This window comes from Acartia tonsa, chromosome 7 (assembly GCF_053477335.1).
Source record: "Acartia tonsa isolate MP-2025a chromosome 7, ASM5347733v1, whole genome shotgun sequence".
Classification (NCBI taxonomy): Eukaryota; Metazoa; Arthropoda; class Copepoda; order Calanoida; family Acartiidae; genus Acartia; species Acartia tonsa.
In genome coordinates, this window is record NC_137266.1 from 16,314,239 (window position 1) to 16,386,327 (window position 72,089).

Genomic DNA, 72,089 nt, shown 5'->3' on the forward strand with positions numbered 1-72,089 from the left:
CAACATCCATAAAAGTGAAGCTCTAAAACAGTAGGACTAACGAACATTAACACTTGTAGAGTGTCAGAACTAAAAAATTTGAATATAAATGAACAAAAGTAGAAACAAAATTGTTAGCAAATTTGGTCGAAAATTGTTTAAATACAGGATAATTTTTAAGGACATACTAACACTTTTAGAATCATTATTCCAAAATTCAGAAAAATCAGATGATTTTATCACATAACAGTTTGTTGTTAAAAAAGTTAAAGATCAACATGTTCAAAATGGACGTACGGACATTCTGGTATCGATTATATAATTGCTCCGCTTTCCAAATCGAACCTAACTAGTACAGGAATCATCATGCAAAGTTTCAAATCGATAGGACAATTCTAACATGCCTAAATTAACGAAAAAAGCTATATGTTACGGACCGACGGACCGACCCCAATCATTAAAAGCTTCACTTTTAAAAAATATTCAATTTGTCAATGATACTTTTTTATGGCGTAAAGACATATAAATACATATTTTAGTGAGGGTTTCGTGATTTTTTTCTCAATATCCTTTAATTTTCCTATTATTTTATCCGTGATTTGTAGTGTACATTTATTTGCAAATATTTGCTTACTACTTTACAGGGATATAGAGGGACGATAAATTAATGTACATTCCCAATGATGATAAACAAAATTAAAACTTATGTAGATAAAATTATTCTTTTTAAAGTTTAGAAACTTTAAGGGTGGAACCAACAAATCAAAATTTAATAAAAGTACCCAAATTTTTTAACCTAACGAATAAAATTCCGTAGTAATTTACATTTCAATGTCCCTCTTCCACCTAGCTACTACTGTTCATCTACCTCTAACAAAGATTAATGTGTGTAGATTAAGAACAGTTAGCTTTTAAACCATTCCAGGCAAAATGTAAGTCTTAATTTTATAAGAGGATTTTTTTACCGATCATACAAGGTAATGTGATGAAAAAAAATAGCCTAAAGTGTATCCTTAAACAATTAATTTAAATGGTTTTTAGTGCTGCTATTTCAGGTGCACTATATAAAAAGTTAGGGTATGGTATCTGCAGGCGACCAAAACAAGCGCAACCATGCTCACTTAAGACTTCTAGACAAACGTCGTTCAACCAAAGAGTTCGTTTTCTGAAGGGTGTTTAACCAAATAATCATGCACATAATTAGATCTCTTAGTGTATCCAGCCCTCTATAGGCTATCCGGGCATAATATTAGTTATTTCTCGTATCGTATTATAAACAGCTTTCCGCGGATATAGAATGTACAATTATAAGATTAAATTAGTTTTTAGGCTAAAAAAACTGGTTTTAATCTTATGATTATACATTTTTATATTCGTAGAAAGCTGGATATAATACGATGCTAGACATGTTTTTTTCGTATGGATGAGAACCGGTTCCTATCCACCGGATTCGAATGAATACGAGAAAATATAATTCTGAATTGAAGTGAAAATATTTGAAAAATTGAAACCTGGACACTGGACAGGAGAATGTCAAATTCGTGCTTTTACCAACTTTACATGTATGTGAATTAGATTCATAGATAATTTAGACTCATAGATTTTTTATATTAGTGCATTATTGTATGATTTTTGAATATTTGAAACTTCTACACCCTAAAAGAAAATAAAAGCATGAATTCTATCTTCCCGAAACCTTCCTTTGCTTAAGATAAAATGTAATTGATGGGATGATGCATAGACGTTCAAGAGGGGGGGGGTAATGGGGTGATTACCCCCCCCCCCAGAATGAATTTTGGGTTTTCAATTTTTACCCCCCCCCCAAAAAAAAAAAAATTTATTTTCAAAATTTACCCCCCCCCCCAAATAAAAAAGCTTGGACGCCTCTGGGATGATGCTATAGTAAGTTAAACATTTGAATTTTAAGCTGATAATCTCTTTGGAACTACTTACATGTCTATATCTAACATGTCAATAGCTTGTGCCTTTAGGTGCACAAAGAATGTTTTCTTTTTAATCTATGCCAAGATCAGCTAATAAACAAAAATATCTAAACGGTCGCTAGTTATATTTTTTTGTCGATTTCTCTTGGAATGGTTTTGGTGTTAACAAATAACCAAAAAGCCCTAACAATTACTGTAATCTTATTCTGAAAATAATTTTTCACATTGGATTATTTATCCATGGAAAAATAATCCATATTTACAAAGAATAGAATAATAACTTGTCAAAAAAAGGGGAAAAAAGTGGACAAATTTTAAGCACTCCAAAAAGTTTTTGTAAAAGAAAAGTGGTAAAAAGTTGTAAAGTTATCAACTTTTAGATGAAATAAATTCGGTGCAAAAGTTTAAAGACTTTTTAAAGATTTTAAAATACCCAGGACAAATAAATCCAAAACACAAAAACAGACAGAAAAAGTGGAAAGTTGTATGTTTAATATGGTTACACAATAACTGTTTATCTGATTAATATCTCTTGGGATGGTTGATATTAACAACATCGCGTTACTGAAATAGCAGCAGTGATAACAACTTTTCTCGTATTCATTCGAATCCGGTGGATAGGAACGGTTCTTATCCATACGAAAAAACTATGTCTAGCATCGTATTATATCCAGCTTTCTACGAATATAAAAATGTACAAACATAAGATTAAAACCAGGTTTTAGCCCGTGTCTTCAGCATCTCGGGGCTAAAAAAATCTGTTTTTCTTTCTTTCTTTTAATTGTACATTTTATATCTGCGAAAAGCTGTATATAATACGATGCGAGAAATAACTATTAATGTTTTAGATAAGACGCGGTTTGGGTCAGTTTGAACTAACAATACACTATATAGAAATTTTATTTTTAAACTTTCCTTTTAAAATTTCCCTCCGATTCCCTTTATTAGTAGCGAAGCTACTCTATAATTCACAATGTCCGTCCGTCCGTCTGTCCGTCCGTCCGTCTGTCCGTCTGTCCATCCGTAATTAATGAATAGGGGGAAACGTGATTTTCTCGGCTCCTATAAAAGATAGAGAGCTGAAATTTTTTGACAACATTCCCATCATTAAGAACCACAATTAACTATAAAACATCAATGGCGGTCGGACTGCTTTTTAGCAGGTTTTAGGCTATTTTTCATATTTTCCAAATTTTCTCCATATCTTTGGTGTTTATGGTCCGATTTTCAAAATTTTTTCAGTTAAAGATATCAAAATTAAATTTCCCGTCATTTCAAGAAAACAACAATGACGGTCAGACTGCCTTTTTGCAGGTTTTTGGCTATTTTTATATTTTTCACATTTTCCCCCATATCTTTGGTGTTTATGGTCCGATTTTCGAATTTTTTTCAGTTAAAGATATCAAAATTAAATTTCCTGTCGTTTGAAGAAAACAACAATGACTGTCAGACTGCCTTTTTGCGGGTTTTTGGCTATTTTTGTATATATCACATTTTTACCCATATCTTTGGTGTTTATAGTCCAATTTTCAAAAAATTTTCAGTTAAAGATATTAACATTAAATTTTTGGTGTTTTAAGAAAAGAAACAATGGCGGCCAAACTGCCTTTTAGCAGGTTCTTGACTATTTTTATATGTTTGCCATATTTCCCCATATCTTTGTTATTTTGGTCCAATTCTAAAACTTTTTTGCATTAACAGTTTCAAATTTTTTTCCCCCATTGTTATGTGCATCTAGTATGTAATTTACTTTAACCGTCTTCATCATACAAAATAAAACAAGGTTTCGTGTTTATTTTCTCCAATAAATCTATTCTTGATTTTAATAAATACACTTTAAATATACTTCTACGTATTCCCATCCACAATTTTTTGTGCTTCGCTATTTATGGATGTTGTCATCCTTGTTTTTTAGAAATGAAAACTTGTGTTACTTGAGTATATTGGGTACAGGGAAGCCAGGCAGGGTTAATGCACAGCAATAATAAAGACAAATGACTTTTAGCCCACCACATGGATTAGGCATACTGAAAAAAAAAACTGTAGATGAGGCTTCTTTGCTCGCTAACCACTATGGGGCAATGCACCGGGTTATTTTTTAAAAACAAAATTAAACCAAGTGTTTTAAGAAATTATAAAATTACAAAAATCTTTTAAAAACTATTTGATGTAATCAAAGCATTTAATAATCTCACTAGAACCCTGCATTTTAATTTTGGATAAGATTAGTTTTTGTCGTCCATATTCAGATTCTTTTAGTGTTATATTCCTACAATGGTCTTCTATACCTTACTTAACCCAACCTAAATTAAAAGTATTAAATCTTGACTGTGCATATTCCAGTTTCGGCTAGAGAAAAATTAACTATTATTTTTGCAAATAAACCTTTTACAATTATTAGCTAAGACTAGTCAAATTTGTCGCAAATTTGAAATTATCGTTTCTATTATTTATAAAGATGAAATATATTTAGAAGAGTTACATATTTAATATTCATAAACCATTTATAATTTATCATATTTGAATGTATAGCATTAAAAATGAATAAAATAAAACATCAAATAAAAGCCAATTTTTTTTTATTTCAAAGTTAAAAGAAAACAAAATTTGATTTTATAAAAGATTTTTTAAATTCTGGGAAGTTTTCCATTTCAATGATTCTTCTAAGCCTGAAAAAAATTGAAATGAATTTAAAATTTTTTTGAAAACCTGAAAGATCACGTATGTTAGTAAAGCCGTCTTTTCAACTTTATGTCCGTACGTCCGACACCCCCGAAAATAAATCTTTAAAAGATTAGATTGTAGATTAAGTAATTATTAAAAATTCTTTTAAACTTCAGGGTAGCTTAGCTTTGGTCTAGGGAAGGTTATAAGCTACTACAGAGGAGGGGGGGGGGGGAATGTGTTAAGACAACATTTTCCTTTTTTAGAACCCGGTATTAGTGTCTTAGAAATTACCTTAGTGACGTAACTAAAAACGAGGGATTAGAGGGGAGGTGGGAAAGGTAACCCCTAAAAAAGAGATGGATAATAGAGGTGATTGATAATTGATAATTGATAAAGAAAATGTAGGAAATAATTTATACTCTCTGTACTTTCTACCATAGATTAATTAATTCGTATTTTCTAGACAAGGATGACAACATCCATAAAAACGAAGCACAAAAATCAGAAGGTAGAACAAACGCACAATAGCTAGAGTGTCAGAACTTAATAAGCAGAATATTAATTTTGAAGTCTAAATGAAATTGCACATAAATTTGTTGCAAAATTGCGTAAATATAGCATACAGTAAAAGGACATACTTCCGTGCAAAATTTGAAATCAATAGTATAATTCTAATATGTCTAATAAATGTTGTCAAAAAAAGGTTGAAAAAAGTCTGCATATTTGATTAAATTTTTCTTAAAATCCGCATATTATGTTGATATAAACTATAATATATTATCACTAGCAGTAACATCACTAGAAGCTTTTAGGGTGGTAAGGGGGAAAGTTCATTCTTCCAATTTTCAATTTAAGTTTTAAAACAAAGAAGTAAAATTGCGGAGATGGTACTTTTTTTCTAGGTGTTATTTTTTTTGGAGAGTGGAAAGCCCTCTTCCTAAATAGTTATAAACTTCTCTATACCTATAATAAGCTTCACTGTAAAGAAGAACCCTTTAGGTTCAGCGGTTAACAAGATCCTTGCTACAGTCAAAAAAAGCTTAGCTTACTAATTTATATAATAGGATATAATAAAGTAACAGGATGTCTGTTTGTCTTTTTCTTTTAAAATCTAGAAAAATAAATTGGTTTATTAAATTGGACTCTCTCCTCCTCAAGTGCCCCAAGAGGCCTCTAAGGCGTAGCCGCTAGTAATAGGATACAGTAACAAAATGCTAATCCTTATATCAAAGTAAAAGAATGTTTGTGTGTGTGTGTCTATTTATATGGAAGGATCTTCCTAACTAATATGCTTCTCCTTTGCAGGGACATAGGTCATAGGTCATGGGAAGGTTTATAACTATTTTAGGATAGGGTACCTGCACCCTCACGCGCTTAGAAAAAAAACCACCAACATTTTTTAATTTTTTTTCTTTTAAAACTAAATTGTCCTTTTAAGTATATCTGTCAGACAGACAGACAATAAATATATGGAGCAGATCTGTATAAATATAAGGTATCTTGACTAAAACTTACAGCTGGCTATCTAAAAAAGCAGTCGTGAAAATAACATTTCTCCAACAATAAGGTTTTTTAAGCATGACCGACAGTCAGACAGACAAAATAATGTATAGAGTAGATGCAGGGGGGGGGGGAAGGGGTGATTACTTGAGGGCACCCTCAAATTTTGGAAGTCGTTAAGTAGATGCACATATATCTTGGGTATAGTCCCTTTCATGACAATGCCTCTTAAGGGACGTTTCTTGGTATTTTCACAGTAGATTTTATCCTATTTCTAGCCACTGCGGGGGGGGGCTCTATCCATGCGGGGCCATTTTCCTAACCCTGCAGGGCAATCACCTAACCTAACCTAAAAGAATCCATCAAAAGCTACTGTAAAAAAAATACATTAAAACACCTCTTAAAAGACCTTTTCACTTAAAATTTCAGTTGTCTTTCTTCAAAAGCAGCCAAAAAACACACAAAGCATGTTTTAAATGGACGTACTGACTTTCTGTTAACAATGATAGAGTTGCTTTCTAAATTATACCTAACTGTCATAGGAATCATCATGAAGAGTTTGAAATTGATAGGATAATTCTAACATGTCTTGTTTAATAATCTAAAATCAATTAATAATTTTATCTAATTTCAATTTCAATTTATCTATGAAATAAATGTAAAGCTGTACAGGTTAAGGCTACTATCTGACTCAATACATTTCTTTTTCTCCTCTTTTTAGCAACCGAATGAAAGTAATTCTTTTCAATTCCAGATAATTATAAGAATTGGTAACATTTGCTTAGATATTTATTTTATAAAAACATAGCAAAAAAAATAATAACCGTATTATAATACAGGTATTAAATATTTATATACAAACAATAAAATTGAATATGAATAAAAATTAAGGATAGATCAATCAAATAATAATTATGTACAGTGTCAAAGGACTAAACAATCTTGTGAGAGGTAATATAACTTATGCATTTTAAAAAGATATTTGTTAAATAGACTGATTATTTAAAGACATATTTGTTAAATATGTTGCTCTACTGGATATCATTACCCTTGTTAGAATGTACCATTCATAAAGAAGGTTATTTTTTAATGGCAAAACTGTTTAAGCTAGCTTTTTTAACAATTACGTTCAAATTCCGTTAAATTTATTGATTTAAATAATCTAATAATTGATTGTTTTGTTTTTATTCGTAATTGTCTTTTTTATATATACATTATTATGCTTAATTAAAAATTTCTGATAAACATCTCATTATATTTAAAGAAAAATTAGCTGTCTCTAAATTTAATATAGAAATAAAATTATTATGGAAAATCAATTGATTTTTCAGGTATAAGTTATAAAATACAGACGAATTTATAGATGTAATCTTGAAAAGATAGCTTTAATTTAAAATGATAAATATGCGTTATTTTTACCAAAAACTAGACAAAACCCTTTTTTGTTGTTGTTGATAGCAATATCTTATTTCTTTACTCTCGTTTATATATAGTTTTAACCTAATATCTTTTGATTTAATTGTTATTGGTTTGAAATTTTGACTAAAAAGCTGGCTTAAAAAATAGCTCATATGTGATAAAATATATAGCATTTTGCGCTAACTTATGAGGGTTTATACAATAAGTATAATTATAAAAGCAAATATTTGAAAATTATTTAAAATCATTCAATGTTTAATGTAAGATTAAGCCTATTATTAATCACGAAATTACATAAAGGTTTTTTATTATTTTGCTAAATAATCTATAAAATATTTACACATTGTAAGTCAACTCTTGAGTTATGTAAGAAGTACAATTGATCAGCTGATAGATCTTATTTCAATTTTGAAAGATAATTTTATAAAAAAAATAAAAAAAAGTTGATTTTGTTTTTTAAAAGTGAGCAAAAATAATGTAGAATTTTTAGAAATATTTTAATATTTTTTAAAAGCACAAAAAATCTTGATTTCAGGCCTATATTAACAATTCTTAAAAATCCTAGTAGTATCGACACATCCTATTTTTTTTTACGTCACTAAGATAATTTCTAAGACACTAATACCGGGTTCCCTTTTTTACTGTTTAATTTTTAGGAGAAATTATATGAGAGAATGTTAGGAAAAGGAAGGGAGGGGGGGGGGGGAGATTACAAGCACTGATTTTGATCCTTTTAAACTTTAAGGTTTACATAATCTAATGAAGAATATAAGATTGAAGTAACAAAAAAGGACAAAGTGTCCAAGATTCTAACAAATGACCTAAAAGTTAAACAGTCAAAACTTTTTCTAAGTGTAACCCTAGTTACAGAGTTGGGGATAGACGTTCAGAGATATTTTATCATCTATGTTTATTGAGATGCTACACTTATAAAATTGTTCATAAATGTCATAGGAATCAGTAATTTGAATTACAAACAATAAAGCTGATAATATCTAAGAATTAAATAGCTGTAATTTCACATAACTGACATTTGATGAAAACCATAGAGATTATATTTCCTATACTTAATCGTTATAGGAATCTTCAAACAAATATATTTAATTCCAACATGACATCATGATCTATCCTTTAAGAAATGCTACAATAGACTGGCGGTTAAAGGCAGATGGACTCGCCCTAAATGTGGAAAAGTTTAAATCATCGAAAATCCATCCCTCTAAAGGCCTTAAAGAAAAAAGAAAAGAGTGCATAATGCCACCTTTTGAGTTAGCAAAGCCGCTCCATATTTGCAATGTATGTTATGCTGTTCTTATGACCAAATAAACCATATTTTTGTTAGTATGAAAGAATTGTGTTTTTAAAAGATTTTGACAATTTAACAAACAAATAGCTATTTAACTCCTACGTGCGACCCAAATCATTGAAAAGCATCTGTTTAAAAAAAAAGTAATTAAGAAAAGTATTTGTCTGCTCTTCCAATCCCATTTGTTAAATTCATTGTAGTTAAGAAAAATAAACTTATTCTTTCTTTGAACCTTTTTACTTACATGTATGTATTCTTGGGTATTGGTTTAAAAAGAACTTGTTTTAACAAAAATAAAAATAAAACCCCAACAAAATATGTCTATTTGTGTGTCTTTTTTCTGTCACGCTTTTTAGAGAAATATCCTCTAAAAATTCTCACCTTCCTTACAATAAAATCTTTTAGGTTAAAAATCATATTTTATAGAAGTACAGACTCTAATTACAAAACAGCTTTTTTAAAAGTTAAAACATGTTTAGTAAATATTAAACAAGGTAATTTTTTTTCATAAGTAACTCAAAAAGAACATAATAAAATATTTTAGATGGTAGATTAAACATTTTTGTAACAATGTATATATGTATATGTACTTGCGTTTTAAACTCCTTTATTTAGAAACCTTTGTTGTTGAGTCTTTATTTTACTTAAAAATTAAATGTTTTGTAATAGAATAAGAATTTTTGCAATGAATTTTATTTTACATACAAAATTGAAAGACATGAATATTTAACCGTAGCGGCGTTCCCAAACCAACAAAATTGTCTGATAACTATAGGACTAACGTACATAATAAACTACTTGATAAGTAGTTGCGCGTTTGTAAATAATCAGGGGGGAGCGGTGTATTAGGGGAAAGGTGCAGGAATAAATGGACAAAGTTTTGATGTCGCAAATTCCGATACTTTCAAAAATTTAAGCAATAAATTGTTTTTCATGGATTCAGGAATGAGAAAATTAAAGATAAATTAAGTTTTAGATCTTTGGGTTGTCTATAAATATGAGAAAACTATTAGGAAAAGGATTTTTATTCTCTGTGCAAATTTTGAATATTTTTGTAAGGAAAACTTTAGCAATAAACTCTTTTAGGAAGTAGCCAAATGGAAGTGGGTTGGGAGAACATTTAACTTATCATTATTTGCCAGAATCCTTGGGTATACCTCTCAAGGTACATATTGGTCTTTACATAAAATTGATAAAAAGTACAAATTTCAAAGAAAAAAAGATGATAATTTTTCTTATAGCCAATCAAATCTTTAATGAGCGACCTTTGTATAATAGTCCTAACTGTGCATGGTAATGAGTTGAACCTACTTTGGGCTGAGACCAATGACGTTCAAAATTTTATGGGTTTTTTTTAGGGGGTGGGGTAGGTAAAAGTCTTAGTTTACACCCTCCTCAAAAAATCAATTAATAAAATGTAATGTATTTTTGCCTGCAGCAAATTCGTTGGGGGAGTAATCACCACATAAACCCATCCCTTGATCATCCCAGACTTAAACAATATGTTATTTGACCGTAATAAACCATAAATTAAATCATAGCTTTTATATTATATCATGAAAAAACCTAAACAATTCTAAATACCCCATCTAAATACTGATAAAGTGAAAAAAATACCCTATTATATAGAGTAGCAAGCGTTTTTTTTATCTGTCCCGAAGGATCTCGATAACCGCTGAACCGATATTGTTCTCCTTTCTTATAGGTCCTGGGAAGGTTTTAAACTATTTTTGAAAAGGGTGTCTTCACCCCCCCCCCCTTAAAATAATGTTTTTAAAACTCTTTTGAAACTCAAATTAAAATGGGATGAGGTCGACTTTTCTCTCTCCTACCAGTGCCCCTTGAGGCTTCAAGGGGCGTAGCTGCTAGTATTATGAATTGTATTATAAAGTCTAGCGTGACCTTATTTAACCATATGCAATACTGAAAAGAAAAAGTTTAAATTAAAAAAAGGAAAAAGAAGTAAGTCATTCATTGTTTAGAAACTTTAATCTTAAAAAGTTTTGTAAATATTTTTTATAGAGGTTTCCAACAGTTTGAGGGGAGAAAGCCGTTCAAAAAATTCTGACGTCATAAAAATGAGGGATGAGGAGAGGAGGAGTGGAAAAGAAAACCCCTAAAAAAGAGTTTATCTTATTATTAAATTTACATCCCTTCTCCCCATATCTAGGGGGGGAGGGGGGTTAAGAGGAGCAACTTTGAGGAAAACCACCAGCTTTTTTCCCTCACTCTGTTTTCATGTCTGTCTGTATTTTGTACCTTGACATTAACGGTTCATAACCATGCATTTATTGCATTTAAAAAAATTGATTTTATGTCCTTTAAACGTAAGTACCTACTTAAACAGTTCCTGTATTTACATAATTCTGATACCATACAAGTTTTCATGTTCGTTTGTCTTACCCGTTTATTCTAGAGCTTTGTTGAGGCAGCTCATAGAGCCTACAATAAAAATGTCCAATGATAGGCCAGTATACATTTTAATTGACCAATGGTATCTAAACTGGCATAGCATAGGTCATTTGTATTGTTTGACGTCATTTTTTATAGGCACTATAAGCTGCTTCGCTTCGTTTTAATGGATAATGTCATCCTTGTTTTGATTACCTTGAGCATCTGGTCAAAGAGATGGAGAGCCATGTTTCTGCTGTTGTCTTTCTTCACCATTCTAATAAGTATACAAAATTATAGTTTTTCTTTATAGTGCCAAGTAAGCTAACCAGCGCCCCCCCCCCCCCCCCCCTCCTTTGTTTTAGATAAATTTTAATAAATTATGTTAAAACCCATGCTAGGCTACCTTCTTGTATTCAATACATTAACCTAAAATAGCATTTAGTAAAAAATACTCCTAGAACCTCCCACCTAGAACCTGGGAAGGTTTTAGTCTACTTTAAACAAAAATTTAAATCTTTAGATGGTTTTAAGCTATTTTATTATGTCTAATTCCTCTAGGGTCTGTAGCTATAGGGCTATCCTGTAACAAATATAACCTATCCTAACTTGACCTAAAATAATTCTTGAAAAACCTCCTCCCTCTCCCCATATTTTATAAATAAGGGGATGGAGGGTAGTGCTCGACTATGACCTTTTAGGGAAACCTCCAAATTATTTGTTACCTGCCCAAAGTGTTGAGCTTCTCGGAGGTTGATCTAATCTCTTCAGAGTAATCTTCGCTAAGTTCTTCAAGCATATGGGCAGTCTAGAAATATAACATACATATTTACACTATACAACTAACTGCCTTATTCTTCATTGACCCATAAGTTTGGTCTTAAGAAATGTTTACTTTCTAACTAAGGGTGATAACTATAAGCTTACAACTAAAAAGCTTAGAAAGCGCCAAAGCAAATGCTAAAACTGTACAGTTTACTTAATTACCAGAGAAGGCAAATACCACATAAATTTCATCTACAGCATGACCCTCGAAAAAGTATTTTTAAGCATCTGCAGCCTATATTTCTCAATAAAATATTAAAAGATTCATATGTACTTGTTCTCTATAATTTTCTACATCAAAGGATATCAAAATATTTTTTTTACATCAATTAACAGCCGAGATTTTTAAAGCCAAAGTTTGGAAAAAGTGCTTGAGAAACTGGATATTGCTAAATATTTCTTAGTTTTTTATTAGTATATTACTTTTTATCAACCAGTTAAAAAACAAATAAGAAAGAAGAGCAAGTTTACAATTGATACATTTTTTATTGCATTAAAAAACGTTACTTTTACATATAAAAAACTACTTTTCAAATTTTACTGGATACATTTTTCTTATAACCATTTTCCCTCAAATCTTATAATATCTCCCACTTATTAATATGACCTTAAATAAACCCCTCCCCAATTAATGCTTACGACCGGAAAGATTAGTGCTTAAATTCCCGCCCACTCATACAAATTACTAAAACACACATAAAAATCATTTAAATTGTTAAATGTTAAATAAAAGTTTGTAGCTGTAACTTTTTTGTTTTTTAACTTATTTTAATAAAATAAAAAGTGTTTGATTTCTGTTTATGTAAACTTTCAATTTGCTACTATTTTTTATAGGATTTCTTTCTGTAAGGGTGTTTTTGCAATTTACACTAATCTAAAAATGCCTTTTAGAGCAAGTGAAAAAAGTGCTTTCAGCATGAAATAAATTTCTTGGAAACATCTTTATATAAGTTTTATAAAAAGTATTGAAATTATGAGGAAAACACGTCATTTCACTTTAAAAAAAAATTTTCTTGAAAAGTTACTTTTTCCTCAGCCACTTTTTCAAAACTTTGGCTCTAAAAATCTCCGCTGTTAATTGATGTAAAAAAAATATTTTTATATCTACTTATGTGGAAATCTACAGAGAACAAGGACATATACATTTTTTGATAATTCATTAAGAAATATGGGCTGCAGATGCTTAAAAATACTTTTTCGAGGGTCATGCTGTACAGTATGACCCTCGAAAAAGTATTTTTAAGCATCTGCAGCCCTTATTTCTCAATGAATTATTAAAAAATGTATATGTCCTTGTTCTCTATAGATTTCTACATAAGTGGATATAAAAATATTTTTTTACCTCCATTAACACCGGAGATTTTTAGAGCTAAAGTTTTGAAAAAGTGACTGAGGAAAAAGTAACTTTTAACATGAAACGACTTTTTTAGCAAAATTAAGGTAGAAGTCCTTTTATTTTTGATACTAGCAGAAACTTTATACAAAAATGAAATAAAAAATTTAGGCTTTGAGTAAAAAGCATTTTTTTACACATATTTTTTGAGTTTTTTTAGTTTAATGATATTTTGAAAAACTTACTTATTAGGCAAATTTGTTTTAGTTTAAAAAACCAAATAAATCTTTATGAATATAGCAGGAAAATTGTTTTTGTTTCATAATCCTAACTTTAATAACAAAAAAGTTATAAAGAAAATAAAATTAGAACATAATGATTTTTTTGTCTAAAAAACTTAATTAACCCCCTATTAAATGATTGAGATGTCAGAAAAGGGGGCGGAGCAACTGTCATAGTTAATCCTTTTTATAAATAAGGGTAAATAAATAACCTAAAATTTGCAAATATTCAATTCATTCAGTAGTATTTTTTGCCATATAAAATTGATATTTTTTGGTAGAATAAAAATAAATTAATTAGTTAACTTGTTTTTCTTTGTGTATTATCATTCAGTTGCCAGAAAAACATAATATAACCATCCAAAAGTTATGAGAAACAAAAAAAAATTCTTTTTCTCAGTCACTTTTTCAAAACTTCAGCTCTAAAAATCTCCGGAGTTAATGGAGGTAAAATTAAAATTTTTATATCTACTTATGTGGAAATCTATAGAGAACAAGGACATATACATTTTTTAATAATTCATTGAAAAATAAGGGCTGCAGATGCTTAAAAATACTTTTTCGAGGGTCATACTGTATATAATTTCAAACATGTATGAACTCGGTCTATTTAAGTTTAAGCTGACAAATCTCAGAACCAAGAAGGTTGCATAACTATCTTGTCCTTTCTATTCTTTAATTTATCTACATATTCCATCAGTTTCAATAAGTAATAATTTTTACAAAACAATGAGATTTAGTTAGTTATTAACAAGGATGACAACATCCATAAGTAGCGAAGCACAAAAAATCGTAGATGGGAATACGTACAGGTAGATTTAAAAGGTTTTTACTAAAATCAAGAATAGATTTATTGGATAAGATAAATATGAAACCTTGTTTTATTTTGTATGATGACGATGGTCAAAGTAAATTAAATTAAAGATGCTCATAACAATGGGAAAAATTATTTTGATACTGATATCCCATAAAAGTTTGAAAATTGGATCAAAATAAACAAAGATCTTGGGAAATATGTAAAACATATAAAAATATGAGAAGGTGAGAAAATATAAAAATAGCCAAAAACCTGATAAAAGGCAGTCTGGCCGCCATGGTTGTTTTCTTGAAACGACAAAAAATTTAATTTTTAAATCCTTAAAAACTTTAAAAATTTGGAAAATCGGACCATATACACTGAAGATATGGAAAAAAGTGTTAAATATATTTATAAATAGCCTAAAACCTGCCAAAAAGGCAGTCTGGCCGTCATGGTTATTTCCTTTAAACACGGGAAATTTAATTTTGATATCTACAACTGAAAAAATTTTGAAAATCGGACTATAAACACTGAAGATATGGAGAAAAATGTTAAAAATATAAAAAAAACAGCCTAAAACCTGCTGAAAAGGCAGTCTGGCCGTCATGGTTGTCTTCTTTAAAAGACGGGAAATTTAATTTTGATATCTATAACTGAAAAAATTTTGAAAATCGGACCATATACTGAAGATATGGAGAAAAATGTGAAAAATATAAAAATAGCCTAAAACCTGCTAAAAAGGCAGTCTGGCCTTCATGATTGTTTCTTTAAACGACAGGAAATTTAATTTTGATATCTGTAACTGAAAAATTTTTGAAAATCGGACCATAAACACTGAAGATATAAAGAAAAATGTGAAAAATATAAAAATAGCCTAAAACCTGCTAAAAATCGGTCCGACCGCAAATGATGTTTTATAGTCAATTGTGCTCCTTAATAATGGGAATGTTGTCAAAAAATTTCAGCATTCTATCTTTTATAGGAGCTGAGTAAATCCCATTTCCCCCATAGCGTTACGGACTGACGGACTGACGGACTGACTGACTGACGGACTGACTGACTGACGGACGGACAAAGTGAATTATAGAGTAGCTTCGCTACTAAAAAGTATACTTTGTATAACAAGTGATTTACTACTTACAGTGGGATCAAAGCTGTCAACATGATCAGGGTCAGCCATGTTTCTCTTGCTAAAATAAAAATATTTTATAACATTATAACTTAAACACTGTTTTAATTTTTAATCTGCACATCATTTTATCAAAAGATTGTTGATAAATTAATAGCAAAAATTATATATTTAGCAGATTGTAATAATAATTTATAAGGGAGTTCTTTTCCTTGCATACAACTAATATTCGGCACATAATTAGAGAGCCTTTTTTTCTTAAAGATTTCAGAATTTTTGTTTACTTTATACCAGGTTAAGTCAGGTTGGATATGGGGAGGCCCCGCAAGGTTAAAACACCTTTTATTGGGATCTGGCATGTAAAAAAACTTGCAGGGGGTGGTTTGTTCTCATGTATAAGGTATAGCCAATAAGCGAAATAAATCTAAAATAATATTTGAGGGGGGGAGATGGAAAGGTCGTAAATTGTACTATGTGTGCTCCCCAACGACAGCTGATAATCACGTATAGATTTCGTGATTTTTTAAAAATTAATTTCGTTGTTGGTATAAGCTGGGTTGTTCTGAGCTCGCTAGGCAATTTGAAGGAAAGCACAAATATTTCTTGTAATTTGAGAAAATGAGACCTGTAAGAATGTCTGAGGGCCAGAACAGTATCCTCAGCTCTGTTCTTCAACAGGTCAACGGTGATAGCGAGGCTCTAAAAGTACAAATATACCATAATATATAAATTCATTATTGAATTACAGTTATTGTTTTATTAATTTTGATGATAACAAAAGGGACAATTGCAGAAAAGGACGTATTTTAAATCCACTTATTTATTTAGGAAACAAACAGTCGATCCCTTTTCGAGCCTTTAGCGTTCGGGGGAGCGTAAAATAAACTCGCCCCACAAAATCATTTCAGCTTCTACTAAAGCTAGAGATCGTAATAATTGTGTGTAGTTTTTCTGTTTGATAGCAAATTATGTCTATAGAATTGCCAAAAACATATTTTTCGCCCCTTATTTAGCTACCATCTTTTTATACCCTTTTACTATAAAACTAAAACAGCTGTTTCTGTTAATGGTTAACTATCTATTAGATAAGATACTATACCTTCATTTCATTGGAGTAGTCAAGGTCAGCAAGGCTGTTGTCAGAGTTCAGTGGAGGGATCTAAAATAAGATAAAATATTAAGACTGTTTTTATTTTTACACAGCTACTCAAAAAAATTTGGTTGATAGACAGATTTTACTAATTTAATGCAATTCTGAAATCTTCATTTTTAATCAATTCTGATAGTAGAGCTTCTCATAGGTCAAGGGGATGGTTTATAACTATTTTTGGGAAGGTATCTCCACCCACTCAAGAGAAATCACCCCTCCAAATTTCCTTTTTTATCAATGATAAATTTGAACTATTTTATACCTGGAATCCACTACCCATTTTGCCTCCTCTCTTCAGAACATACTCCATCATGCTCTTACCTCTAAAATATAGAATAATTTTCTGATTCTTTCAACATTTAAATGAAAAAAAATCAACCACTGGAAGACGACCTACTGTTTAGTTTATAATATTTCTAGAACAAAATTACTTCTTTTTGTATATAACCCCTCTCTACAACAAATATAAAACATGGTAATATATACATTGTGTGGCTTACCTAACCCTTTTAATTCATGAAATCTTGTTTCTGATTACTACCAACATAAAGCTCATTTTAAAATTGTATATTAATTGATATTGTATAATAGAAATACAGAGCGGTGCATTAACTCAAAGTGCATACCAAGCACATAAACTATCCCAACTATCCAGTTATTTTTAAAATAAAATAAAACTAAAAGATGTGGATAGCTTTTTTCCGTTTGCTGACTACCTGCAAGGGAGGGTATGTGATATACCTACTCTACCTAGGTGATCCTGTATCCAATATAACCTAGCCTAAAGAAAAATACAAAAGTACTAAAAACTACCCCCCGCCTTTCTTGATTTTTTTAAAAATAAGAATGGCGAAGGAGGATTAAAATGCTTAACTGGGTACTTTAAGGGAAACCTCTAACTGACCTGTTCCACATGCTGTCAGACTTGTCCATGAAGTACTTGTGGAATCCCATGTGGTTCTTCTTGTCAGTGTTGAAGCTGGAAGCCTGGTATGATATAATTGTTGTCATAAGCTGTGTTTAATGCAGGGATCTTAAGGGATAAGACAATATAATAATACACCCCCTATCATGATCAAATTTATTTTTATATAGATTTAAATTATTTGTTGAGAACTTTGGATACTCCTAGTTTGTACCCAGCTTCTACTAATAACGAAATTAAAAATCAATATCGTAAAATTGACTAACTCTCCATTTGCCCCCCAAATATTATTTTAGATTTATCTCGCTTGTTGGTTATACCTTATTCCTTGTTTGTACCCGTTTGTACAATCCAATCAATGCCATCGAAAAAGAGCAAAGGCGTCCAACCTTTTTCATTTGGGGGGGGGGGGGAGAAGAAATTCTAAATTCAATTTTTTTTTGGAGGGGGGTAATCTTTATATCATATAAGTAAGGACGTCCAAGCTTTTTTTGTGGGGGGGGGGGGTAATCACCATTTTACTCCCCCCCCCCCATTGGAAGTCCTTGAATGATAGCACTTGTTTATACAGTTTTCGGTTCTAGTGTAATCTACTTTCCAATGTCCCTTTCCTTCCTATGTTTGTAGTTTTAAGAAAAAGTAATACATTCAAGTATGTAACAATATATGAAAAATTTATTCTTCCTACTAAATCTATACATGATAGCCTTTGTTTGCTTGTTAAATTAGAGTAAAACACTAGAGGGAGAAAGGTTAAATAACTGTAGCTATCCATCGCAACCACCTTGTGCAATCTTTCTTTTGGGTCATTGAAAATCAACCAATTGTGTCGCTTATACTAACACTGCCAAGTAGCAGAAAATAATTTAGAAGAGGTGTCTTGAAAAAGGAAAGGTATGTAGTTGTCTGTATATTAATTGCAGTCAATATTCTCTAAAATGGCTATAACATTTGGAATGATAGTGCAGCTATTACCTTTTATGATACAAATAAGGATTTTAATTGCCAATTATCTGAAAAGTTTATATCCTTGATCTGAAATTTTTTAAAAAATTTTATAACTCTGCCAACCCTAAATCTTCATGTGGTTTTTAATATCTTTGTTATGATTCAATCCCGCATATAACGATTGCTTTAATCGTTTTCCAGGTCCCATAACTGTGCTGCTAACCCTTTTTTTTTTTAAATTGGTTCAGAAATAAGGATTTTAGAAGCTATAATATTAGAATATTAGTTGTCTGATGGAGGTCAGGAACAAAGCCTAAAACCAACCCTAAGACATTTATAAACCTTCCCTTAAAAGTGTAACCAAATTGGAACAGTATTAGCAAGCTGTTTTCGTTATCAGCCGGCCGGAAATCTGCCGACTTCGGCCAGAAATCAGCAGACTTCGGCTGGATTTGGCTGATTAAAATAATCGGCCCACATTTTCTTCATGTTAAGTTTTAAAATATCGTATTCGGCTATTCCTCGGCCAATTTAGTCGTCTAAGGTGGCCAAAAAAAGTCCTGGTTGTAATAAATTCAAATCCGTTGACCAATCTAAAATTAGTCCACTGGTTGTCGCGTAGTGATGATTTTAAAGTTGTAGACATGATAATAATTGCATAAAATAGAAGTAAAGTTTAAAAATACCGTAGCCGGTTATTCCTTGGCCGATTTAGTCGTCCAAGGTGGCAAAAAAATAGTCCTGGTCGTAATAATTTCAAATCCGTTGACCAATCTAAAATTGGTCCACTGGTTGTTGCGTAATGATGATTTTAAAGTTGTAGACATGATAATAATTGCATAAAATAGAAGTAAAGTTTAAAAATACCGTAGCCGGCTATTCCTTGACCGAATTAGTCGTCCAAGGTGGCAAAAAAATAGTCCTGGTCGTAATAAATTCAAATCCGTTGACCAATCTAAAATCGGTCCACTGGTTGTCGCGTAACGATGATTTTAAAGTTGTTATAAATGCTGCGTATATTATAAATATAATAATGTCGTCTTCGAACCGAAAATTTTACTCTAAGCAAATTTTTGAACTTCAAATGTGATTCAGATGGATCTTTTACCATAAAATTACTTTTTCATAAACTAATTATTATTTAACTACCTTTTCTACAGTAGCTGCACTAATATTCCACCAAAAAAAAATTATTGACTGCACTTACTGTATATACTATCTATATTATAGATCTGTTGTTTGTAATTGCCAGGCGAAATAATCCCGTTATTGTCCTCTCCCTCCATGGTGAAAGTACATTTTATTAACATTTTATTTTTGCTTTAGTAATTTAATGAACATGAGAAAATTAAACTTTATCTTTCTTTGTTTACTCAGATGTGTTGAACTTTAATTTTTTTCAATATACTTTTTATAAAAAAAAAGATAAGCAATGCATAAACATGTGAATTCATTTTGAGCAATTTTTAATAAAGGAGATTATTGTTACATTAAATTAGGTAGATCCAAGGAAAATTATCTCTAATTAAAAATGAATTAACCATTTTTCTCTATTACAGGCGCTTTTTTAATTCCGATTGGCATATCACCTTCATCTCTTATTTCTAAAATAACCTTAAAATAGGAGGGGAGAGGGGGAGGATCCTGTGCCTATGTCTTAGCATTGTGGATTATATACTTGCAGTACCCTTAATCTGCGTGGCTAGCCATTACCTAATATAACCAAGAGTAATAGACAAAACAAAAACTCCTAACTTCACTATTTTTCAATTTTTAATGAGTGAATTCACTATCACATTTAGAATGAGAGATTTATAGGGTTTTAAAATTCCAATTTTTGCATCAAAGTTAACAACAAGAATGAAACTTACCATGAGCAGGTAGTGAATGCTGTCAGTGAAATCATCAACAATGATTCTGTGCAGGTTGTTAGAGTTTCCCAAGAAACCTAAATACATGAGGATGCCTAATTTATATTGTACTTTGTTATCCTAGGAATCATTACAAAAAACAGCATGCAACATTTTAAATTGATTGGACAATTATATCACTCCAAAATTATACAGAAGAGGTATGCATTACGTACGTACACGCGAAATTGTAGAAAAGTTTTGCTTATAAAAAGAGTTGTTTTATAAGCAAGGGATTAGGACAGTATTTTCGTGGGTTTTGACTTTATAACAACATTTGTTAATAACAGGATAAATATGTAGACAATGAAAGTTCAATTTATTATGATAAACAAAATCATCCCTGCTGTAAATTGAATAATGAAATTAATGGTGGAAAAGTTAGGACAATGATGGTTCTAATCATATTTTTAGACAACGAATGAGAAAACGTGTTAACAATTTGTTACCTCCATGGACAGATGTACATTGTCCCTCATGCCAGTTCTCTCCAGGCTCAGAACATTTGTTCTTAAAAAAAATAATTTTTTGAGATATTTCCATATTATTTTTTTCTTTTTCTGCTACCTTATTTTTAAGCTCCTTGGTTATTATAAAATAGATTTTCTAGATTTTGAAAAGTATTTTTTATACTTTTTTCTTTACTAAAAGTTAATAGGGCTTTAATTTTATTGCATATTGCAGGTGGACGTAAATATCAATAAGCTTGTATCATACATACAGACAATCAAAAAATTTCATATTTTATGTTTTTTGCCAGGCTATTGATACTATTATCCAACGAAAATTCATGACATTTTAGAAATTAAATTAGTATTAAATGATTTTGAAGATATTAAAAATCCCAAAACCTTTCTTGAAATTTTTTGAATTAATATAAATAGAAATGATCATAAGTTTTTACCTCAACATGGACGTAGCACTGGTCTTCAGCGGCTACGAAGGTGGCTGCGGCCACCAGCATGGTTGTTACGATTAGTTTCATCATATTGGGTTGATTGATAGATTGATTCTCACACACTTACTGATCTCTTCTACTCAATTTCAAATTCAATATATTCTTGCGATTTTTTTTGAAACGTGCAAAATTATGAGAGAAATAAACGTATAAACAGTTTTATATGAAACTAAGGACTGCGCCCTTTGAGGCCTCTAGAGGCATTTGAGGAAAGGCTAGAGTTGACACTCTACTTTCGATTTTAGTGTCGAAAGAAAAGTTTTACAAATTTTCAAGGGGCTAATTCTCTCGGAAGACTTAAGTTAACCCCCCCTCCCCCCCAACTAATTTTTTTTCACCTATGAGAAGCTTCACTGTAAAAAAAATTATCAGTGATTAACGAGATTCTTTGCTACAAACACAGACATAATGAACTTTTTTATATTTATCATATCGTATTATAGACATTTTTCCTGTATTTATTAAATTAAAAACAACAGGATCAATTCCTGTTTAAATGTTTATAAGATAAAATTAATTATAGAGCAGCCAAAATGCAAATAAGAATGACATGATGACCTATAGAATTCTGATTTAATATTGAAAATGAAAATGTTATAACCTTGTGAACGAGTAAGAGGATGAGTGACTGATAGCACATTTTTAATCCTCTTATCTCATTATTTCTTATCTTTAAATTTTCATTGTGGTGCCGCTTCTCTATACATAAATGATGTAAAAGTAAGTACGTCGCATAGGTATACTGATTTAATAATCTTAAGTAGATGAGCGTATTTACTTGTTGCTGGTTGGTTAATTAGTCTAAAAGTCGGCACAAATCAAATAAAAGACTTCAAAAAAGTATCAATACTTTAGCTGTGCGAAATTAGAGATGGGGAAATGCTCTTGCCAAAATCAGGCGCAACTCATAACCTTAGACTTCCAGAAAAGTTAATGCAATCGACGGGTTGGTTGTCTGACGGATATTGAACGAATAAAAAACCTTGACCCTCTATCTGTTTACATCTTCTTACTTTGTATTTTGAGAATAGTTTTCGCTATAAACTGTCTAATATACGCTGCATATTTATGAATTATATGTACCATGCTTTTGCTGAGCTACTTATGGATATGATTTTTCTTGATACCTTTGTTCTTAAATTGATATCAATTATTACTTTTAATTTGAAAATATTTATCGTTATATAAAATTAATAACTAATTCAAAATTACAATTAAATACATTTTTTCTATTTCATTCGTCAATCGTCATGACGGCCTGCTAAGTAATTGATATAGTATACGTGGATTTACTGAAAGGGGAATATTTGTCGTCCATTTAGGTTGCTAACATTGATCTAATTTATTAATCAGTTCGTTCATTCAGTCATAAGAATTGGATAAAAATCTAGTGGAAAACCCAAATATATATATCTATTAATCTAATATAGTTTTTAAAATTTACATATATTTTATTTTCAAACAATAAACCTTACTTATACTTATAAAATGATCTATGAACCATTGATAATTAAGTACAAAAATATGAAAACTATAATTCACCACTAAAACTATAATTTAAAATTTAATAATTTAAAATTTAATAAATAATATTCTCTTTCAAATTTATAGGCAGCTACGCCCCTATCAATAAATTTGAATCATGATTTTAAAATTTACAGTTAACAATTCTTTTTTGTTCTATAATTAAACTGTCTGGTTGGAACGTTTTTTTTATAAAGAACGTGATTTTACTTTTGTTATTTGAGGTAGAAGGCATAAATACACAGTACAACTACTAGTATTTTTTTCAGTTATTTGCCATACCTATTTTAAAAGCCTTTTAAAAATTGTGGACTTGTTAAGATATATAATTAGAGTAAAATACTAGGGGGGGGGGGGTATGTCCCCATCCCAAGGACCTTGTGCCGACCCTTAATTTTGTCTTGAAGATCGACCAATAGTATCAGGAATATGAACACAGCAAAGTAGCAAAAAACAATTTGCTAGCAGACGAAAATGGTCCTTGGAAAAGAGGGGGGGGGGGGTTAGTTATCTGTATAGACATCTATACTATCTGGTAATATGACAACAAACTGCAATCAAATTTATGCTGTAGAATATGCTTTTGATAAGATATGCTTATATATGATTTAAAAATTGCCTACATAGATAATTATGATTCAATACCTCTAACCTAACATGGAAAATTTAATCCTTGTTATAAAAAAAACCCCGAAGAATGGTCCATAAAGTTTAATTTATTGTTATTTAGTTCATTAGTGATTGTCATAGCTGCCATAAATTACTTCACATTGGTCGTGCATGCATAGGGTAGACTATTAAAATTAAATTGAATATATAGCGCAGCTATTTTATTAATAAACTAGCGGCTACGCCCCTCGAGGCCTCTAGGGGTATTTGAAGTTTTGTGGGTTTTATTCCAACACCCTTCTTTTTATTTCAGTACCAAAGAGAAAAGATAAAAAAATCATATCCAACCAAAAAAAAAGTTCGAGGGTTGGGGAGTACCTACCCCCAAATTAGTTATAATTTATTTAAGGATTTCCTTATTGGTTGAACTGTTTGTGAACCTTTAAAATGTTTTAGGGTGGTTTTAGGCTATTAGCTTAACTTACCTTGCACTTAGTAGGTGTTAGTGTGGTAAGCCGAAGCGTTTCAGCTCACCGGTTGCGAGTTCGAATCCAACGAGCCCTAGCCTTGAAGTATTCTACCAAAACAAACTAGCAGGATTTAGTCATACAGAAATTATATATTTAACTAAATACATTTACAATGGATGTTTACTATATATATACAAATAGATTATAACAATAGGTTAGGTTTGAAGGGGGTGTGGGAGACAAGGGCGTAGCCCACGGCGGTAGACAGTCTGTGGGGGTAGCGGTGGTAAAAGGGGAGGCATCGCCTCCCGGTTGTATAGTTGCGTGAGGGGCGCGTGATAGCTGCGTGTCCGTGCCCCTCCCCTATTTAGCCAGTCCAGTTTGACCGCTGCGCAACGGGGTCATCTGCGGTCATGAGGTAAATGGTGATATAATAGGATTAGTGCAGAAGGCTTGTCATGATAAGCCACTGCGTAGCAATTCTGTAAACTACCCGTCCGTCTGTTGCCGTATTACCACATTAGCAGTCCAGCCACTAGTCAAATCTATAAATCAATACCCTTTAAATTATCAATAATTTTGTAAAAAAAAACAATGATATCTTAAATCTTCAAAATAACATTTTATTTTTACATTAATTGCACTCCTTTACCCTGTTTATTAACTTTATATATCTAGAGACAAATTATTTGTCGTGGAAAATATATAATAAATAAAATTCATACAAATTAGCAACCGTTAAAACAACACAGATAACAAGTAGCATCTGAAGAAAGACCGTATATCCTTAAACTTTTCTGTTCTTTACTACTTTTGAAACAAAGTATAGTAGTTTCTACTTTTTCACCAAAATTCAGTAAAAACTTACCAATAAGTTTTTTTTCCTTGTATTTTTTAGACTTTAAACCTTAAAGTTTTATGATAATTAAAGGTAAATTGTTTTGATAATATTTCTCAATAAAAAATATTTGAATCGGTTGCTTTTTTGTTTTCACCTGCAGGTTATAAGTCATTTTCTGCCCATTTTATGGAAAATGTGACGATTATTCGTAAAAGATTTTGCAATACTTTCGTATAACTAAGACGAGTTTTTTTTTGATGAAATATGATTGTCTGTCCTTTATTATGATTTATGTCACTCTAATGGATGTTGTCATCATTGTTCATCTTAAAATTGGATGCCGCTGCCAAGCACTTCTTTCAAAGATTCAAATCAACTTTAACAACATATCTTAAGCAAACAATATCGAATTTAAAGTTTAGATATTAATATATTTCACCCCACCACTAATGATATAAATATTAAATGAGTACTAGGTTAACAAATGCACCCAGTAAATAATCAGTATGTAAACAAACCAACCCAAGACTGTTGCTCATAAAATTATATTTAATGGGTTTCCCTCAAAGTGCTAGTCGAGCAAAGAACTCCCCCTCCCCACCACTTAAAAAAAAATAATTAAAGATATTGATGGGGGAAAGTATTTTTCGTCTGTTTGTGTTATCTTTAGATCAGGTTTCTTGAGCCTCTCAGGGTTAGGGCCCCCACGGGGGTCAGTCAAAAAGAAAAATATTTCCCTGCTCCCTTATCTTTATTTATTGATGGAATAAGGGAGAGGGATACTTTTCTCCCTAATCACTTTCTGGGAATGTACCAAGATGCCAATAAATTGTTTAAAGTAATTTTCTCGGACCTGTAGGTTAGAAGAGAGAAAAATCTAATATTTTGTTTAAAATTAGAATCACAGCAAAAAAAATGCCCGCTATGTCTCGTCCTGCTAGTGGTATATCCACTGCTAGCTCACGGCCAGGCAGCGGTGTATCCACAGCAAGCTCACGGCCAGGCAGCGGTGTATCCACTGCAAGTTCTAGGCCATCAAGTGGGAAATCAGAGGCTAGCTCAACCTCCTCATCAAGACCAAGTACATCAACTTCTAGAGTAGGTAATACAAGGTTTTAGGAGCACTTGACCCACCGAATGCCCCCCCCCCCCTCCATCATTTTTAATGTCTGAGGGATCTGTTTCTTCTTTACAAGGTACTATACTTGCAAATCTTATGTAAGCTTTAATTAACCTAACACAAAATAAAAACTTTTGTTAGCATTCAAATATAACCAGTGCCAATTTCAAGCTTTTTAAAATTGTAGACCTTTAAGTTAAGCCGTTTATGTGATCTTACATTACACACACACACACAGTCATCTTTTGTTGAAGCTCTTTATAGTGCGTATAAAAAAAGACGTCATACAATACAAATGACTAATGATGGGCCAATACACAGACTGAATTAACAATAGCAGGCAAGTATACATTTTAGTTGACCAATGGTAGGCCAGTATGACGTCATCTATTAAAGGCAATAGAAACAGCTTCTCTTTTATTGCAAGGGAGTGCAAAGAGTATAAAAGCGTGGACAAGTCAAGATACAATCAATGAGGAGGTTGAAAGTTCCAACAGTGAAAATGAAGATGTTAATATTAATAAGGCTGAGAAACAAGGTACTTTAAAAAAGTATTATTTCTTAATTATCATTATAGGAACTGTAAGTGATAGTTTTGAAAAAAAAACTTTAAAGGCTTAAAAATCAAAATCTAAGGAAAACGGGAAGATTGTTATTCAAATGTAAAACAATGCATTTATTTAACCAACAGACAAAAAATAGCATCTTATTCAGCCTTGTAGGCTTTTATTTTACTTTAGCATTGCAGATAAAAGGCATACAATTTAAAAATGCAAATTGCATAAAATAGAATAATATACCACCCCAAAAAACAGTCGAATTCAATGATTAATTGAAAAAAACTTTTTAAAAAAAGTTTTGTTTAAAAATGTGGTTATGTTGTTATTGTTACTATGCTTATTTTCATATATGGCATCGTCTGGAAAATCATTTTTATAATTAAGATGAAATAGTTGAGTTTGAAGACGAGAATGTTATTGACAATCTTCTTGAGAGTGGTGAAGAAAAAGATAAGGTTTGTACAAAAACAAGGATGACAACATCCATAAAAGCAATGGTTAAAATCAAGCGGTTGAACAATTCAAAGGTAAATATAAACAAATTTTATCTAATATCTTAATACAAATTTATTAAAAGAGGGAATAGCAACCATGTTAAAGAATGCAAATATAACAACTATTTTGCTAAATTTTAAAATATATTTACGTTGATAAAATAACAGCACAAATTTCTGATTTATATTTTTCCAACAAATTGCATTTTTCACTAGCATTTTAGGTATGAAAAACAAACAAAGTAAAATTCCTTATTAAAAAATTGCAGGGATGCTGGAACCGAGTTTTTGACCAGCTAACATCATTATGGCAAACCAACCTTATGGAGCACAGTGATGAACGCGTTGTTCAAGTCAAAACTACAATTAGGAAAACATTAAAAAAATTTCATAAATTAAATGAATCAATAAAAAATTTAGAAAAGCATCATTAAAATGAAAAAAACAGGGAGTAAGGGCAATTAATTCAATTTAAGAGTTTTCGCTGAAAGGCCATGAAATCCAGATTTATCCAGAAAATGTTAAGGAAATTTTAAAGGGTGTGTTAATAAAATCTAGAAAACTATAAAATAAGAGAAAGTTCCAAGAAAAAAAAACATTCATTTGAAAATTAGATTACCAGCACATCAGACTGATGTAACCATCTTGTAATTACTTATTTGATTGCTTATTATACAAATATCACAATACAGTTTTTATCTATGAAATGATATTTTCTGGAGAATTTTTTTTTAAACCAGTCATCTCATAACAAATTAAGTTTATTGATATTCGTCTACTATATTCAAAACTAACGTTGCGTGTTAGCAGCATTTGATGCGCTAGTACCCAAAGTCAGTCAGAACCTGATAAATTCTTTCACATTCCCTTTAAGCCAGTACCCAAAGTCTGAGACTCCTAAAAATTGAATATTCGATCCATTGTCCCCTCCCTTACTCCCTGTGAAAAAAAAGCAATACTTATTCTTATGTTTAAATAACAGAGAGCTGACAATTTACATGGTTTTCTTGTTGATATTCTCCTCAAGTAAGTTTTATTTTCATTATCATTCTCTAAATAGCGCAAAACTTTCATTGGGTGTTTCTAACCTATCGAACGTCCATTCACCCTTAACCCCCTCCGTTTTTTTATCTCATTTTCTGTATATGAAAGATAGAGGACTAAAACTGAGTGACTTTTTAAATATGGATATGGCACATAACTAAGAGTAAAATTTTTAAAAATATCTCCATCCTGGCGGGCACAAGATGCTAGCAAACCTGGCAGGTTCATCCAGGTAAAAAGTAAAAATAGTTTTGGCTTAAACAAAGCATTTTGTGTTACCAAAATATTAAAATAGAGGAGAGGGCATTACCCCCCCCCCCTTCCCCTGACCGATTAAGGTCCGGAAAAGGGCCCGACTGATAAGGGTTAACTTTGTTTATTTTCAGTGGTGTACATGACTGACATGACGAACAGATACTACCTGTCATTTAAACTTCAAGAAGAGCTGGAGGAATGGCTGGAAATAGAACAGGTCATACGGTGCTTTCCCTCAAAGTGCCCAGCTTGCACAAAATCCCTCTCACCACCTTATTTTTAAATCAAATTGTAAATTAGATATTTTTATTTATGGCTAATCCCTGCTTCGGGGCCATAACCATTTTGGGCTACTCTGTACCAAATATAACCTAACTTTTCCTCTAACCTCGAAAACCTATCACTCCCATCTTGCATTTTTTTCAAAATCAGAAGGGATAGGTTCTGTTTTGGTACTTTAGGTACTTTGGGTACTTTGATTAAATTTATATTGGTTGTTTCCAGACTAGAAGTGTCCAAACTTTTCAAACAATAATTTTAATTTACAAAAGGGTTAATTCTTTCTCATATATTGGTTGTTTCAAAACCAGCAGTGTCCAAACTTTTCAACCAATAATTTCAATTTACAAAGAGGTTAATTCTTTTATTATCATTGGGGATGAATATCAATTTATCATCTATTGCCTTTTCCCTGCCTTTTTATTGATTGTGTTGTAGGTGCCTGAGTTATGGGAGTTTATTCTGCAAGATTATGGTCTCCTGGATTCTCTGTATGAGGAGGATTATTATAATGTTGGGGATGATGTTAACTATCTTTGTCCGGGTACAACGTAAGTTCTTGCTCGTACTCTTAAATTCCACCCGTCCGCCAGCACGAAATGGCAGCTGTGTTAAGTGCCCTAAGAAACTGGGGATAGATGTCACAGCTTTTGGCCTACCTATTATATTGACGTTATAGTAGAGGAAATGAGAAAGGGAAGGGGGAAAGAAACCCCTCTAGAAAAGATATGGGTAATATGATATTTCTCGTATTCATTCGAATCCGGTGGATAAGAACCGGTTCTCATCCATACGAAAAAAAACTATGTATGGCATCGTATTATACCCAGCTTTCTACGAATATAAAAATGTACAATAATAAGATTAAAACCAGTTTTTTAGCCCGCGCCTACGGCACCTCAGGGCTAAAAAACTGGGTTTAATCTTATAATTCTATATCCGCGGAAAGTTGTTTATAATACGATGCGAGAAATAACTATTCCTGTCATCAATAGAATAGGTGGGCCAAAAGCAGTGACATCTATCACCATTTTGCTAGGGCTCTATGGACAGCTACCACAAAATGTGATTTAGTTTTTTGCTATTCAGAATAGACGAAATTTGGTCCGTCAGTGAAGTCTGTTGGTCATGAGACAAAACATTATGACATATATTTTTTTTTAAAAGCGAAGCTTTTCTATAATTAGGGTCGGTCCGTCCGTCCGTCCGTACGTCCGTCCGTACGTCCGTCCGTCCGTCCGTCCGAGATAGATAGCTTTTATTCGTTAATTTAGGCATGTTAGAATTGTCCTATCGATTTCAAACTTTGCATGATGATTCCTGTAGTAGTTGGGTACGATTAAGAAAGCGTAGCAACTCTATAATCATTACCAGAATGTCCGTACGTCCATTTTAAACATGTTGATTTTTCTACTTTTTTAACAACAAATTTTCAAGTGTTTTAATTATCCGTTTGATCTGATTTTTGGTATATTGATTCCTGGGACAACAAAGAACAATATTATAAGCGAAGCAACTCTATAATCAAGTCCAAAAATGTAAGTATGTCCATAAACATTATTCTGTTTTTAAGCAGTTTTTCAACAAATTTACCTACAATTTTGATTCGACATTTATACATTTATGTTCTGATTTTTCAGTTCAGATACTATACAAGTGTTAATGTCCGTTTGTCCTAACGTTTCAGTGCTTCGCTTTTATGGATGTTGTCATCCTTGTTTTTTTAATGTTTTCAAGATGTTTACTTTTTAAGTATATTGTATTCATTTATTTTTGACAGAACATTTGCGTTATTTCTGAATTAACCCGTTCTTTAAACATAAATATATATTATGCTTTGCTATGGATGTTGCCATCGTTGTTTTATATTTTCTGTTTAAATAAATAGGAAAAATTAGGATGTGTGTCCGTCTAATCATATCAATCGATATATGTAACCAATATGGCTCTTTTTTTGGTCTCGGAAATTCCCCCTAGAAATAAATAACTCTCCCCCCACAACTGAATTTAATATGTAACTCTAAAAATCTACCCTCTCCTATTAACATTAACCCTATTAAATGCACCAAGAGGCCTTTAAGGTTGTAGCTGCGGTATCTAGTATAGGAAATCAATGTCTATTGATTACCTTAAAACTTTTTATATACTAAACATTTTTGTTATTATAGTTCTGAAGAATGCTATATAGACAACCAGAATAGATACACCTGTAAGGGACCATGTAAAAGGAACCCTGAGGACCAAAATATGCTCTGGGAAAATAAATTGCTTGGAGTACCCAGGATAAGACAGGTAATTAAGAATTAATTTCTCGATAACATCCGATATATTATAACTTGGATGTTGCACCAGATTTTCATGTAATATGATAAAGTAATGCTCGCAGATGACTTAAATAACAATACCCCCTTTCCACCCCCTTTACACTAATCCCCTCTACTCCTGAATGAACAAACTTACCAATGAATTATATAATTATAAACATAATAACAAGCTAAATTAAAGAAAAATTTTCCAATGACAATATATCCACGTTTATACTATATTCATTTTATTAACTTAATTTTAACTTATCTACTAATCATTAAAATATACTTTTATTGGAGATATAAGTAAGAAATCAACTACAAATATAGCCTAAATGGCTGAGAAGGGATTAAATTTTGAGGAAAAATAATCCGGATTAAAATCTTAATCTGTAAGACATTTACGACAAAAGCGTCCGATTTGGCTGATTCTTATCAGCCACCCTTATTTTTGGGGATTTTTAGGGGTTTATAGGGCAATAATAGTTCTTCAAGTAAGCAATTAACCTACGAAAATGGCTCGTTAGTCCGACATGTCCGATTTAAGTAAGCCACTTTTGTTGTAAAGTGCGGACTTTCCCGATGTGAGCACGTCCTACTTAAATCTGACAAAAATGCTTATATAAGCACAAAAAAAGGTAAATTGCTGAGACAGAGATTACTAGGGTATTGTCTTGAAGTCATTACTTTGGTAATAGTTTTAGACTGTTCAAATAACAAAACATTCCATTTTTCTTACTATCACTATTACATTTACTAGCGGATATGCCCCTAGAGGCCTCTAGTGGCTCTTTAAATGATTTTTTATATCAAACGATAATATACATATCAACAAAATTGTCAGATTTTTTCTATGTTGCGTTGAAGTCTCCAAAAATATTAAATTTTTTGATATTTTGTAATTTCTCTTTGGAGGGTGGTTTAACCTCCCTTAAAATAGTTATAAACCTTTCCGGGACCTATAAGAAGCTACCATGTTAAGGGGAACTTTATTGGTTCAGCGGTTAGCGAAATCCTTCGGTACAAACATACATACAGACAGACAAACATCTTTCTACTTTGTATCAAAGATTATGCATAAGCGTGCAGAAGAGGTGTGTGGGGGGTGTCGTCAATACCCCCGAAAATAAGGTTATCGAAAAAAAAACTTCCCAACTAATATATATTATGTCCCTTTTATTTTACACAATTGTTTTTATGTTTGTTTATTGTTTTAAGATAAGAATTAGAAATGACACTTGCAATATTGCAGAAGTATTTAAGGCAAGTACTTTAATTCTTTTCAATTCTTTTTTCTTGTATGGTAATATCAAAAATAAATAATATGATAGTTGGATGTATATTGTGTACTACATTGACTGTTCTATTCATATAAAATTTGAGTGTAATTTTTTGTAGTATCGTGTTATAGACAGCTTTCTGAGTATATAAAAATGAGAAATCATAAGATTATTTCCAGTTTTATTGGCCTAGAGGTTCCAATTTCCCGGCCAACAAAACAGGGATTCAATTTTATCATTTTTTTGTAAATGTATCATTTTAAAAGCAAAGCTTTTCTATATTTAAGGTCGGTCCGTCCGTACGTCTGTAACGGATAGCTTTTTTCTTTAATTTAGACATGTTAGAATTGTCCTATCGATTTCAAACTTTGAATGGTGATTCCTGTAGTAGTTAGGTACCATTTAGAAAGCGTAGCAACTCTATAATAGTTACCAGAATGCCCGGACGTTTTAAACATGTTGATTTTCAACTTTTTAACAACAAATTTGTATCAGAGAAAATTATCCGATTTATTTGATTTTTTGAATACTGATTCCTATGACAACAAAGTACAATATTATAAGCGAAGCATCTTTATAATAAAGTCCTAAAAATGTAAGTATGTCCATAAACATTATCCTATATCTAGCAGTTTTTCAACAAATTTACTTATAATTTTGCTTCGACTCTTATACATTTTTATTCTGATTTTTCAGTTCTGACACTATACAAGTGTTAATGTCCGTTTGTCCTACCGTTTCAGTGCTTCGCTTTTATGGATGTTGTCATCCTTGTTTAGTATTGCTTTGTCCAGCGGAAAGAAATCGAATTTCAATCCATTCTTGAAAGACTACTATTTCAATATTATCAGGATTCTATACCTGTCTGTTTTGGTCATTACAGTAAGGCCGCTGAAGATATATCAAGCTTTAAACCTCCAATCATAAAGTAAGATATTTTCAAAAATATATTTAATATCAAAAGATTTTAAAAAAGTTTTTTAACCGCACTGTCACATTAAGGTTAGGTTCTATTTTGTATTTGCACGCTGTAGGCTTTCAGGGTTATGTCCAACCGTAGTAGTAAGGTATAGGAAAAAGTTCCCCAACCAACTTTCTTAAATTCAATTCATCCTTATACTAAAGTAACAGGATGTCCGTTTGTCTGTGTGAATGTTTGTACCGAAAGATCTCGCTAACCGCTGAACCGAAATGATTCTCCTTTACAGGGTAGCTTCTCATAGGACTATTTTCTTAGGGGGTGGGACACCCAAAACCCCCCAAAAAAACAAAAAATCCCCCCCTCATTTTTTTAAGGCAATTAATTTAAGATTAATTCCCTAAAAAATTGCAGCACCAGAAGTACCAAATATTTTTTTTTAGATTACCCTTTGGGGCAAAGCACCTAGAGGCTAGGGGCGAAACCGCTAGCATAACAATAAGGGATTAGAGGCAGTGGTTAATAGCATTCAAAAGAATTCAGAAGAAAAAGAATACTGTTTTGATTGGTGTGAACAAACCGCCTAGATATTTAAATCTAATAAACAATAGATTAACCCTTAACGGTCGGGGGGTGGGGGACTTCAAATTTTAAACTTAAGCTTTTCTTACATGTCTACATAACGTATTAAAATTTCATGAAGATCCGCCGCCGTTTTCCCGCCGACCGCCGACGGCGGCGGCTGGCAGCTGCCAAGTATAGCTGCGGCTGCTGAAACTTATATTTGATATTTCTAATGTAAAATTTACATAAAAATAAACATTTTCTGGAAAAAAAATTTTCTTCTAGCTTCAAAAATAAGAAAGTTACAGCCGTTTAAAATTTTTAAGTAAAAAAAGACCTAAAAACAAAGGTTGTTAAATAAAAGGGTGAAGGAAGCGAAAATTGACTTAGACTTATAAAAGGTCGGAAATTCATTATCAAACCATGGACTAGCTCTAATAGGAACTGAGATAATAAGGGGGGGGCGTTGAACGCCCCTCCCCCCGACCGATTAAGGTGCGGCAAGGGGCCCGACTGTAAGGGGTTAAAAACTCTAGATGAACAATCCCTCTATAGAACAAATTGTAACATAGGTTAGGGAAAATCATACAACATGGTTGGATAGACTGTACACATTTTGGTATCAAGTCTAGTTTTCGTCATTACGTGCTTTTAATAAGTAAGTTTATTTTCTTAGGATAAAGCTTGATGAATGTCTATGGTCCAAAAGCTTTGCCGCTTGTATCATGGAACTTAATCATATGTGGCTAAATATAAAAAAAATCTCCATCTGCTGAAAATTCCTTTTAAATTTGGGTGGATTATCGTGTTTGATTAGAGTAATAAATCTATTGGAAATATAAACAACAACTTTTAAAATCATAATAGGAACACGCACGCGGACGCTTGGAGGTATCAAACTGCTGGTGAATTAGGTAAACTAAAATTAAAATCCTATAAAATCAAATCCATTAAATTAAACACTCATAATAACTGGTCCATAGTTTGCTATATAGCCTATTTTTTGTGGGGGGCAGGATTTAAGCTATTTAGCAGTTATTAGAAAATCTATCAAAAAGCATCCGCTAAAAAAGGTTGGTCATATGTTACTGATATCTCTACAATGGAAGACCAAAAAGCAATTTGCGTTTACTTAAAAATTACATTGTAATTTATTCTTTTTAATAGATCATTGGTTTATTGATCTTGAATGTAAATGATTTCTAAAGGGAAAGAATATGATTTTAAATGCAAACCTTTAACCTAATTACCAGCTATCAAAGATAGAATAATACACAAATGTAAAATATAATTTATTTAGTGGTTTTTTATTTAAGTTTTAATTTAGAGGGTGTTGACTATTGGGGGAAGTTGACCGTTTATGGGGGAGGGGGTGCTGTACAGACTCTCTCATCCAAAAAGGAAGTGTCTCAAGCTATAGTCAGGGTAAGAACTTTTAGAATCAAATTTAGCTGTATCTATTGGTATTTTAGTCTCTAATGTATTGGGTAAACCTGCGACCGTGGCTTAAAACATTAGTTGACTTGACAGTACTAGTTACAGTATGGGCAATGCTTTAGCGTCAAACAGAAGCAAATCATTACCATGCACAGTTAGGACTTTTAGACAAAGGTCATGCAATCAAATAGTTTATTGTCTATTGGGTGTTACTTCACCTAATACCCCGGGTGTTTGAACAAAAAAGGAGAGATTATCCCACCTAAGTTACCCTTGGAAAATTTTTGGACTTTAGGGACGTGGGGTTTAATGAACTCGCCCGTATGAGGTAAATGTTTAGCTTTTACTTTTTATACTTTTATTATTTGAAGGAATTAAGGGAATTTCTATGGATTAGCAGAGCTACAAGATTTTTCACCATAGACTTTACAGGTGATACAAACATCAAAAACAGTTTTGACTGTATCAGTCCAATTCCAACAAATCTATTTGTTAATTCAGTAATTTTAAATCATGCTATTAAATTGAAAATTTTTACAATTAAATATAATCGTTACCAGAAAATATTTGAGCTTAGTCTGTGCTTTTTAAATTGGGACTTTACATTAAATATTTGTGAATGTTTTATCTTCAACTTTTGAATTGAATGAGCATCGCTGTTAAGAATATTGTCATCCTTGTTTTTAGTGTACAATGCCAATGTGAATCTGTTTGCTATTGTGAAGCTTATAGCTGAGTTTCCTCCATCTGGAGGACTTGTCACAAAGGTTGATGTCACTACTGTTAAGGTATAGTGAAATATTTTTTTTTATTAAATTAATAAAAGCAATCTTAAAGAACAAAACTGAAGAAATGAGACAAAAAAGAAATTGTTAAATGCAATAACACAGAAAAATCTGAAACGAACAAACTGACAGAATTCTTAGTTATGAATTATGAAGTGTGAAGGGATGATATAATAGTTATTTCATAGTTTTTTTCGTATGGATGAGAACCGGTTCCTATCCACCGGATTCGAATGAATACGAGAAATTAACTTTAAAAGCTTAATAGGTATATGTATATTGAAAACACAAACAATATAATGATGGAGTAGCATAAATTATTGAATAATATTAGACTTATTGAAGCATACGGATATTTACAAATGGATAAAATGAAACTTGTAGCGGGCTAAAAATCCGTTTCCCCCCGTCCACCTTTTTACATCATCTCATCCCCTTCTACTGTAAAAACGAACTAATCAATAAAATAGTTCCATGTTAGCAACCTAAATTAACAACATTTTTTCCCCTGTCATAATAACCACGTATATTCTACGTCCATTAATATACCAGGCTGAATAAAAGTGAACTATTTTCAAAAACAACTTTATAAGAAGAGATATAAATATCAATGGGCTAAATTCTATAAAAAAAATTCGGGTATAGTCCCTTTCGTAACATCGCACCTTATAGGGCGATTCTTCGTATTTTTCACAGTAGCTTTTCTCCTATTTCTAGCCCCTGCGGGGGGCTCTAACACTGCGGGGTCAATTACCTAACCCTGTGGGGCAATCACCTAACCCAATATAACGTAACCTAACCTAAAATAACCTATAAAAAGCCATTTTAAAAATACGACGAATCGCCCCTTATGGGGCGATGTTACGAAAGGAACTATTCCCAAAAATTCTTAATATCTATGTATTATGGAAGGCTAAGAAAACCCTAACTCTAGTTTTTATAGGTTCTGGCCAAATTTTATAACAAAGATCTACAATAACAGACTATGAAGTAAACTTTCAGATAATAAATGGTATAATTTTATTTAGTTGTTGAGATATGTTAGCACGACTGATCACATAATGTTTGCCAGTGAGATTTCCTTTGCTGTCTTCATTGCTTATTACATCCTGGAGGAAACATTAGAAATAAAGTAATATTTTAAACAAGGATAACAACATCCATAAAATCGAAGCTTATGAATTAATAAACTTTTGGACAGATATATATACCAATTGAGAAAGAGACCAAATTAATTTCATAATCACCAGAATTCTAAAATTTTAGAATCATTACAATAGAAATAAACTCTCTATCATTTATAACAGCTAAGAGCATTTATGACTTGTAGAGCCGAATGAGAATTAAATAACAGTCCCCAAAAAAACGTTCTTATAACACTTTGGTGATTAGTGTTATAATAAACATAAATGTCCCCTCCCTTGAAGAAAAGCATAAATTTCTAACCATAGAAATAAAAAAAATTGACAGAAATTTAAGTACATGCTATTTTGGTCATTAAGGAAAATTTAACATATATTAATTTGTAATCTTATACATTTTATTGCATTTTTGCTAAACAAATCAATCATTTATTTATAATTCATCACAATATAAAATTTGTAAACATGCCTCGGTTTCTGCAATTTGGGAAAATGAAAAATCGCGGACTAACACATGAAATCTATGTAAAATAATTCGGTTGATTTTTTTGGAATCAATAAAAGTGTCCATGACTGACAAATTATCCACTTGCCTTTTATAATTAATTAACCTGAAACCTACATTTGAAATCCATAATAAAGCATTAACCCTTAACGGTCGGGGGGGGGGGGGCGTTGAACGCCCCCCCATCCGGTTTTTTCTATCTCATTTTCTGTGTGTGAAAGATAAAGAGCCCAAACTGCTTGACTTTTTAAGTATGGGTATGACACATAACTGAGAGTTGGAATTTTTTGAATATCTCCATCCTGGCGGGCACAGGATGCCAGCAAACCTGGCAGGGTCATCCAGGTAAAGAGCAAAAATATTTTTTTGACTAAAACAAAGCATTTTATCATACCAAAATACTAAAAAATTCTCTAGTAGTACATCCTTATATGAAATACAGGTGTTCAAGTCACTTTCAGGTTCCAGGTATGATCCTGCAGGTCCTGATCCTCCAGGTCTCCAGAAATCTTTAAAAGGCTCCTGTGGCCGCAATTTTTGACTTAGAGACTTCAAATTTTAAACTTAAGCTTTTCTTTCATGTCTACATAGCGTATTAAAATTTCATGAAGATCCGCCGCCGTTTTCCCGCCGACCGCCGACTGCGGCGGCTGGCAGCTGCCAAGTACAGCTGCGGCCGCTGAAATTTATATTTTGATATTTCTAATGTAAAATTTACATAAAAAAAACATTTTCTGTGAAAAAATTTTTCTTCTAGCTTCAAAAATAAGAAAATTACAGCCGTTTGAAATTTTTAAATAAAAAAAGACCTAAAAACAAAGGTTGTTAAATAAAAGGGTGAAGGAAGCGAAAATTGACTTAGACTTATAAAAGGTCGGAAATTCATTATCAAACAGGGGACTTGCACAAAAAAATTTAGCCCTCTAGCTCTAATAGGAACTGAGATAAGTAGGGGGGGCGTTGAACGCCCCCCCCCCCGACCGATTAAGGTGCGGCAAGGGGCCCGACTGTAAAGGGTTAAGAAAGTAAAGAATCATATGTTGGTTTCGTTGTTCCTAACCCCCTCGGGGCCTATACCTGTGGTAACTTATCCATTCAGAGCTACCCTGTTCCCAATATTAAATAACCAAACCAGACCTAAAGTAAATCACAGTAAACGTATGCCACCCCGCCCCCCCCCCCCCCCCTCCCTTGTTTTAATTACTTCTGTGCTCGACTAAGTACTTTGAGGGAAACTTCTAATTGAATTAGTTGTTTTTTATAATTTTCAAAAATAACATGTAAAATTAAGGTATCAATGCTCATTTTCTGTTTTTAATCCTAGTTTATGAATATTGTATTGGTGAATTATTTTTAGTTCTATTGGACTTGGATACTTTACAAATACTGCTAATTATGTGGACATACTGGTTATAGTAGGTATTTATATTTATAATTTTTTTCAGGAATCTAAAGGGATAAGACACTGGCCGATAAATTGATGTACTTCCCAATGTTAATACTTAATATTACTTCTTCTGCTGATTACAATTACTAGTTGAATTAAAAAATGATTGAATATATTTTTTTTAGAAGTACCCATATTTAAAGTGCATAAAAAATGTAAATTGTCATAATCACTTATTTTCATCAAAAAACGTATAAGCTTATTATATATTATATTATTGCTGCACTACCCATCTAAATATTTGTTCCTTGTTAAACCAAAATGAAAAATAATTTGTATAAATAGTTTCATGTACAAATCTTGGAGTCGCTGTTTACGTCCATATGGCTGTTGGAACTCTTTTGAAGGTGAAAAAAGTGAAAAATAGATAGCTGGATAGATAGATAGATAGATAGATAGATAGATAGATAGATAGATAGATAGATAGATAGATAGATAGATAGATAGATAGATAGATAGATGGATAGATAGATAGATAGATAGATAGATAGATAGATAGATAGATAGATAGATAGATAGATAGATAGATATATAGATAGATAGATAGATAGATAGATAGATAGATAGATAGATAGATAGATAGATAGATAGATAGATAGATATATAGATAGATAGATAGATAGATAGATAGATAGATAGATAGATAGATAGATAGATAGATAGATAGATAGATAGATAGATAGATAGATAGATAGATAGATAGATAGATAGATAGATAGATAGATAGATAGATAGATAGATAGATAGATAGATAGTTAGATAGATAGATAGATAGATAGATAGATAGATAGATAGATAGATAGATAGATAGATAGATAGATAGATAGATAGTTAGATAGATAGATAGATAGATATATATATAGATAGATAGATAGATAGATAGATAGATAGATAGATAGATAGATAGATAGATAGTTAGATAGATAGATAGATAGATAGATAGATAGATAGATAGATAGATAGATAGATAGATAGATAGATAGATAGATAGATAGATAGATAGATAGATAGATAGATAGATAGATAGATAGATAGATAGATAGATAGATAGATAGATAGATAGATAGATAGATAGATAGATAGATAGATAGATAGATAGATAGATAGATAGATAGATAGATAGATAGATAGATAGATAGATAGATAGATAGATAGATAGATAGATAGATAGATAGATAGATAGATAGATAGATAGATAGATAGATAGATAGATAGATAGATAGATAGATAGATAGATAGATAGATAGATAGACAGATAGATAGATAGATAGATAGATAGATAGATAGATAGATAGATAGATAGATAGATAGATGGATAGATAGATAGATAGATAGATAGATAGATAGATAGATAGATAGATAGATAGATAGATAGATAGATAGATAGATAGATAGATAGATAGATAGATAGATAGATAGATAGATAGATAGATAGGTAGATAGATAGATAGATAGATAGATAGATAGATAGATAGATAGATAGATATGGCTGTTGGAACTCTTTTAAAGGTGAAAATATAAATATAAAATGAAATAAAATAAAATAGATAGATATATATTTGTGTTAATCTAATTCATATGTTTAGCCATTACTTGCAGAACCAGAAATCTTTGGAGATTTTACTGTTCTTGGTCAATTGTCTCAATACCAGGTTGTGTCTTTTTTTGACCTGTTTTCTTTTGTAGCAAATTAACTCTGTAATTGTAATCGATTTATGTAAAAATTTGTTTTAAAAATTTTCAGCAAGTTCCTTTTTAATTACTAGCTTTTGGGTATGCAAATTCATTTTTCATTATTCAGTAAATGTTATGTCTATGAGTATGACGTGAAATTGTGAAATTTTTTATGGAAGATATGCCTCTGAATTTGTATAAAATATTCCTCCTAAAAAAATGCCCTGTTACATAAATGATTTTTCGAGCAAAATAATACGAAGAACGTACTCGGCTGCTATTTGAAAAGAATTTGATTATGACCAAGCAAGCTTCTTAAAGTATTTTAAAATGTTCCTATTAATTATATTACAGGATTGGCTGTTTGCTGGAAATGCTTTTATAATCTCTTTGAAAATCTTCAAATATATTAGTTTTAATAAAACTATGCATGTTCTTTCTAACACTCTTACCAGGTAAATACCAAAGAAGATAAAGTATAGAATAGAATCCAGGTAGAAGATTCTGCCTGGCTAGCCTGAAGTAAAATTGGAACTTTTGAAAGACCAAAACGGCTACAAGGCTGTTAGTAAATAACATGATTTCAGTAATTATTCAGAAAAAATATTCAAAATAAATTTTTTTTTCAATGATTTACTAAAAGCCATGTAGCCAAGAATCCAGCTTCCTCTTCCCTATTCACAATGGATTAAAAATGAATTTAATGTGCATATTAAGCCTTAAAAAAATAATTATGTAAGAAAATTTACAAAAAAATATTGGTCTCAGTATTTATATTATAAAACTAGGTTGCGCTCTTATGTTTCTTATAATAGATGTTGATACAAATTAAACTTTTCTAGTTTTGTCCAACTAGTCATTGTGATTTGTACTTTATCATTATTGTCTTTACTGCGCAAGTCAAAGATTCCTTCAAATTTCCCAGAAATATTTAGGGTTTTCATTTCTATTCCTCCTTATTCTATGGTAAATACATTATTTGATGATTAACAAGGACAGCCATGTACATAAGCAGCTCAGCAACAATGAAAAAAATTAATACTTTTCCAGTATGGTTTCGAGAACGATCAATATTCGCTGGATTAGATCCAGTTCTCTGCCATACTGAATCATGTATAGCACAGGATTACTGACAATTTTCAACAAATATTAAACTAAAATCATAAAATCAATATTAGTTTTGTAAGCCCGAGCCTTTTACCCCTTGACATTTTAATATCCGCAGAACGCTGTTAATAATGCGATGCGATAAATAACTACTAAAACACAATCAGAATCGTTTATTTTTTTTGCGTTATATATAACTAGCGGCTTCGCCCCTAGCCTCTAGGGGCTTTGCCCCAAGAGGTAACTAAAAAAAAATTTGAGCTGCCCCAGTATCAATTTTAAACTTTTCGGGGAAAAAAATTGGAACTGCCCTGGATTGGAACAGTATCAAATCAAAAAAAAAATGGGGGGGATTTTTTTGTTTTTTGGGGGGTTGGGGGTGTCCCACCCCCCAAGAAAATAGCGTAAAACCACCACAGGACCAATAGGTATATACCCTGAAGAGTAGAATCCAATCAGTTCAGTGGTGACCGAGATCTTAAGCTTCAGACGGACGGACGGACTGACGGACAGACGGACGGACGAACAGACAGACGGATAGACATCATTCTACTTTGTATTATAGATTAGAATATAATCATTAATCACTTTCAACTGCTGCAATCTAAAGGTCTTTTAACTAGCCTTTATTTTTGTAGATCTGCACCAGATTTGTTGACCTTCTCAATTATGTATTTCATTGTTGAAGCTGCATTTGTACAGGTGAACAGAGATTTACATTTATCTTGAATTCTGTTCAGACAACTATACAGTGAGATCAACTACAGAACAAAAATGATGTCATCATAAAGATATCTGTAATGGCTAAATTGGACGTATGCTATACCAGTGGCGTGTACAGGGTTTAGGAAATATAAGTTTGCATAAATCTTGATGGGCGAAGGGAGAACCCACAGTGAGCCCAGGAATCCAACTTTGTGGAAAAAATTATTTATGCCCAAAATCAAACTTTAGAAAATCAATTATTTTAAAAGTCCATATTAAAATTCATCATATTAGAGGAGGTTTGCCATTTTAAATTAATGAAAAATTTAAAAAATTAAAGTTTATATGGCCTTCTGAAGTTGTTACCCTGGAATTCACGAAATTTAGATACAAAAATCTCCCAAAAAAATATTTTTAAATTTTTTTTTGTTTTACTTGCCATTTAATCAAATATTAACTTAGGACGTAATGTAATAACATTTTAGAAAGGTTGTGCAATTATCTAACGCTGGATAATAAGAAACTAAATAGTTTTGTATAAAAAAACCTCTTGAATCCATATTAAAGAAAGTTGGTGAAAATGCAAAAAAAAGCACGTTGAATATTTTTTTAAGCTCTAATTCAAATACCTTGATCTTTTTAGCAACGAGGTGAAAATTTTTAGGATGAAGTTCTAGCATTAATTAGGCATTATATAAGAGGATCCCATTAGTCTTATCAACTTTCACTTAGTTGCTTAACCTCTATAGATATTTTTGTAAAGGTTGTTTTAAGCTATTTTTAGTGTATGATCCTTATATAATTTGTTGCCGGATTTCATTATAGAGAAAAATCCTTTTACAGGGTAAAAATCTGGCAAAATGCCTTTCCGAAAAATCATGGCATAAAATTTTCCCACCAGTGGTGGAAAAGTTAGAGCACCTCAAAATAAAATTTTACTATGCCCTTGTGTATTGGACCCTGAGGGCCTCCTGGAGGGGCTACCAGAAATCTAAAGGTATCTTTAGAACCACAATGGCCGGCTCTAACTGCACTCAAGAAGTCAGAGATAATTGCCAGCCGCCTTCCGTCCTTTAATTGGCGGCAAAGTTAGCACACCCAAAAAATGACAATTTTTTGTTGTGTTTTTTGCAACCAGGGCGGCGTGTGTTTGTGGCGGCGCCACGTGTATTACCACTTTTTTGTAGGTCATTCCAAGCTGGATTGGCGGGTGTGCGGCCAGAGGTGGTCTGACCGGCCGTTTGGCCGACAGCCGCAGTTAAAGGTCGCAAAAATTGTCAAAAATTGAAGTTTTTGAGGATTTTTGGCATGCCAGTGCAGCCAGACTGCTTGGCTGACAGGCCTGGGACACATGTCACCTGACACACTGGGCCATTGCCCATCTTTGCTATTTTGCACAATTTTTTTCCCATCACTTCCCTGGCCGAGATGGCCATTCAAAGAGGCCTGGGTCAAAATCAACCAAAAACCAATTTTTGGGGGTGATATTTTGACCCCCCAATCATCTAGAGAGGGAGGAAGGGATAATCTTGTTAATTCTGTAAAAGGTACTATAAAAACCTTTTAATTAAAAAAAATTGTTTGATTTGGTTGAAAAATAAGGAAGTTATTAATTTTTTCCACAAAATTGGATTCCTGGGCTCACTCTGGAACCCTAACTTAGTTTTCAAGGTCGAATGTCGAGCTAGCCCATACTGAACTAAAATAAGATGCAATTTTTTTTGCAAATTTAAACTTGGCAGTAATCCTGAATCTAAAAGCCTAAAAATCCTTGAAGAATAGTGTTTTCATAGACAAATGTTATATTCTTTTTAAATTTCTATAATTCTGGACTAATATAAGAAATTTTTTAGTTGGGAGTTTTACTGTTTGGACAAAAGCTAGATGGATTTTCTAATATGAAAGAAGCTTCGTAAGTTCATTATTACATGTGTGGCTAGGAGTTAGATCAATTTCTGATACATTAAAACCTACTGTAACAAGGATGACAACATCCATAAAAGCGAAGCACTGCAACGGTAGGACAAACGGACATTAACACTTGTATAGTGTCAGAACTGAATAATCAGAATAAGATTTGAAGCAAAATTGTAAGTAAATTTCTTGAAAAACTGCTTGATGCAGAATAATGTTTATGGACCTACTTACATTTTTTGGACTTGATTACAGAGTTGCTTCGCACATAATATTGTACTTTGTGTCCCAGAAATCTGTATACCAAAAATCACATCAATCAGATTGTTAGATCACATAAAAATTTGTTGTTAAAAAAGTAAAAAATCAACATGTTTAAAATTGACGTACGGACATTCTGGTAATGATTACAGAGTTGCTACTCTTTCTAAATCGTACCTAACTACTACAGGAATCACCATGCAAAGTTTGAAATCAATAGGACAATTCTAACATGCCTAAATTAACAAAAAAGCTATCCGTTACGGACGGACGGACATACGGACGGATCGACCCTAATTATAGAAAAGCTTCGCTTTTTAAAATATAACTAACTGATCAAGTTATCATAGTAAAGCTTCAATACATTAATAAGATAACTTACAATCGTTTGTCCGTGCCTCTAGCCTCTCGAGGTCAACAAGATAAGAATTGAACTTTTAACTTTGATTTTTTTAAGATGGCGTATTCTAGTAAATTATATTTTTACAGATATTACTGCGTTGTACTTCTGTATTACAATTTATTTTTGGACGCACTAATCTTTAATATTTTTAGGTTTACGATGATTCGATGTTTGCTTGGGGACTTCAATTTCAACGACTGGAATAATGCTAATATGTTTGGTAAAGATTTTTCTCGTATTCATTCAAATGCGGTAGATAGGAACCAGTTCTCGCATTGTATTTTAAACAGCTTTCCGTAGATATAAAATGTACAATTATAATATTAAAACCAGTTTTTAGCTTCGAGATTCCTAAGGCACGGGCTAAACAAACTGGTTTTAATCTTATGATTGTACTTTTTTATATTCGTAGAAAACTGGATATAATACGATGCTAGACATAGTTTTTTTCGTATGGATGAGAACCTGTTTTAATCCAGCGGATATTAATCGGTTTCGAATGAATACGAGATAGATTTAGATATAGCCCAAATTATAAGTATTAACATTAACCATTAATAATCTTTTTAGGATCATTCTACTTTTTCATGTACATATTTCTTGCCTTCTTCATTCTCTTGAATATGTTCCTGGCTATTATCAACGACACCTACAGTGAAGTCAAAGAAGAACTTGAAGAAGCAAGGTATTATCTTTTCCAGTATGGCTCCGAAACTGATTAATATCCGCTGGATAAGAACCGGTTCTCAGTCATATTAAAGAATCATGTACAGCAACATATTACAGACAATTTCCCATTAACATTAAAATGATAATTTAAAAAATTAATGCCAGTTTTGTTAACTAACAAACTGTAATCAATCTTACTATCTGCGGAAAACTGTATATAATATGAAGCGATAATAAGTATAATCTTCACAAAATTATCATATAACCTGGCAGTTTCCTCCAAAAAGATCTAACATTTTCCTTCATACTTTAGACTTTTTTTAGAAATAGGGGAGGGGGGGGGGTTGTACTCGATAAGCAATTTAAGGGAAAGCATTCATAATGCTTTGTCCGTATGAAAGTAAAATTTATCAACCCATCTTTATTACCCCTATAAAATTGAATGGTTGAAGTTGTCTAGATCAAACTGAGTCATAGCCAAAAATGTAAAAAAAAAGCTATTTCTGGTATTTCGTGTGACATTCTTCATACAAAAGGGATATGAGAAAAGACATGCTAGTGTTTTTTGTCTATAATGTACTTAAGTGATTTTTACTTTTCTTTAAAAATCAAAGAATGTATTTGAAAAAATAATTAGTAACAATTATGTAATCAAATCATATATAAAATTGATAGTTAAAATTCAATGTACACACAAATTATATGTTATCTTATTAAACAAACAATAGAATTAATCCAGTCAGGAGGTTTAAACTAATTTTATAGTTCTATTTGAAATTAAAGTGTAATGTTTATAAGAAAACCAAACAAACAAATTTAAACTCAAAACTTGACATTTAAGCCTTAAGAAACATTATTTGAAAGCGAAAAAAGTAAGTGTAATTTACAAGTAACCAAAAAGTAATTAATAATTATTTAATACTATAAGGTTGATGTCAAGCTCCTAACTGTTAACCTTTTCTTATCTTCTTCAAATGTATTAAAAATTATCTATAGAAAATTATGTAAAGGTGTAAAATGCAATTTAATGAATCATCTTATTTGTTATTTATGTTATTAGCAAAAAAAAAACATTTTGCACTAGACATGATATTTTGCCCTGGTTTAAGAATTTAGAATATTTTTTCTGACCACGAAGGGTGGGAGTTGGGGGATTCCTGGATTGAGCTTAATTATAACCAACTTAATTAACAGCATGTATGTCTGCCTATGTGTGTGTGTAGCGAATGATCTCTATAATAGACCAAATAGATTTGGTTATCCTGTTAATAGTAAAGCTTATTATAGGCGCAGGGAGGTTCATAGCTATTTTGGTGGAGGTCACCTCCATTCTCTATAAAAAAAAATACGAAACAAATAATGTAGCAACAAATATTTTTAAAAGCGAAGCTTTTCTATAATTAGGGTCGGTCCGTCCGTAACGGATAGCTTTTATCCGTAAATTTAGGCATGTTAGAATTGTCCTATTGATTCCAAACTTTGCATGGTGATTTCTGTAGTAGTTAGGTACGATTTAAAAAATGTAGCAACTCTATAAGCATTACCAGAATGTCCGTACGTCCATTTTAAACATCTTGATTTTTTTTACTTTTTTAACAACAAATTTTTATGTGATCTAATAATCCGAATGATCTGATTTTTTGTATGCTGATTCCTGGGACAATAAAGTACAATATTATAAGCGAAGCAACTCTATAATCAAGTCCTAAAAATGTAAGTATGTCCATAAACATTATTCTGTATCAAGCAGTTTTTCAACAATTTTACTTTCAATTTTGCTTCGACTCTTATGCATTTATATTCTGATTATTCAGTTCTGACACTATACAAGTGTTAATGTCCTGTTTGTCTCACCGTTTCAGTACTTCGCTTTCAAGGATGTTGTTATCTTTGTTTTAGCATTAATTATGAAGTGGCTGACTTCTTTATGAATGGATACAACAATGTCAGAGGAACTTTTACCCTCAGAGATAAACTCGTAGGTACGTGCTTTTTCTAAGTTGTAAAGAAGCGATGCTCTTCTATAATTTGTGTATTTTTCTTCTGAAAACTTTTTTAAAAATCCATAGCATATTTTGAAACTTTAAATTGCAGAGAAAAATATAAAATTCAAAAAGCTGTTGGCAATCCGAAAATAGGATAGAAAACAGAGTCAATGTAGCTTTTTTTTATTTTTTATTAAAAATGGCGTCATACTGGCCTACCATTGGCAATTAAAATGTATACCGGTCTGCCATTAGTGATTCAGTCTGTGTATCGTGCAAAAATTGATCATTTGTATTGCATGACGTCATTTTTTATAGGAACTTTCCATGGACAGGTATGGTATTACAAATCAATTTTTTTAATCCGCATATTTTTCAGACGCAGAGACAGCTATAAAGTTAGCTAATTCTGACGGAGAAATTACAATGGAGAAACTTAGAGAAAAATTAAAGCTGTAAGTACTGTGAGCAAGGCTACACTATACATATGTATGACCGTATTTGTCGGTCACCCTTTGTAACAGTTTACCTTTGATATTAAGCATTTTTAGTAGCGCAGCTTCTCTATATATTAACTGTTTGGCTGTTCTTTGATTTTCCTATTTTCAAATGTTTAATTGTTTCGTTTTGAAAGCAAAGTTTTTCTATAAATATTTTGGATCCATCTTTCCGTTCGAATGTTCGTTCGTAATGAATAGCTATGATCTTTGATTTAACCATGTTAGAATCGATCTAGCGATTTATAACTTTACTTATATATAAGGTCCTTTTAGAAACCGTAGAAAGTCCGTATGTCCATTGTAAACATAAATATTTCTATTACTTTTTATGAGGATTCTAGGGGCGTAACCGTTAACAATGTTCGTTTAAAAAAAGTCTTAATGTATATTTGTCAGAATTTCGCGTTTATGAATATTGTTATCCCCTATTTTTCGTACAAAGCTTTGAATTTCATATTAATGATATCCACGAGTAAAAATAAATAATAAAAAATGTACCAGACAGCTAACAAATAAATTAACATATTATCATTAGTCTAACTAGGTTTTTTATGACGGTCATAAATGATTCCAAGTGTCATTCGGTCATTTATAATGAACAAACATGTCTACAAAATTAACCATTTTGTTTTATAATGTCCAAACAAGAACATTTAATTCCAAATGAAGTAAAGCAACAAAGAGATTGAAAAGAACAGTTAACTTCAATACTGATATTGAAAATCATTAGCTTTAATCAGTTAATGCCGGGGTTTAAACAGCAAAATTTTTAATAATAGCAGCATATTTACATTTTACATGACACACAGAAAACTGTCCCGAATTTGTATTAATTTTGAGAAACAAGACTCCAGTGACGTCATATTTTTCTTTCCCGATAAAGGGAAGGGGGGAAGAAAATCTCTTCAAAAGAGATGGGGAAAAACCCCTTTTCTCCCATCTCTTCCCCCCTTCCCTTTTTTTTCTTTCCTTCTTCCCTTTTTCGGGAAAGAAAAATATGACGTAACTGGAGTCTTGTTCCTCAAAATTAATACAAATTCGGGACAGTTTTCTGTGTGTCATTTTACAAACACAGCATATATATTATAAGGGAAAGGACAATGGACAAAATATTGCAGCACATCCTAATTGAGATAAACAAAATCACCTTTCCTGCAGATTTTTTGGATACTGAAAGTCTGTAAAACTCGATAAAGATTAAATAAATGGTTCTAAGAAGATTTTAAGATAAAAACTTATGGGCCCAGTTTAATTTACAGTCCAATGTTTCAACAATTGGAAACTTTGAACAAAGGTTCAATTCTTCTGTAACTAAATAAGAAATATGAATTACCTCTAAAGGTAATTAATTCATTACTTTTTTCTTTTTGAAAGTGCTTTGTTTTGTATTTTATTATGATATTTTAAATTGTTTAGGTGCAACTTTTCTGCAACTGAAATAGAGATGTTCTTTACTGCTAAAGATGCGGATGGGGATGGGGTTATCAGTGCTAAGGTATGTACATCAACAAGACAATTACGTCCATTAATAGTACTTTTATAGAAATCGGGGAAAGTGTCTCAAAAATCAGCCATGTAACGTCATAAAAATGAAGGATTGTCTATTTCTTTTTCAGGGGTTTTCTTTTTCACTTTTCCTCTAATCTTCCTCATTTTTATGACGTCACATGGCTGATTATTAAGACACTTTGTCCCACTACAGAAATCGTCTTTCAGTATGGAAGTTTGTAAGTTCGTTAGCTGAAATTTCAGCCAAACACAGGCGAAATTGACATGGCATTCCAGACTAAAACATATATTTAAGCCATCTGCCGCAGCTGCCAGAAAGTTAAAAACCTGCCTGAAAGTAGAGTAGCTTCGGTAATTGACAATACTAATTCCAAATTTTATTTTCGAGGTTCCGTGATTTTATATTTTTATTTTTTCAGGAAAGCAATGATGCAGTGGAGGATTTACAAAATCAAGTCGAATTTCAGGAAAATAGAAAATCTAGTTATACGGAAAAGTATAAAAATAACAGATTGTCTATGTGTGTATTCTATGTAAGGATCTCGTTAACCACAAAACTAATATGGTTCTCCTTTACAGCAAAGCTTCTCATTAGTACATGAAGGGTTTATAACTGTTTTGGGAGAGGATACCTTCACCCTCCAAGAGAATGGTCCCTAGGGAAAAAATTGCCCACCCCCCCCCCCCAAAAAAAAAAATATTGTTTTTACTTTTTCTTTCAAAACACAAATCAAAATTGGTGTGCGACTTCTGTCGTATAAACTCTAAACAATAAAACTAAAAATCTATTTGATAAACCAGTCTCATTTTGAAGAGTAAGTTTTTTTTATTGAAAATATATATCTATAATACAAAGTAGCTTGATGTCTGTCCGTCCGTCCGTCTGTCCCTTAAGATCTCGGTAACCACTGGACCGATCGGATTCTACTCTTCAGGGTATATACGTACTGGTCCTGTGGTGGTTTTAGGCTATTTTCTTGGGGGGTAGGACACCCCCGACCCCCCGAAAAACAAAAAAATCCCCCCCCCATTTTTTTATTGCAGGAGATTTCCCTGGTCCTTTTACGAATTTCACCTTAATTTTTTTTGATCACCTCTTGGGGCAAAGCCCCTAGAGGCTATATTTTACTCCAAAAATGCATATAATTGTTTGAGAGGTTAGGGTAGAGACAAACGTTTAGATTAGGTCGAAATTGGACAATTTTATGTATAGACAAAATAGAGACAAACATTTGATCCAAGGGTAGCTATTCTAATAATTAATTAATTCTACAAAACATCTTAAAGTAAGGTTCTGGAAGTTTATATTTTTTTTTATGTAATTGAAGAGGAGTGGGTAAGAAGTGGATGAAAAGGGGAAGTAGGTTGTGGGAAAATTTTCCTTTAGAATTGTTTGTCAGAATCACATTCCGCGTTTGATCAGGTCGAATATGTCCAATTTATTGATAAGCATATTTTATACTTCAAAGCATGTTCTTTGTGCAGTCAACTTTTTCTCAGTTTTTTGTGAAATAAATTGTTATTACAAAACTAACCTAGTATTATTTAGGGAAAAAGCACCTGAGGATATTGTTACAAATGCAGAATTTGAAGTGTAAGTAGCGAAGCTACTCGATAATTCACTTGGTCTGTCCGTTTGTCAGTCTAAAACGCTATGGGAGAAATGTTATTATCTTGGCTGCTATTTAAGACGGATTGCTGATTTTTGTTCTAAAGATACCCCCTTTCCAAAATGTATTCAGTATACAACTTACTTTTCTGTCAGACATACAAGAAAAGATATAAAAAAAAATTATAAAGGTTTCGTGATAATGAAGGTTCATAAAATCCTTAAGTTCTATATCAAACTCACTCACTCTATATTTTTCTATATCTTGGATATTTAACAAATCCATACATTGACTGATTTATCATAAATATCTACTATACAACAATACTGTATTGCTATTTAGTGTTCTCTAAAACATTTTTTACTACATGCATTGTAAAACAATTATATGATTTTTCATAACTTTTGCAGTACCGAAATGAGAGTTCTAAGGATTGAAGAAAAAATGAAAAAAATCATGGAAAAGATTGAGCTTGCTATGGAAAAACTAGAAAGGTAAAAATTCTGCTAAACTGCATTAATCTTTTATATCTTGTAAAGAAAGATAACTAAAAAGTAAGAGGGCAAGCACAAAATATATTAGCTAAAATAAAATACATTTGATACCTAAGGTTAAGCCCTGCTGTCTAAAACACTGTCACTTTAGGCCTGATAATATGTTGTAACCAATAAATGTTTCTTTAGCAAATTACTAAGGAAAAGTAACACCTATCAGACAACCAACCTTTTCATTACAAGACCTTTGCTTGGAACTTGTACTATTTTATGATCATGATTTGCACCTGTTTATAGACTAGAGCATTCCCCCTACCCTAACTTATAATGTCACGTACCTGACATAACAAAATATTGAAGCTAGTAAAAGTGGCTGACTCAGATTATGACGTCAAAAAAAAATTAACCAATGAGAGGCCAGTATACACTGTAATTGACCAATGGTAAAATTTATAGTTGCCTCTCATTAGTTAATTTTACTTTTACTAGCTTCCAAAATATTATTTTCAGTGTAACCTATGGAGATGAATTGGACGAGGATCAACTCAATGAAAATCTTAGACAACAGCTTTTACAATAAGCTTAATAAATTTATCAAGGGGTCTCTCCCAAAGTGCCTAGTAGAGCCCAGAACCCATCCTCCAGTCTTATTTTTTAAAATTGAAAAATAAAGCCAAGTAGTTTTTCGTGTGTTAGTTTTAAACTCAGGTTAGGTTATGTTGATTGCAGGGTAGCCCTATAGGAGTTGAATATAATGGAGGCAGGTTCTGTGCTGGCTAGGCTTTTTGGGAGAGAGCACCATTTAATATTTTCTTTGCTGAAGAATGATATTCTTTAGAATTTTACTTTGGAACATTTACATTTCATATGAAATAAATAAAAATGACATTTTCTGAAATAAATAAATTATTTTTATAATATTATACAGATTGACCCTCGAAAAAGTATTTTTTAGCATCTGGAGCCCATATTTCTCAATGAATTAAAAAATGTATATGTCCTTGTTCTCTATAGATTCCCACATAAGTAGAAATAAAAATATTTTTTTACATCAATTAACAGCTGAGATTTTTAGAGCTAAAGTTTTGAAAAAGTGGCTGAGGAAAAAGTAACTTTTCAAGAAAAATGAAATGACGTGTTTTCTTCACAATTTCAATACTTTTTATAAAACTTATATAAAGATGTAACCAAGAAATTTATTCCATGCTGAAAGCACTTTTTTCACTTGTTCTAAAAGGCATTTTTAGAATAGTGTAAATTGCAAAAACACCCTTACACAAGGAAATCCTATAAAACATAGTATCAGATTAAAAGTTTACATAAACAGAAGTCAAATACTTTTTATTTTATTAAAACAAAAAAAATACAGCTAAAACTTTTATTTAACATTTAACAATTTACATGATTTGTATGTGTCTTTAAGTAATTTGTATGAGAGGGCGTGAATTTAATGGGTCAAAGTAGCGCTAATCCTTCCGGTTGTAAGCATAAATTGGGGAGGGGTTCCTTCCAGGTCATATTAAGAAGTAGGGGATAATATAAGGTTTGTGGGTAAATGGTTATAAGAAAAATGCATTAAATAAAATTTTAAAAAGTAATTTTTTTATATGAAAACTAACATTTTTAATGCAATAATAAATGTATCAATTGTAAACTTGCTCTTCTTTCTTATTTATTTTTAAATTGGTTGAAAAAAAGTAATATACTAATAAAAAACTAAGAAATATTTAGCAATATCCAGTTTCTCAAGCACTTTTTCCAAACTTTGGCTTTAAAAATCGAGGCTGTTAATTGATGTAAAAAAAAATAATTTGATATCCTCTGATGTGAAAATTTATAGAGAACAAGTACATATGCATCTTTTAATATTTTATTGAGAAATATGGGCTGCAGATGCTTAAAAATACTTTTTCGAGGGTCATACTGTACATTTTATTATTTTTTTTATTATTATTACAGCATGCTATTTGCAACGAATACAATCAATCCATAATTTGTTACAGGCGCAGTAGTATAATATAAATCTTAGTCAACAACCGCTTTTTGATAAATAAGTTTGAATAATTAACCGCCTTAGTCGCCACTCAGAAAAGCAGCTGGAAGCCGAAAAATAGCCACAGCTCTTTCTAAATCTGTATGAATCAGCCGCCAAATTTTGTATTTAGCAGTACAGTTGACAATAGATTCGTGGCTAAACAATTATTTATACCTTGTGATATACTATAATATCAAGTTTGATTCATGATCCAATTGTGGTATCCGCCTAGGATAAATGGCAGACACCAGAGTTCAAATGACTACGGCAGTGGGAACAGACGTGGACACCTATACTATAGAGAAGCTACGCTTCTCTAGCAATCACTAAATAATAAACAGAGTCTATTCAGTTGTTTCTTTATTCAGGGTCTAAGGATTACTAACTTTATATACAACAAACAATAACTACACAGATAGGAATAAATAATCATAAACAAAAATCAATATAATACATATACAATAGTCAGTTTGGGCAATAATGATCCCCCATCCCTGGAAAGGGTGGGGGGAATTAACAATACAGCTTAACCATAATAAGACTGTCAGAATCTATCATTAATTTTAGGCATAGGGAGGGGGTCGGCAGACCCCTTCCCCAGGACTCGGGGGAGGGCCCTTGGCCCTTCCCCGAACCCAGGTCAGGGTTGCCATAGGCATGGCTCACGGTTGCCGAATACCACACAATAATAATATTACATAAATCAAAAGTTGTCAAATTTAAAGTTTATGAAAAATGGATAAAATTTATGAATTACATTCAACAACAACAACGGAAAGAACCATTGGGATGTAAATTCAAAGGCTGTTTTCTTGGGGGCTGGGACACCCCCAAAAAAAATATAAAATCCCATGCATTTAAAAGAAAGTAGTTTGAAATAAGTGGTGGCAGCACCAAGGGTACTTTTTTTTTTAATTACCTCTTGTTGCAAAGACTCTAGAGACTAGGGGGCAAAGCCGCTAGTCCTTATATGTAGGAATATAGGAATATGCTTTCCTTTTAGTCCATATAGGTTCAGAAATGGTTAATGACTATTTTGATTTCAGCCTAATTTAACCACGCACTGTCCCATTTTATTACAACAGGTTAGCTGTGCTTTTTTATTACGGCTGGAAATCTACCGCTATTTTTTGTTTGAATTGGGTTGGTTGTTTATGGAAAAAAAGGGTTTACATCAAAAAAATCTTTTTGAACTTGGCCTCATTCGTTATGTTTTCATTCTAGTTGTATGTATGTATACATACATATTTTGGCGTTCTCCTCTTTTATAAATTTTTATAACCATCCCCCCCCCCCCCACCCCCGACAGAACAACTATTTTAGGTTAGGTTAGGTTTTAGGCTAGGGACCCGAGCGATGCGGCTAGGCAGGCTAGGGGGCCAAGCGTTGCGGCTAGGCAGGCATGGGTGCCGAGCGCCGCAGCCAGAGTTCATATCTCTGTCGGGAGGGTATACAAATTTTCAAAATTGAAAAAAAATATTTCTAAGAGGATATTACCCATATTTCAAAACAATCTGCAACATCAGAAACCAAGCTTTATAAATAACTGTATAGTTGCTTTACTCTCTTGATGAAAACGGAAACTGCACCTGTAATTGATTGCACTTACCTTGCATAAAATTATGAATTATCATGACATAATAACGTTTACATTACAAAATACAACTAAATTAGGCATTATCCCACAAATTGTTGTCCCCTATGCCACCCCCCCCCCCTAAATCTCTTTTTTGGAAAAGCTAATTATAGTTTAGATTCAGGGATCTAAAGGAATAGGAAAATGGCGCAAAAATTGTTGTACATCCCCAATGATGATATGCAAAATTACCCCTTTTGTAGATTACAATTAGTGGTCGAAAAGTGTAGACACTCAACTTAATTCACCAACTAACCAAAATTAATTAAAAGGCTTCAAAGTTATTAATCCAACAAATAAGAAAACGTTATTATGAAATTCAGGATAGTAGGGGACTAGTGTAATAAACAGTCCGATGTCCCCTACCTGGCTTAGATTAGATGAAATAAAACTGTAAGCTTAGTACCCACAAGGAATAGAAACAATATTTGAAAATAAAAGGGGAGGGAAGTTCAAGTTAGGCTAGAAAAGGGATAATACCCAAACTTCATTTACTTAAATTTTATTTTTAGATTCTGCAATTTGGTCATTTTGTGCAGAATAATTAAATTTCAATAATTGCAATAATTAAGAGAATGTAATATCGTTTTAAAAATCTAATAATAATTTTTAAGTTAAAAAATTTTTAAGTAAGTAATAGCATGTTTTGTATTTTTCTCCATCTTTGAAGTTATAAAAAGTCTCTAATACATTTTGAGAACAACTGTTTTTCATGGGAAGGACCATCCCAGCATGGTAAGGTTTTATTAGCAAAGCTACCCTAAAACTTTTCGTGCCTGACTCGTTTTTAATGCACACAGCACAAAGTACAAAAATCTACATTTTTTTATTTGTTAACTTTTTGTTTTCCATATATTTTGCCTATAATTTAAAATATTGGACATAATTATCATTATTTATAATTTTAATTGAACACAGTAATAGTGTCTGACTGATTATGACGTAACAAAAAAAAATTAGCCAATGAGAGGCCGTTATTGACCAATGGTAAAATTTATAGTGGCCTCTCATTAGCTAATTTTTTTGTTACGTCATAATCAGTCAGACACTATTACTGTGTTCTTTTAATTGATTTTAGATTTTGCAATTAAAAAAAAAATAATTTGTGTACAATTACATAACATCTGAAAAAATCCGCAAAATCCTTACTTTTTCCCAGAATCAGTAATTTGCGAATTGGCCTCTGAGTAAATTACAAGTCTTGGATGTTTTATTATAAATACAATTTGTTGCGAGGTTATGGGAAAAGCAATGAACTGAACAATACTATAGAAAACAGGGATATCAAGGGAAAAGTAAATAAATTAATGTACATGTAAAGAAACCAGGGAGTAAGGAAAGGGACAATGGTCAATTAATTCAATTTAAGGCCATGAAATCCAGATTTATCCAGAAAATTTAAAGAAAATTGTGAAGGGTCTGTTAAAAAAAATTAGAAAACTAGAAATTAGGAAAAATGTTCCAAGAAAAAAGCATTCAAATGTCTCCTCCGTCCCTGAGAAAATTGTTAAATTGCCATTATTATATCCGAATTTCATCATAATAATACATAACTAAATAGGTTTTCTAGAACTGTTCAACATTTTTTTGTGAACCAATGATTCTATGATCAATTGATTGCACAACCTTTACCCATAGGTCTGAAATCTTTTTCATTTTTTTTATTAAAAATGAAAAATAATACAAAAAGAAGAGTTTAGTATTTTTCGATGATTCTTTCTAAAAGACCGGGCCCTCAGTGAGTTCTTAATATTTTTTTGCTTTTAATCTATAACACACAAAAAATGAGACAGAAAAAAATTAAGGGCATCTCTCTCCCCCATCTTTTAGAGTTAAATCATCTGTTTAATATGAAAGCTGTAAATTCCAATGATATTCCCATAGCTCGAGGATACTATAATTACTATGGGTGGGAGGGGCATAGTGGTACAACTTTAACCTGTGTTTATTAAGCCACAACATTTTAGTTACTTTTACGCAGTGTAATGGAGTTATTCAACTAAGAAACACTGTAAAGAAAACTATTTCATTTGTAGTTAAAGATAACCATTTGTACTTTATAAGTTGAAAGTCTTTTTCACTAAATTTTTCAAGTTAGAGATAATTGAATAAACTGTTTAATCTCAAACTTTTTAATATTCTATAAGAATTACAACCAGGGCTTGGTAGCTGCGCATCAGCCGCGCTTAAGCTTTAAATTCAAACCCGCTTGTAAGCAAAAAAAATCCGAAAAGATGGATAGCCTATTTAGGAACACGTTTAGACATCAAACTGAATATTAAAGTTGTAATATGATGACTTGACTGCGACTTATACGCGGATGCCGAGCCCTGATTACAACAATAATAGTTGTTATCCGCTTTGTTTCGATTGAAATGCAAAATTATAAAATAATACCCGGAACGTGGGCCCCTCGGGGCTAATAAATCTGGTTTTAGTTTTAATATTTTTCTTTCAAAATTCGTGAAAACTTGTCTGTAATATGAGTTTTTAGTTTAGCTGAAAACCGGTTCTAATCCAGTGGTTATTAATCGGTTTCGAAGCTATACTGGATTAAGAATTACACAATTTTAATAGTATATAAACTTGAAATTTTTAAGAGTGTAGGGAAAGAAAAGTGGGGAGATTTTTAGTCATTAGTTCTGCACACAGCCATTGTGTCACATTCTCTACAAAATAAACCAATATTATCACAGAATAAGGGAAAATTTATACATTAAGTGTTCAATTCAATTATTGTAATAAATTGTTTTCCTCAAGTTTTTAATAATTTTCATGTTTTGGTGCAATTAAATTATTTTTTTATTAGAATACGTTTTAATCTTTCTTGCCTTCAATTTATTGGCCAGTAAGAAAAGCATAATAATGAGACTAACTTTATCTATGTAAATAAATAATAAACTAAAATTAACAAAGAAAGTAATGGATAATTTTAAAAGAATTGCTTTTTTTATTGGTGGAAAATTTGAGGCTATGTTGTTTACTTATAGTGAAAATTAATTCTCTTGAGGTTTTGGAATCCTTTTTTGAACAAATTTTTTTCCAATTACTGATTTTTAAAATCTTATTTTTCATAATTTTAATCCCTAAAATGTAGATAATTCTATAAAAAAAATAGTTGTTTAACATATTCTCAGAAAATCCAACAGTTTATAAAACTGAATAATTTGTTTAGCAAGTGTGAACAAGGGCTTCATAGTGCTTTGTAGATTATAGGCAATTATCCATTTTATTTCATTTATAGACAAAATTAAACCCCCTCATTTTTGTCTGCTATACTTCTGTTTTGCTATTGCCCTAGAGGCAGTAACTTCAATTTTAGTTTTTTTAATGAAAGAAATCTTTTGGAGAAGTAGTCATTTTTTTCTAGGGGCTATTTATCCTGGCATTATCCTGGCTAAACTGTAAAGTATAACCATATCGGTTCAACGAATAGCTAGATCCTTCGGTATACACAGACAGACACAGATCTTCTTACTTTTATATAAGGATGCGTTGGACTTAAAAATTGAAGAAAACTTAATATTTTCAATGAAATATTAAATATATGTCAGCAAATTTTAAATAATCAAATTTTGTAGACTTAAACATTGAAACATCATATAATTTCATACCATAGATTTAAAGAAAAATACATTTTTCACATTGTCAAAAACTGAAATAAAACAAGTTGTATAACATGTTATCTATGAAAAGTTGGAGGGTAATTTTGAATGAAATGAATAATGATTTCAGTTTGGGGGTTGCTTTGTGTACATTTCATTGCATAGCAAACACACACTGTTAAACAGCTGGGGGGAAATATTTTGGGGGATTTTTTTTAATGAATTGTTCTTGGTTTACTGTCATCAGTCATTTCAAGGTAAGCAAACAGTACATAATATAAACTTTACACTATTACAACAATTTTAAGACTAGAAATTTTAATAATTTAAATATTAATGTTCGAGTGAGTTAATTGTGTAAAATTTCTTTTAATGAAGATATTCTATAATTCAGTCAGTGTGGGCAATATGAATTTTCAGATATTTTTAAAGATAACTGCTTTTTTGGTTTTACCAGGTAGCATTTAAAAGGCAATTTGCGCTCGTTCTGCCTGTCTATCAGCCATGCTACAAAATATAAATAAGTAACACACATTTTTATGACCACTGAACCTCTGCTCTATAGCTCACTTTTTCCATGTTTTTTTTTGTTTTACTTTACTTATGGATGTTGTAATCCTTGTTATACAAAAATGACATATAGAGCATATCTCTTCAAAATACAAATCTTTTCTGCAATTAAAAGCCAAAAGAACGTTTGTTACACGTATAAAACCAGTAAACTTGATCAGAATAATTCTAAGGAAATTTTAATGCAATTTTAAAGTACAGCTTTTATATAATTATGTTTATGATGCCTTAAACAATATTACTATAAATTCATAAAATTTATTTAAAATATTAGACGTACTTTATATTTTCTGAGAAATGTACTTGTATCATGATAATGTTCCGGGCTATAATTGTCTGAGTATAATATCCTTTTTTTATTAGGCTACAATAAAATATCTATGTCAAGATTACCTTCTACAGCATACAATTACTATTTGTTTAATAAAATGACCTAATGATTTATTTAAAGGAATGTTTTTATTTTAGTTTTGGAGAAAACAATGCTTCTTATTTTGGGGGATTCACCCGAACCAGCATAAGAAATAAACTTTCTTTAAAATTGAAGCTATAAGAATCCTTCCTGAAAAGAAGGCCACAATCTGTATAAATATCAACTATACGCATTTTGTATATTCCATTTTGACAGCGGAAAGTGTCATCTGTGACGTCAAAAAAAATGTCTATTATCCATCTCTTTTTAGGGGGTTTCTTATCCCAAAGTTCCTCTCATCCTTCATTTTTAGACGGCAACATGACACTTTCCTCTGTTCTCTTTTTTATGAAGAAAATCTATATCATCATTACAATTTTAATTCATTAATTAATGTTTCTTTGACTTTAAACAAGCATTTGACAGTATAAATAGTAAACTTTAGAATTATGAATAAAGCATTACTCATGTACTAACGGACAAACAGCAACAAATGGTGAACTATAGAGCAGCTTCACATCTTAAAATAAAATCTTAACCCTTAACGGTAGGGGGGGGGGGGGAGCGTTGAACACCCCCCCCCCCTCGGTTTTTTTCTGTCTCACTTTCTGTGTTTAAAAGATAAAAAGCCCAAACTGCGTGACTTTTTAAGTATGGATATGACACATAACTGAGAGTTGGAATTTTTTGAATATTTCCATCCTGGCGGGCACAGGATGCCAGCAAACCTGGCAGGGTCATCAAGGTAAAGAGCAAAAATATTTTTTGACTAAAACAAAGCATATTATCATACCAAATTACTAAAATATCCTCTAGTAGTACATCCTTAAATGAAATACAGGTGTTCAAGTCACTTTCAGGTTCCAGGTATGATCCTGCAGGTCCTGATCCTCCAGGTATCCAGAAATCTTTAAAAGGCTCCTGTGACTGCAATTTTTGACTTAGAGACTTCAAATTTTAAACTTAAGCTTTTCTTACATGTCTACATAACGTATTAAAATTTTTCTTAAAGATCCGCCGCCGTTTTCCCGCCGACCGCTGACTGCGGCCGCTGAAATTTATATCTTGATATTTCTAATGCAAAATTTACATAAAGATAAACATGTTCTGGAAAAAATTGTTCTTCTAGCTTCAAAAATAAGAAAATTACAGCCGTTTGAAATTTTTTAGTGAAAATAGACCTAAAAACAAAGGTTGTTAAATAAAAGGGCGAAGGAAGCGAAAATTGACTTAGACTTATAAAAGGTCGGAAATTCATTATCAAACAGGGGACTTCCACAAAATTAGCCCTCTAGCTCAATAGGAACTGAGATAATAGGGGGGCCGTTGAATGCCCTCACCCTCCCCGACAGATTAAGGTGCGGCAAGAGGCCCGACTATAAAGGGTTAATATACTAAATGAATCATTTAAGCTACATAATAAGTTTTCAATGTAAATGTTTGGCTAGAAAATCACGAAAACAATTAAAGCTAAATGGTTCATAGAAAAAAAATCAAATACTGAAACGAAACTGGATAAGTACATATTAGGCCTCTTTATTTATTATTTTAAATTAAACATGAAAATAAGAAATAAATAATCATTATGTAATTGATACATTGATATAAAAATATACAGTTTTCCGCGCATAGTAAAATGAAGATATGTGTTTAATTTATTGGCTGAGTTCGGGCAAATAATAAAGTATGGACTCATTATTGTTTTCATTTTCGTGGAAAATTGTCTGTAAAACGTAACGATTTTTTTTGATTTTTTTGTGATGCTCAGAACCGTTTTTAATTAAGGGGATATCAACCGGTTTTGAAGCCATTATAGAAAACATTATTCATGAATTTAATTACATTCCTATGTATATGCAAAAGTTACATATTGGAGAAGGGGGGGGGGTCAGAGTTTTAGCCATTTCAATAGAGGGTAGTAGATTTACCCTTCCTAATAATGAATTGAATAAGTATTGGAATTTAGATTGAATTAAATTTACGGTTAAAAAAGAAGTTCGGTTCCTGATAATTCTATAAAATTCAAGAATAAATTATTTAACTTAAAAATCCACAAATTTGCCACTTTGACCCGTGTACTGTTTTTTTTCTCAACTCAATGTTGCTACACTACTCATGAACAAATTTATGCTTGTATTGAATTACACTTGTGTGGTGTGAAAGTTGCATGGTGTGTAAAGTTTTAATGTAATTGTGGTTACTTGATACGTAATGTTGTACATGCACTATATCATTATATACAAATATAAAACCTGCATTACAATACTCGGCAGTATCCCTTCAAATAAAAGTATACCACCCCCCCCCCCCCTCAACTTATCAATAACATAAAAACTGTAAGATTACACGCTGTAGGGGTTGAGACTAGGTTAAGTTAGATTGCATTATGAGTACATAATACCCCTGCAGGGGCTATGCATGCAGAATGTATGTATAGCAATATAGAAATAAATATTAAACGACAACCTAATAACTGTGTGTTACATAATAACAAAGTTATGAAGCAGCTTTTAGTGCCTGATAAAAAATGACGTAATACATAAAAATAACCAATGATAGACCAGTATACATTTTAAAATAACAAAATTATGAAGCAGCTTTTAGTGCCTGATGAAAAATGACGTAATACAATAAAAAATAACCAATGATAGGCCAGTAAACATTTTATCATTTGTCAATTACAATATATACCTGCCTATTATTCGTCATTTGTATTGTATGACATCATTTTTATTAGGCACTATAAGCTGCTTCCGATATTGTTTTTGAATTTGGGGTGCTGTGTAGTCCAGTTATACTTCTAAGGAAAGTCCCCAATACTCATTGCAATAGTCATTCTATTTGTAGTCTATTCTAGTATACCGGCAGTTTATGGTTTACAAACCTTTATTGTGCTGTGCTTTATATTTATCAAATGACTTTGATTTAGGAAAAAAAAATATTTTTATAACAGAACAAATTTTAATGTAAAACGTCTAACAAATAATTAGGAGTCATTAATCTTAACACTTCCCTTATGTGTAATTTTTATGATTATATTAAACTTATTTTGCATTTCACATTTTCTGTATATTATTTACATACTTAGACTTTTAGGGGTTTCGTCCAAACAAGAGGTTCGTTGGTAAACCCCACGCAATTATTAAAAAAATGTTTTAGGGAGAGATTATGCCATTTTACTAGAGGAACATTTATGTTCTAGGGTGACAAAATCTGCTCTAAACATCCCTGATTTTTTTACAATTTGTGCAGCCGTTTACGGGATATAAGCGGACAAACACACCCACCCAGCTAAATATCTAAATAGCAGATAAAAATAAGCAGTTTCCTAGATCTTATATTTATAATAATTTTTCAGTATGAGTGTTTTTGAAGTAGAAACAGACGCTCCAGAACAGACATCTTTTTCTCTTCTCAAATATGATAAACCTACTAGGTAAGAAAGTATTAGGTAGATCGACCTATATAAATATAAAATTAGGTGTTCCTGTCTAATGCAATAAACATAATATTTTTATTTATTTAAGTTTAAATTTTTTAGATTCTTACTTTTGTTTAATGAAGAAAATATCATATTTAAAAATGTGTTATGAAAAAAAAACGTTCAATACGAATAAGATTTATTTCATTCTAAAACTAGCGGGTGCACCCCTATAATTTGAATGAAAACCTACATTAGCCAAAAAAACAAGGATGACAACATCCATAAGTAGCGAAGCTCAAAATTATGAATGGATATCAGGAAAAAATTACTTTAGAGCAGTGTCATCATATGAACATTAATCTTGGTAAAATAGGGAAATCATCAAACCTTTAAAATCACGCAACCTTTACAAACACAAAATCTTAAAAATCTAGGAATCAATCTAGCACCGCAATTGATAGACAAATCTTAATGAAACTTGATGGAAATATGTAAAATGTAAAATTAAATAACCCCTGAAAATTACAGCCATCAATCCTGAAAAATCACAAAAACCTAAAAATCTAGGAATCGATCCAGCACCCCAATAAATAGACAATTATTAAAAAAACTTCGTGGAATTATGTAAAATGTAAAATTAAACAACCCCTAAAAATTACAGCTCTCTTTCTTGAAAATGAGTTGAGATAAAAAAATTGTGAAAACATGAAAATCTAGGAATCGATCTAGCACCCCAAATAACTGACAGACAGACAAAACAAATTATAGATTAGATGGGCATATGTGAAAGGAATCTTCACTAAAAATTTCAGCTGTCTATCTTTAATAGGAACCGAGAAAATCACATTTCCCCTACTTCGTGACTGACAGACGGACGGACTGACATTGTGAATTAAAAAACCTGGAACTTATGTCAAACCTATTTAAAATTCAGTTCTTTATCGTTTTTATTCTTTTTTTTTGTATACACAAATGAACATTTTTATATACATATGTATAAAATAAATTACATATAACAGCTAATAAATTTCCTGTACTTTAGGGTTAGTGCAAATATATCTAAAAACTTCACAATAGATGAACATACATTAAATGATCTTTTTCCTCCGAAGGTAAACTATTTTATTTTTTCCAAATTAATGTTTGATTTTAGGCATATTTAGTAAAGTTATGAAAGCAAAAATTTAAATAAATGATCTTTCAACGTCACATATTGTTAAACTCAATAATAAACATTTAAAAACTCAGCTACTCTTTGATTTGAAACTGTCCATAAACTATTTTATTTCATAAAATTACATTCCACAATCCAATATATTTGCGCTGAATAAGGACCAGTACTTATCATTTCTAAAAAGCATTTATTATAAAATATCACTTGCACCAAAAAAGGGTAAAAATTATTTGCTTAATTATATTTTTTGCTTGTCAGTTAGTTATATAGTTGTTCATTTCATATGCTGATAAATGGTTTTAATATAAAAAAAAGGAAAAAATGCCAAATTCTGTATTGGATGGTGTGTCTGTAATATTTATTGTGTTTAATACGTCAGGTTTGGGAGGAAGATGACGGAGTAGAATGGGAATGTAGAGTTAATTTAGATCCTGTCAGCAGAGATAATGCTATTTATACCAGGTAACATATTCTGTATTGAATTGCAATTGTCTTTTTTAGTATCAAGGCTACTTTATGGGCTTTGACCGTTTTTCTGTCGGTAAGTCTGTAATGCTTTTTAAGAAACTAGCGGTTGCACCCCTAGCATCTAGGGGCCCTGTATTTAAAAGGGGAACAAAACTTGCATAAAACCATCCTAAGACTTAAATATAAAAACAAAATAGCCTAAAACCATCCCAGGTCCTATATGGAGCTTTCAATGAAAGAAGAATGAGTCCAGTAGTTACTGAAATCTTAAGCTTCACACAAAGAAAACCTTCCAACTTTATATAACAGGATAGGATTGTTATGGATTCTAGTTAAGATAGTCAGATGAAATTCTTGATGAATAGTTCCTCTGCTATTTAGCATCCAGTATATAATTTTCTTGGTCTGTTGGCCGTTACAAATTCTCTCATTTTTTTTATAGCAACTGAAAATCTGCTTTGTAACTAACTTCGTCCGTTTGTCTATACATTTTTTTGTTTCTTTACTAGATATTAGCATCCATCTTTTTCAAGGATGGGGGAGGGAGCATTTAATTGGTAATTTATTGTATTAATTCTCTATTTTAGTACACAGTTGAATCAAAAGCTCAGTCAATTATCAGCCAGAGACCATGGAATCTGTCAGGTAAAAGCTACAAAAAGTTTCTCTCCTATATCACTTATTCTACCTCATTTATTTCACATGAAAATTTTGGAAAGGAATTTTGTCATTTGTTTTATTACTTAGATCAATGTGAGATCAAATAAGTCCACTTTTTGAATGTGCTATGATCCCTAAGTAGCGAAGCACCAGAATAATTATTAATAGACATACAAACAAATTAATTAAAATAAGGGTAGATTTATAGGAAAAAATCACAGACATATATTTCTTTGTTTCTTTACTTTGTTTTTGACATCACTGAAGGACCAAGAAAATTATATACTGGATGCTCATTGCTAAAGGAAATCCCGCCATATATCTTGAATACCAGCAGAGAAAATTTATCTTCTCCCTAAAAGTACTTGACTGTCGAACATACTAACATTTCGAATTATAAAGTGCCTTCAAAATGTTATACTTGAAACATGAAACATATTAAATTGTCTGAATAATTAATTAAATATGTTCTTGTTTTGATTGCAGGTACGAAGAGAATTATACTCTCAATGTTTTGAGGAACTAATCAGACAAACCTGCCTCACCTGTATGGAAAGAGGTCTTCTACTTCTCAGGAATAAACATTTTACCTTTCAAATTTGTAAATATTTAGGTGTTGCGATGATAATATACAAAATTACCCATGCTGTAGAAAAAAGTTACTGGTTAGAAAATTGAATAATACTAGAACAAACCAATCAATATCCACTAAAAATACCCAAAGGCCTGTTCCAACGACTATGATAAAGTAGTTATGATCGTTGGGTACCAGTGTTATTGACTGTCCAATACCCCCCCCTCCTCTAACTGTAAATCTTTTAGGATAGAGCATGCTTTGATTAATATTACATGGGAATTTTAATAGAATTATTATATTTTTCTACACCACCAAATTTGTACAAAATCAATGGTAACAATTCAGGGCATTTCTTTAAATTTGCATTTTCTGCATTAAGCAAAAAGTGTGCATAAAAGTTGCAGATTCTTTTCCTCGGTAATATTTGCATTCCAAAAACACCGTCAATAAGTTATTCTATAAAACAATAATTGCAATTATGCACAATAAAAATATAAAAATTTTCTTTCCCTCTCAGTGACTGGCGAGAACTGACCCCCCTCCCACCTTATTTTTTTTCATAGAAAATATTGTTTTATCTAATTCCTTATTTTTTACGAATGCTCTAACTCTTGGGACCTAAATCTGCGAAGCCCGAACCTTAACTGACCTAATGTATTAAATAAAAAAACAAAAACTGAAACCTTCGCCTTAATTTAAACTTCAAAATAGAGGGGCGGTTTGCTTTGCTCGACTATGCACTTTAAGTGAATCTGCCTTAAAAATAAAGCAATTTCAAAATTATTTCTGGTAATTTCCTAATAAAACAATCTTTTTCTGAGTTTTGGGTATACAAATCAAATGAACTGCATTACATACATTTTCAAAACTTTATAGAAAAAAATAAAATTTCTAATACTGGACAAAAAAAGTTCTGGGGCTTTCCCTCAATGTGCCTAACATGCAGAGAAACAACCCCCCCCCCTCCCCCATTCCCTCTTATTTCCTAATAAGTTTTGGGTCTATAAATCAAATAAACTGCATTACATATATTTTCAAAACTTTATAGAAAAAAACATTCTATATTTCTGAGCAAAAAAAGTTCTGGGGCATTCCCTCAATGTGCCTAGCATGCACAGAAACAACCCCCCCTCTCCCCCATTACCTCTTATTTAAAAATGAATAAAATAAAAGGGGGGGGGGGGTGGGTTCTTTATGCGTAACCCTTGCAAGATATATATCTGGGATGCCCTAACCTTTCAGGGCTACATATATACATTTATAAACTATGGTTTTCTATTTCATCATAGTTTATCCCTCGCAGCTGATCTAATCATATTTTTTTTAGATGGACCCTGTTTTTTTTCTTTTCATTTTTCTGTTTCCACAATCCACATTTTTTACAATCACCAGCTGTAGCAGAGCCTTATATTTTTAAAATCTTAAGTCAAAATTGATGAAAATGATTTTACCAGGAAAAAAAGCAAAATGATCAATTAATTATAAGAATGGTAGGCAAAATGCTGCATAAAAGTTTAGTATAATTAACCTATTTATGAAATTATGAAAACATGAATTAAAAAGTCAAGAGTATTATGATGTCGGTGTGACAGCTTTGTAAACAACAGGGATAGGACAAGGAATTGGAAATAAATTTCAATTCTCGGCAGCCATACGACAACCGCTTGTGAGCCTCTGGAAAATCTACCTTTTACAATTTTAAAAATGAGCTGAAAGTCCGAAAACCTGAGGCAAATATCCCAATTTACAATTCCTCTTTACAAACTAAATTTGAAAGAACCCAAACGACTTTAAATTTTAGGTTTCGGCAAGTCTTACACACGGCTACCTTATTTATTTTCCCCAAAATTCTTGCATGTTTTGTCCTCAAGGAAATCTAGCAAAATCTTGTATTATATGTATGTAGGGACAAAGCCCAATCTGTACCACTTTTGATTCCTGTAACGTCATAAAAATGAGGTATTCTCCATCTACTTTTTAGGATTTTTCTTTAGTACTACTCCTCTTATCTCCCTTATTTGTATGACGTCACAGGAATCAAAAGTGGTACAAAAATGGTACAGATTGTGCTTATTCGTATGTAGGATGATAGAAGTAGCTGTGGATTGTTGTTTAATGGACGGAAAACTGTAATTATGAAAGTTATCGGCGGCTTAAAATTGTTAAGTTAAAGATTAAGCTTGGAATTTTAGAAATAAAACAACATTTTTTTAAAAAGTCAGCATCATTAGTTTTGAACAAAAATGTCCTAATTATAATGTTGATGTCTCTAAATTGTTCTAAAGTTTTATTTCTAATTGATACCACTATCAAACTTATAAAACTTATACAAGGGCCTCACATTTCTTTACTTTTCTTTCAAAATACAATGGTCTAAAAAAAACTTTTATTAGAAAAGTTGCTTTATAATTCTATCTGTACGTCAATTTTGTATTTGGAAATCACGACATTTTCTTGACTACAACTTGATTTTTTGTAGAGATTTTTGTGTATTCTCTTTTTAACGTTTATTTTTAAGGAAATTTTTTTATGGGGAAAATGTGATTTACTTAGTTTCAATATAAGATAAATTTCTGTATTTTTTTTGTGAGGATTTCTCTCACCTATCCGCTTTTTCCACAATTCTATGCTTTACTTTTTATTACTTATGTAGTTATGGGTGTTTGAAACCTTTTTTAGATTTTTTTTGTATATCAAAAATGCCTATAATAAGAAAAATATACACTTTTGTGTATTTGAACCTACAGTATGATTTTATTTTCCCTTTTTAATGATTCATTTGTTTGTTTTTGTCCCAGTTTTATGAAAGGTTTTCATTAACACCATAAAGTATACCAGTGGCTCTGCCCCTACCCTCCAGTAGTTTTGTTGCATATGGAAATTTGAGGGCGGGTACAATTTTTTTAGGGTAAAATCTTTTGTGGGGAGTTGAACTACCCCATTCCTCTGTTAAAGAGCCTAAAACAAGCCTAGGGTTAATTTTATGTAACTCAACGAATTGTAGACAAGACGGAAGAGCCGTTTACGAGATTTCTAGACATACAACTTACTATTTTATCAAATTAATTTGATAAAGAATAATTATTTATATAAAAATTCCAATTAGAAACCTACGATGGTTCCATTTCCCAATGGTATGATTTAGCAATGAAAATTACAGAAAAATTATTTTTATTTTCAGACTTTTAGTATTAAATTTTTTTTATAATAGCAAAATATCTTTTAGAATTAATTAGTGATCCGTCATCATGCTTTTTATACATGGATTTATATTTTTATTAAAAAAATTGAAAGGTAAATTTTGTAAAAGGATACGAGATGAATTTCGAATGACCCTGCACGCAGCTAAAACCCTGTATGAAACTAGCCTGGATTTTGGTATTAGACAGGTAGATTTTATCATAATCCTTTCATAGGAAAAAGTAGTGAGGATTTTTGTCTGAAGCTAAATATCTCTAAAAATGCTGGTCAGAATTATTTATACTTTTACCGGAAGCATTAGAAATGTCTTGTAATGGATTAAGGTTTTTTTTACCTGCGAAGCTGAAAGTGAAATGCCTTAATATTCATTTATGAAAGTGAGATGCCTTAATATTCATTTAATGCAATTTAAAATGAGATTATAATTTTAAACGAGATTGATCTTTTTCAAAAGATCCAAAACTATTTCTTTTAGAATAAGAATTCTGAAATATTTTTCATGTTCAGGCTGTAAAGGCAGAACAATGTGGTTTAGAAAAGAAAGAAATAATGCAAAAGTTAGAAAAGGTATGTATACTTGATAAATTTTGATGAAAAAAAAAATCAAATCTATCAAAATTAAAGCCTTACTCTTGAACAACCGCCAAAGTAGCTATATTTTCTTTCACTGTTTATTTAACTTTCAGCAAAATTAAACTTCAATGAAAGGTTTCGTGATTTTTACATTAATTTGAATTTGAAATTTATTTATTACTATTACTATTTATTACTAGGAAGTAGAGGAACTAAGGATGGTTAGAGATGAATTAAAAGCTTCAAATGAAATGCAAGTTCATGGTAATATAATAATTTTTCTTAGAGTTTCCCTCTCTTATTTCAAATGGGTTTCGGTGCTCATTAGGTACTTTTAGAGAAACCACCATATTATTTGAATCAAATAATGTTATCAAACCCCGCTTAGATTAATATTTTAAAATTTCTCTGCTTGATACAAAACTATAATCTGAAACACACATCCTTTCATTAATTTAAGTTCTTTGCTTTTATGAATTTAGTCATCCTTGTTGAAGTTCGATAATTACAATTATTTAGATTGATGATGCTTTTTTATTACTTTAGAAACAAAGGAACAACATGAGTTGCTGAAAGCTCGACACCAAGAAGAGGTAATAATATTTAATAGGGAGGCAGGGGACATTGGACATGTAAATATACTTACCCTTAAACGTTTATACAAGGGAGTAAGGGAGGGGACAATGGGCAATTAATTCAACATAAGAGTTTTCTTTTAAAAGCAATGAAAACCAAATTTATCCAGAAAATTTTAAAGAGATCATGGTAATATAATTAAGAACAAAATTCATTTACTTGAAAATTAAATTACCAGTACATCACAATGTAGTAATATTCTGTAATTAATCACTAGAAAAATCGTGTTTAGAACTTTTTCAACCCTTTAAATATATTTTTAAATGCCACCTTAATTCAAGGGGTTCTTAGATTGTTTAATACATAAATATCACAGTAGAGTTTCTGTACATGAAATGACATTTTGCTGGGAAAAATATTTGTTAAAACCAGCCATCTAATTAAAAATTTTTCTGTCTTCTATATTCAAAACTTACTCAGCTAGTTAGCAGAGCATTCATGCGCTAGTACCCAAAGTCAGGCAGAACCTGCTGAATTCTTGCACATTTCCTTAGGGCCAGTACCCAAAGTCTGAGACTCTTAAAAATTAAATATTCGATCTATTGTTCCCTCCCTTACTCCCTGCATTTATACACTCTTTCTTCTATTTTTTCGGATTAAAAACTATGGGGTCTTTTAAGAAACTTTCATTGGGGTTTACAAACTAATATTGTACAAGCTTTTAAAATATTCAACATTAAGATTTTAGATTAGAATTGGGTAACAAGTAGCAACAAGTTATATTACAATTTAGATTTATGTATATATATTTTGTTTAAAATTTAACTTAAACTATAATAATTTGAAAATCTGATTTTAGATGAAATTTCTGAAGCGAACCACTCAACAACTGAAAACCCAATTGGATAGTATTGTTGGTAGAATGGATAATTGAATTTAAATAAGTTTACTGAGAATTTGAATAAAACTTTCTGTAAAAACAATCAAAAGTAAAAATTATTAAACTGTAAAAATGCCTTTCTTATTAATACAGAAACTACTCTAATTTTTGTGTTTATTTGTACCCCATAGTAGTATTTTTAAGTTCTCCATTTTATGTAAGCTTCACTTAGGTCCAGGTATTGTTTTTAGCTATTTAATGTTTATATATTTAAGTCTTCGGGTTGTTTAAGAAACATTTCTTTTTTTCCCTATCCCAATAAACATAGAGACCCTAGATGCTAGGAGCGCATCCGTTTAGTAATGCAAGACAGCATGTTGTTCTGTAGTTAAATATAAAGTATTTTGGTATTGCTAATCTAAT

General features: G+C 31.4%; 3 protein-coding genes across 4 annotated transcripts in view; 2 read left to right on the forward strand and 1 right to left on the reverse strand.

The window, feature by feature from the left end:
* Window positions 1-4,484: 4,484 nt before the first annotated feature.
* On the reverse strand, window positions 4,485-22,135 carry LOC145324950 (ferritin light chain-like). Of its 2 annotated transcripts, none has more exons than XM_080167712.1 (12): window positions 22,065-22,135; window positions 21,410-21,539; window positions 20,955-21,015; window positions 20,467-20,543; window positions 17,627-17,709; window positions 16,985-17,045; window positions 16,672-16,731; window positions 16,198-16,271; window positions 15,585-15,633; window positions 11,931-12,013; window positions 11,422-11,482; window positions 4,485-4,591 (listed from the first exon to the last, which is right to left on the reverse strand). In XM_080167712.1, exons 2-12 carry the CDS (start codon window positions 21,491-21,493, stop codon window positions 4,586-4,588), a joined length of 699 nt encoding a protein of 232 aa, XP_080023838.1. In that variant the 5' UTR covers window positions 21,494-21,539; window positions 22,065-22,135; the 3' UTR covers window positions 4,485-4,585. The 2 variants fall into 2 exon arrangements, with proteins under 2 accessions (XP_080023838.1, XP_080023839.1); XM_080167713.1 differs by having other exon boundaries at window positions 22,022-22,094.
* Window positions 22,136-25,808: 3,673 nt separating this feature from the next.
* LOC145324951 (polycystin-2-like protein 2) lies at window positions 25,809-52,790 on the forward strand. Its single transcript, XM_080167714.1, has 31 exons — window positions 25,809-26,009; window positions 26,455-26,565; window positions 26,972-27,042; window positions 27,351-27,449; window positions 28,062-28,107; window positions 28,512-28,597; window positions 29,098-29,210; window positions 30,828-30,951; window positions 32,184-32,228; window positions 33,097-33,173; window positions 34,596-34,642; window positions 35,056-35,153; window positions 35,537-35,597; window positions 35,853-35,953; window positions 36,979-37,082; window positions 38,955-39,016; window positions 39,330-39,391; window positions 40,631-40,696; window positions 41,073-41,173; window positions 42,464-42,527; window positions 44,384-44,442; window positions 45,261-45,328; window positions 45,679-45,793; window positions 47,677-47,759; window positions 48,142-48,217; window positions 49,679-49,757; window positions 50,191-50,235; window positions 50,570-50,586; window positions 51,321-51,365; window positions 51,792-51,875; window positions 52,386-52,790. Exons 1-31 carry the CDS (start codon window positions 25,823-25,825, stop codon window positions 52,453-52,455), a joined length of 2,466 nt encoding a protein of 821 aa, XP_080023840.1. The 5' UTR covers window positions 25,809-25,822; the 3' UTR covers window positions 52,456-52,790.
* A 10,656-nt stretch (window positions 52,791-63,446) lies between these two features.
* LOC145324156 (axonemal dynein light intermediate polypeptide 1-like) overlaps window positions 63,447-72,089 on the forward strand; it is an 8,835-nt gene continuing 192 nt past the window's right edge. Inside the window, exons 1-10 of the mRNA XM_080166782.1 lie at window positions 63,447-63,569; window positions 64,600-64,669; window positions 65,111-65,193; window positions 65,787-65,844; window positions 66,346-66,432; window positions 69,745-69,825; window positions 70,145-70,204; window positions 70,411-70,474; window positions 70,757-70,803; window positions 71,646-72,089. The exon at window positions 71,646-72,089 is cut by the window's right edge and continues 192 nt beyond it. Of these exons, the coding sequence (XP_080022908.1) occupies window positions 63,493-63,569; window positions 64,600-64,669; window positions 65,111-65,193; window positions 65,787-65,844; window positions 66,346-66,432; window positions 69,745-69,825; window positions 70,145-70,204; window positions 70,411-70,474; window positions 70,757-70,803; window positions 71,646-71,720 (702 nt within the window). The 5' untranslated portion in view covers window positions 63,447-63,492 and the 3' untranslated portion in view covers window positions 71,721-72,089. The remainder of the gene's footprint in view (window positions 63,570-64,599; window positions 64,670-65,110; window positions 65,194-65,786; window positions 65,845-66,345; window positions 66,433-69,744; window positions 69,826-70,144; window positions 70,205-70,410; window positions 70,475-70,756; window positions 70,804-71,645) is intronic.

Coding starts and splice junctions, on each gene's coding strand:
- LOC145324950 (XM_080167712.1), bottom strand. CDS start 21,493: ATGATGAAACTAATCGTAACAACCATGCTGGTGGCCGCAGCCACCTTC. Junction 21,016..21,409: donor AGTGCTACGTCCATGTTGAG/GTAAAAACTTAT, acceptor ATTTTTTTTAAG/AACAAATGTTCTGAGCCTGG. Junction 16,272..16,671: donor ACTACTCCAATGAAATGAAG/GTATAGTATCTT, acceptor TTGTACTTTTAG/AGCCTCGCTATCACCGTTGA.
- LOC145324951 (XM_080167714.1), top strand. CDS start 25,823: ATGCCCGCTATGTCTCGTCCTGCTAGTGGTATATCCACTGCTAGCTCA. Junction 34,643..35,055: donor TCAAACTGCTGGTGAATTAG/GTAAACTAAAAT, acceptor GTTTTAATTTAG/AGGGTGTTGACTATTGGGGG. Junction 48,218..49,678: donor CTTAGAGAAAAATTAAAGCT/GTAAGTACTGTG, acceptor TAAATTGTTTAG/GTGCAACTTTTCTGCAACTG.